Here is a 69,740-nt window from a genome sequence, read left to right as displayed (position 1 = left end):
GAGGATAGGATAAGCCTGTGTGTTAGCTGCTTCCCCCGAGATCTGCTATCATCTACAGAGGTGCAAGTGGCCTTCCAGCTCTACGTATAAGTCACCCTGCAAGGGACTGCCCAGCCCATTTGAAGATTAATGGGGTTGTAGAGGACAACTTTTCAGAACCTGTGAGAGCAAGCATGTTTCTCTCGAGAATAAAAGAATGTCGTTTCCTTTTCAGGGAGGGGCAGGGAACAAGAGGTGTAAAGAATATGACCTGATAGCACAGTGGTCATTGAGAAAGCAGTGAATAGTCAGCCCAGTTCTCAGTGGAGTTTAGTGATTCCCGTTGTTCATATGGGACTTATGCATCTAAATATCTTCAGAGATTCAGTCCATGATCAACAATTTAAGTTTCCATCTAGGCAGTAAAACTAGATATTGGTTCTTTGACTGAAATGAGGAAAAACAGATCTCTTGAAGGAAGGAAAAAAACACTGTGGGTCTCGCACAGCCTCAAACACTTGAATATTCTTGACAAAACAAAAAAAATTAGCAAAAAAAGAACAAATTATATTTTGGGAAAGCCAAAATATTGAGCCTTATTCAAAGCTTGATTTTAAAAGCAACATTCTCTAAAGAAAAGTAACTGCAAAGTAGAACAGTAAAATGTTTTTAAATGTCAAACCTCAAACAACTTGTGTTTTTTATTCAAGTGAAGAGGAAAATCTATTTATTATGGTTGAAGCTATCCTATGTTTTAAATCAAATTAACAACAAAACTTTCTTAACACTATAGTCCCAGCCTGCTGATTTTTATTTTGAGAGGTACAAGATGTATGAAAGTGAAATAGTAAGAACAAATGTTATGACACATCAAGGCATCAAATTAGCAATAAACCAAAGATTTAAGAAAACAAAACTCCTTCAAGAATGTGTCTGTTGTCCTTTGGTAAAGATGACTTTGAAGCTGTTGAAGATTTCAGGGCTTCTGTGTTCACTCAGCTGTTCATGTGCAAGATTAAACATTTTGACAGTGAAATGCAAATGTGAAGTATGTCACGTGAGGTTTGTCTCTTGGCTGTTTCTTGCAAAGCAGGGTCCTTTAGGTCAAGAGATTAATAAAGCCACCTTATCAGTTAATAAAGGGGGAAGAAAATGTTTAAGAGAAGGTGTGTTTAAAGAAATCTGTAGTGCTTGGATACCATAGCAAAAGCTGACCTGTAAATACTGTCTTAACATAGTGTGAATTAGTAACTTTCAATGGAAGCTTTTTTTTTTTTTTAATGGATTCCCCCTGAGTTTACATTTTTGTAAGCAAAGAAAGCTAAATGAAAACATGAAAGCCTTGCAGGCCTTGGGGCTTGTCAGCCACTATGTAAGGCAAAGTTCATCTCTCTGCTTTCCATCGCAAAGATTCTTGGCAAGCACGACAAAGCTTTACTCCTACCACTGCTGGAACCTTGCTGTGGCTGTTTTGAGAGTCTCCCTGTCTCAGTCTCTGAGAAGCTGACAAAGAACTTTTGATATTATACTTTTTTTTTTTCTTTTTGGTGGGGAAAAAACTAAAATTGACTTTGGAAACTGCTGTGTTTGTTCCTTGAGAAATTATCTTAAAGTATTGAAATTTGATTGAAAGTTCAAAACACCTCAAACAAATGCTTCTATTAAACAGAAATCTGTGTCAATGCAGAGCAGTGGTAAAGGTAATAATTTTACAATATCTCTATAATATATCTAAAATTTTAGATTCTTTTATTTTCTTTTAGCAAAGGTGTTCATGAAGTTCCTAGATGGTGACAGCCTTTTCTTTCTGCTTTGTTTGGTTTTTTATTTCCATGTAAGAAAGTCCCTTACCAACACACTTTGTGCTTCTGGATGGAGATATGACTTGCTTTTACTTGCTTCAGCTTTGTTCTTCTAAAAACATCATGCTACTCAAGCTATACATGCCAGTAGTTCTGTATACCTGGAAAACCAAACACCCTTTCAAAATAGACTGTGAATTGTCTTCATCTGGATGACATTGTTTAATGAAGACTGAGAAATGTGAATAGAACCTTCCATCATTTAAAAGATAAAAAAATATTGTTTTTACCACTCACCTTTCATTTCAATTTCTGAAGATGTGTATTATTAGATTGACAAGGATATAAACATAAAGGTTGTATGCTACAAATCTTGTGAGGCTATTGATTTGAGGCCTAAACCTTTACTTGTTCAAGTAAAATTTTGTTTTAAACTGTTGCAGCAAGTACTTTACACAAATATATTCCTGAATGAACTTTAGGAATGAAAAGAACTAAAAGCATTACTTATCTTACTGGTAAAGGGTTATCAAAATTATGATTACAGCTGATCACAGAACAACAGTCAACTTTTCCGACTGTAGACTTCGATTCTTTACTGACGTGAGTAGAGGTTCTATTTACAGAGTCAGGAAATGTGTATTGTCTACTGTAAGACAGGTTTATTACTCATAATATAGGTTTTGGATTGCATTAAATCACAAACTTGAATTCTGATAATCAAGTCACCAAACAAATGATGCAGAACACAGGAATGTATGTCCTTAAATGAGAAACATTTGTTGCTTTGAGGAAAAATAGTAATAATCCAGCTGGTAGGATTTTACATTTTCTTTGCAAGTTCAAGTTTCCCTTTCAAGTTAGGCTTCACATACAAGAAATGATAGAGAACTAGAACAATATAAGTTTTATGAACCTGATGGTATGCCAGCTGAAATAATTCTCCCTTTGCCTGTAACTGTGCTCAATATTGGTTCTGTGTCCCAAGTTAAACAGAAACTAGGACAATGACATGGCTTAAGTTGAGCGACTACAATTGAAAAATATGCATAGAAGTTTTTCCAAACCACCTTGGTTCTGTTGGCTGGCTGAGACGTAGGAGTGGACACAAGAAAAGAAAAAGTAAAAAACACTCTAAAAGAACCTCTCATGTTTTAAAATCATGTTGCTGTTTATCATGCATTGCAGAAAAGCAACAGAAAAAATCTTAAATTCTGGAAAACTCTGTTTAACAATTACCAACAGGGTGGAAATTTCAGCTGTCCTGCTCTCTAACAGAGTGAATTCAAAGGTTCTCTGTGAACTAGCAGTCAACCAACTTTAAAGTTACTCTTAGCAGTCAGACCTGTTCATCATCTTTAGCTTGATATTTTATCTTGACCTTGTTCCTCACCTGAGCTTCCACCTAAGTGGCTAACCACTTTAAAAGGGTTGATTAAGAAATGGCTCAGAGCTCCTGTCCATATCCTCACTTTTCTCCTCTTTGTCCTTCCTGGAGCACCGCATCCCTAACCACAGTGTGACACAGTTCTTATGCTATTGTCCAGTCATAGTGTATCTATTACTGTAAATTTTTAAGCTACTTTTGATGGAAACTCAGTACACTTCATTACAGTTTGCTGGGCTTCAAATACTAATTTATTGAAAAAAATAGTGGAAATGCTTCTTTAGATGCAAGGTACAGTAAAACTTTTCTATGTACATGAAAAGCTGTGGATATGTGGCCGATGAGGTATAAAATATCATCTGCAGTGTACTAAGTCTGTGCTTAATACAATGAACTTAACCTCAGCCATGAAAGATATGTCTTCCACACAACCATTAATATGGAAGAAACATATTTTCGGGAGAGCAGATTGATTCTGCTTGTTCAGAGACTGTGAAGAGCAAGGAAGCATTAGCCATTGCAGAACCTGCTCCAGTGCATATTCAGCATCAGGAGGGCTTATTATGACTTTCAGTACAAGGATCTGTCAACTCCAAACCAAAAAATTCATGTGGTACCCCTTACCTCAAGATCACGTGTTAGAATATTACTGCTCTTTCTGTACTTAGAAAGAAAAAAATCATGTTTCTCAGCACAGATATAGCAAATGGAATCATGCTGATATTTGTAACTGGGGAGTTTCATTTCCTTGAAGCTCTTCTCTTTCCTCTGCCTTTGGAAAAACAGAAATGCAATTAGGAAGTCAAATCGCTGTCTATTGGTTATATATGGAAAGTTGGCACATTTCTCACATGATCTTTCTTTTTGCCTTGAAATGAGCTAATATGCTCTTTCACCTTGCATACATGGTCTGGAATGAACCCCTAGTTTATGTGTATACTCTTTCAGAGAAGTTACTTTTTTCTTTTCTAATGCAGATGAGAATTTAAAAGAAAAAAAAAAAGACAAACTTGAAACGGAAAGTGAATATTTAATGAGTTATAAATATACGTATAATATTATTTTGAAGTTATTTTGGATGCTAGGATAAGGAAAGATTCTCAAATGACATTTTAATTAAATAATGTTTTTGCAGAACTGGTATCATAGGCTAGACGTTATTTGTTTCATCATACAGATGCTTGCCAGAAATGCAGGGATGAGAGGCAGCAACTGCAAAATGGATGCATTTTGCTAAGAGGTACTGAGAAGGAAGATTTGAAAGATATTGAAATACAGAGAGGTGCATGATGAAAATGTAATCAAAACAGGATAAAGTGCGGTAAAGCATATAGTCTGTCTGCCTATAAAGCTGTAAAAATATGTTTTCTTGCGTGTCATCTCGCAAAGTTAATCAGTCAGGTGTTGTTTCTGCCTTTTGATGAATTAAATTTATTTTTCCTTCAATTTATTTACTACAGGATCAGAAATGCATTTTATAGGTCCTGAAAATACTCAGGCTTCTATAAACAGAGAAGATGGATTTCTCAGCTAAGCGTTAGTGGTTATGTTTGGTGGAGAACTGTATGTTCAGGGGAAAACGGGATATGCTATATTAGCTTTTGCTGTTAGTAACAAAACCATAATATATGCACCATGCATAATATTGCATCCTCATATAAGCATATGTGTGCTATCAAAATCTAATGTGCAGAAAATATATTGAGATTTCAGGAGGGGAAGTTCCTTCAAAAAAGAAACCTTAGCTGTAAATAGTATCTTTTAATAGATCAAAACCTGAGTTTAGTGCAATTTGATTCTAGCACTATGCACACTCTGTGATTTGCCCCTGGGAGAAATCACATTCATTGTGCTTATGACATGTAAAAATATACAAGAAATAATACTTCTAAGGTTTCACATCCTTTCAGAACGTAATCAGAAGACCCAGGAGTAGATGTCTGAGCAATGACAGAAGTACTGTGGAGTCATATGTTTCCCATGGAAATCATTTGTGACTTCCCACTCTTTACAGCCACACATCTTCAAAGCACAAAACCAGTTTGTGTTTTGAGCAGAACAATTATTTGCTTTACATCAAAGTTTTTTCTTAATTCAAACTAGTTTTCAAAGGAGTAAAATTAATGCAGGTCTGTACAACACATGGGTGGTGATGTGTTTTCTGTTCCTAGTACACTTTCTGTTGATAGATCTTGGTATACTTTACAAACATTAATAATTCAGCTGCTTGCAATAGCAGTTTTCTCCACATCTTACCATGCCCAGCAGTGTGATTGTAGGGTGACTATGGACTGGTCTCCAAATATTTCAGTTTTGTGTATCTGTGTGGTCTAGTCCTATATAGTATAATTTTGCCTCTCAGGATTATACCCTTATTGCTGCTTGCATTGTTCCTATGGGTAAGGGCTTAAAAAACCCCTGGCCCCTTGTCTTGTGCTTAACTGTTGTCTGAGCAGATTGTTTAACATCATGCTTATAATGCAACTATACTATTTGGAAAAACTGAATTAAAAACTCATACTATAAAAATCTACAAGTTCTGCATATTGTACTGTAAAACTCTACCAATGAAGGCAATTGCTGAACATAGACAACATTCCATGATAACCTCAAATTTTTGATCCAAATATTAGGCAACTTTTTTCATCCTCAAAATAAGAATTCAGTGTTAACTAGGAAAAAATGTGGACAGTAATATTGCTACCTTTGTGCTGATTGAATCATAGAATAGCTCAAAGCCTTTTCTGTGATCATTTGGTGTAACTACACAGCATTTGCCACTGTGGTGATGTGACTGTCCTGTGCTGTGGGAGTTCTTAATTCTGTTGGTCAAAATTGCTGGTTCTGTAGATAATTTGCAGAAAGTCAGCTGTGAGCGTTTTACCTTTAAAATTCACACTTGGCACAAAATTTGTGTGAACTGAATGTTTGTTTTGCTTCCTGAAAAGGTGAGGACAGATTGAATTTTTTAATGCATTCACACTCAACTATCCATTCAAGCCATCATATCTGCCATTCTCTCAAGAAGCTATATGGTGCCATAGGGTGTAGATGAGTGTAGTTGTTTTTCAGTGTTGTGTTTACCTCTATTATTGTTCCTTATTAAAACATTCTTTAGATTTGAAGTTTTCTAAATGGCATTAGGTCCTGGTTAGGTTAAAAAACAAAACTAAGACAAAAGTTGTTTTATTTCATACTCTAGTTCCTTGTGGTCAGGCGCCAAGATAGATAGCAAAAGTATTTTGTTTTCCAGGCTGGTGTGACACTGGTAACAACAGCAGAGATATACGCTACTGCAGATAAATAACTGTATCTTTCTGACTGTGTAACTGAGATGAACACAGGCTCTTCTCAGAACAGAGAAACCTCAGCCCTTAGCCCCAAACCTCTGTCTCAGGCAGAATCCCAGCTGGGAGTAACTAAATATCTCTTCTTAGTGTCTAACTACTTCTTACACTGTGCTGCGAACATTTCTATTTTATATCTTCATTTTAAACCTCCATATTTTCTTTTTCTACTAGCAGCATTTCAGCAAAGTGCATTTCTTTCCATGTCAGCCCAAGAGAGGAGTCTTGGAAAGACTCAACTGGGAATGCTTTAAACAACTGGAGCCTAATGGGAGTTATCACTCTCTTATTCTCCTTCAGCAGTGGGTAGGGTGAATTTGCATGCTCTGCTTTTCTTTGTTGTTGTTTCCTTTTCTCCACAAAGTGTTTTCTGTCAGGATGGCTATGTGGTGCAGCTGAGGGCAGGAGAACTGTTTTCATGCCCAGCTGTATGAATTATATTTTGTATCATGAAGGAAGTCAGTCTCAGGAACTAGAGGAAGGAAATACTTTTCCTGTTTCATATTAATCTCAAAGACTCTAAAACTACTTTTATTAACCAAGTTTGGCAGTATGAAAAGACACATGTATATTGCTAATCTCTGAATGACTTTCCTCTTTGGAATTCAAACACGTTATAAAATCTTTGGTATGGGATATATCTATTATATATTATGCAAAGATTTTTTTTAGTAGGAGAAATGGTATCTTTTTCCTTCAGTCATATATTTTGCCATCAAGCACAAATGGAAAATAAAAGCGCTCAGTGAGAGGCACATTTTGTGCGTTCTCCATCTCAGGTATTTTATATTTTATTTTATTTATTTTATTTTATCTTCTCTAAAAATAATTTTTATCCAGAACAGAAGTTGCACTTTGAGACAGTCTTAAAGATGCTTCAGTAGAATGAGGCCACACAGCACAAAATATGCTTTGTGGAAATAAAGAATTGAATTGGATTTTTTTTCTTGTTTTGGTCCTTTCTGTGGCCCTGGAAGTCTCTGTGGGAATATATTCCAATGAAACTACAAAAACAGATCCCTTACTTTACTGGGTGGCTCATTCTTTGGCAGAATACTTAAATAAATGGTGTATGGAAACTTAAAGGAAAAGCTGAAAAACATGTTAAAACCAGACACAATGAGAGTGCTAGAATGAAGGCAATGCATTGCTCAACAGTTGTTTTGCCTCTTGTGGTCAGTTAAACTATCCTTTCTCTGCACAACTGTAAAGATTACTAAGTGTGAAAGATCCCCTCTTGTAAATGATCCAAGCCACAGCATATTTGCTGTGTCGGCTTTCTCATTGGTTTAGAAACTAGTACTAGGAGGGAACTAGTACTGACTTGTGACTGGTTCAATGACCAGACATTTCTGAAGTAACAGTTAAGGAATAAAGATGATAGTTAAATCTTATGATTTTGATCCAGGGAATATATTTTTGGCATTAAGACAAAGTTGGGCACAGTTTTCAGCTTTGATTTACTAAAAGAAAAAATATTTAAATGGAAAACTAAGAACTTAAAAAACATGTGTGATAAATTATTAAAGTAGGATCTAAAATGCTTTGTGCTGTCCTCAGTGATATTATTGTTCCTATGTGACATCAGCATTCTCAGCAGCATAATTGGACTGGATTAATGGCCCAAGGCCAATGACATAAGGTTCAATAAGGCCAAGTGTCAGGTCCTGCACTTGGGCCACAACAACCCCATACAAATGCTACAGGCTTTGGGTAGAGTGACTTGAGAGTTCTCTGCAGAAGGCATCTGGGGGGTGTTAATCAACAGCTGGCTGAACATGAGCCAACAGTGTGCCCAGGTGGCCAAGAAGGCCAATGGTATCCTGGCTTGTACCAGCAATAGTGTGAGCAGCAGGACCAGGGAAGTGACTGTTCCCTTGTACTGGTGAGGCTGCACCTCAAGTACTTTTTTTATATTTTCTGAGTCTGTGATCTTAAACTGAGATTGCTTTAGTTTCTCCAAAAGTGGAAGTGAAAAATGTAAAGTGAAAGATCACCAGTGTACTTGGAGGCATTGCGACTTTTTGTACATATGTACATCCAAGTGGATATGCAGTAAGAGACCTTTGTCATACAGTACAAGATCCTTCTTCTACTGTATCTCCAATCATTCACAAAATAATTTTTCCTCTATCTTTCTTAAAGGGCTATAGATTTCATAAGGAAAAACTTCATTGTGAGTGCGACACAGCACTTTAACAGGCTGCCCAGATGAGTTGTGGAGTCTCCTTCTCTGGAGACATTCATAACCTACCTGGACAAGTTCCTGTGTGACCTACTCTAGGTGGTTCTGCTCCGGCAAGGGGGTTGGACTAAATGATCTTTCAAGGTCCCTTCCAACCTTTAGATTCTGTGATAGGTTTAAAAATTTTTAACAGTATGTTACATGAAACAAGTTTCTTAGCAGGATCCTTGAATTTTCGATTTGTGCAGTAATGCTGATGGTTTCCCAAATGATTTCAAGAAACAAGCCTTTAGTAAATCCCTGGCACAAACCGAGATTGTTCAGAGAGGGTTTTTATTGTTTGTTGTTTTGGTTATTATTAATAATTTATAACTGCTCATGTTTCACAAATTGCTGAAATTGCCCAGTGACATCTTGTGCTAGTTTTCCTAAGGGTGCAGAAAGTTAGTACCAAATTACACATGATTTTAGTGCATTGGAGCCAAACTCATTATTCTTTTGGTGGGAACCTCATTTTTGGATTTATAGACTCATGATATCATTTTGGGGTATCAGCTCTCTCTTAGAATTTAATGCTTTGGGTTTCCTACTGCAATGGTAGATTTTAGCTCCTGGTTTAATATCTACTGCAGTAGATAACCACTTCTGCTGAGTGAGTGTGTTAGATAACGTGCCCGTTATCTGGAGGCAGTACAGCCCAGGGACATGAGGTAATCTATATCTTTCTTTGAACTGGCTCTAGATGTTACCACACCAAGATTCAGTCCATACGCATAGAGATTGAGAGGTATATTTATAATGGAAAATGTGAAAAAGCATCTATAGATATGCACTGTTATTTCAAAGCTGTAAATTCTTTTAAGCCATGCAACCTTACGAAACACAAAGACACAAAGTACAAATGTAATTTCGTGCCTGAATTGTTATGGTGCACTACAAGCATGACCTGAGAAAGACCATGTATATGTTTGTTCAGTTGAGACCTTTTCTTAACAGAAGGGTACTACCTGCCCAGCCTTTCCATCTGATTGACCTCAGGGGCTTCAGTGGGGTTGCTTTACAGTTTTTTTACAAGGCTTTGTTTGTTTGGTTTTTGTTGTTTTTTTTTTTCACTACATCTAGGAACTTAGGTCTTTGGAGAGATAATGGATCTCATTAAACTTAGTAGACTGGTAGCACATGCTTAATCTTTTGGAACCTCTTCAACTTACATAGCATTGGAAAACAGAAGCTCCTTAAAAACGTGTTTTGCCTACCTCCTTGACAGGAAATTTCAGCCTCCTCTCCTGCCTCCATTTCCCACTTTCTGTAGAGCTCTTGGCAAACATCTATGTAAGTCATTTCTAATACATCTGAATTGTCTCAATAAATTAAATTAGTCCAACTTTATGAGCTAAAACTCACGTGGAAGGACTGTTTTTTTTATTCTGAAACATTAATGATATTAAAGTTGTTCTGAACAGAGGAAGACTGAGAAATATTAAAATCTTTGCATTAATGAAACTGTATCAAGTATTGTAGGAACAACTTTAAATATCTGGCAAAGTGAATAGTTTTTCTGACTGTATTTAATTAATTATGTCCCTCCATCTACTGCTGTGTCTTCCCTGCATGTACAAATTTATGTGACTACAGTTAAGGCTTGATTTGGGGTGAATTAATTATTTAGTGCACTACTATCATTGCATGTTAAATTTGATTCACAGAATCACAGATTAGAATAGCTTTCTTTTTATAATTTTAAATAACAGTATATATTCTAGAATTTTAGAAAAATGAAACCAAATAAATCGTGAGTGTTCTGTTTATATCATCTGGTTCTGATTGCCTACTTTATTTTCTAAATAGCAGTTCAGGCAAATAAGTGTACAGTCCAGAAACATGGTATTGATTAATGAGACATAAGTTTTCTATTTCCCTGCCATATAGCTCAGTGGTTTCTGGGCATATTAGTACATTTCAGAGAGTTCCCTGATTTCTCTTCTTAGCACACTGTCAGGAGTTGGTATTGCTTAAACTAAAGACACAGCAAAATACTGAAGGGAAATAGATTGTTTGCTATGTAACAGTGCCCTATATTTATGGAGTGCTTATAGAATCCTTTTACATTGTTTATGATTTCTGTAGAAGAAAGTCAGAAATAAATGGCTAAAGTATTATAGAAATATAATTTAACTGTAAGTATGAAATTTAAGTTAAATAAATAGAAGACAGTTTCCTAATAACTTATTTGGGCTAAGATGTTCTGAAAAGTTATATGAACTGAAAAAAAAAAGAGTCCTGAAAGCTGCATTTCCTCTTTCAAAATGAGCAATTGTTTTCATGGTACAACAATGTAGGCTATAGAAAGAGTTTAATGGAACAAGTGTTTAGTGAAGTCTGTCTATGCAGTGATACCCGATGTCCCAGGACACTTGATAAAGGATCACAGAACTACAGAATCACAGAAATTCTTGTCTCGTTCTTTGGAATATACCACTGATCTACCAATTTCCTTTAAAGACAGATCACCCAAGACTGAAACATGTTCTGCTTTTCTAGTCATCTTTTTGTTTTCTCCAGTTGAGCACAGCCCTATGATAGAATTATATTAGCACTGGGTGGTATGTTTCCTTCTCAACCATTCTTGGGATTGCAGGTAGTGTCTGCATACCTTGTCTAAAGCTATCGCTTAGGACTTGTCATGTTTCTCTAAGATGGTATACTGTACATATGAACATCTACTCATATATCTATTGGATGAATTAGTAGATCTGAAGGAGGTGAAGTAATAGAGCAAGCCAGAGATATAGCTGTTGGGTTACTACTACACTATTTTTCCTTTCTTTTCTCTCTTTTCTTTTGAAAGAGTAGAAGTGTAACTGAACCATTCCCTCAGGAAACCTGAGGCTTAGGGTAGATTTACCATCAAGAAAACTTCTCAAAGTATTTAACTTACATTTAATCTTTTATTTCTATCCATTATACTTAGATTTGCAAAGGTGGTGCACCTTTCCCTTCTTGTTTCTAGATACAGTTGTAAACAAAACATAATTACATAATTAAATTAGCCAAATTATAATAGTCTACAAATATTTGAAGGATGCTATGCACTTCCTAAACTTCTTTTGAGGTTACTCATTCCTTCAAGTAAGTAGTTTGTTTAAATGCAAACACAGCTGTTTTGTATGTTTGTTTGGTTTTTACCCCTCTCCTGAGTCCCTGACTCACAAAGTGAGAAAACAGAACACATTAGGTTTGCAAACCTTATTTCTTCAAAGTCCATAATGTCAAATGACAAATATTCTTGCTTTCCAAATTGGAGGGCCTGTGGAGATGGGTGGATGGGAACTTGCCTTGGGTTCTGATTGGTTTATTTTCTGATGTTGTTGCCTCTGGTTTGCAGTTTACCCTCAAAGCCATAGAATGAACAGAACTGATCTTTCAGTAATGGCTTTTAAGATGGATCTTGTCTCCGTCAGTGTGACAGCAAAATACACAAACAAATATGTCCATAAGGTTCTCCTCTGTGCATATCTGGAATCTGTGTTTAGCCTTACAGGCTCTGAGTACGAAAACCAAATATATTTGCTTTTGACTCATCTCTGATTGTGTCAGTAACCCGCATAAACCTTCCTTTGCCCCAGGTGACATTTGGGCTGTATTTAAACAGCAGCCACTATAGCATGTGGCAGGTCTCACCTAGTCAGAAGATGCAATGGTACTTTTTGCTTCAAAAAACTTGGACCAACACAACATCTACCTGTGCCTTTCAACCTCTCTGATCAGAAATATGCACATTTCTCTACTTCTTTACAGAAAATAGCACAAGATGTACCTACTTCCTTTGAATGTCTCAGTAACACCTTCCTACAGTGCACTTCAACATTTACCGATTGTTCAAATTTTTCCAAAGATTTATAAGATTCTGCGTTTTCTTTCTTTAAATCTGTATTTCCTTCATTTTATGCTATTTTTTCTTTATGAACATGCAATGCCTAACCATTTTGATAGTTTGAGCAAGTAGTAAATACAGGATTAGCAAACTTGCACAATGGGTTGGTTCACATTTCTTTCTTTGCAGTGTGATCTCATTAATGAATAGTCAAACTGAATTTGGAAAATGAACACAGGCTAAAAAAAAAGCTGCTTTGTACCTCTCAAATTCTACTTAAGAAATAATTAATGTTGACTGGATCTAATAAAAAGGCAGACTTTTCAATTTGACATTTTAAATTGAATGTTTTCTATGAAATTCCTTATTCTTCTAATTTCCTGGGAAGTAACAACACCTAAAGATTCTGAGATTATTTCAGTGGAGCCCTGCTGATTTCACCTTTACTAAATTCTATAGATCTGAGCCTATAGCTCATGAAACTTAAAAGAAAATGACAACTGATTATTTCAGTAAAATGTTCAGAAAATTAACCTAATCCCTATTGTTAAATGGACAGACTTTTTTTTCCTATGGAGAAAAAAAATATAGCAAATGACTCATAAAAAAAAATTAATGAGTCTCTGAGATCTGTCAAGCTGTTGATATGTTAAAGTTTGTTTAGCCACATTTGCATTAATCTAGATGTTATTTCTTAGTGACTCTTGAATCTTTTAAAAAGAGATGTCCAAAACAACCGTATGGTTTAGATTCCTTAGTGAAAGTAGCCTACTTCTATAGCTCAATTCTATGTCCATGAATATTTAGCATGTTAGAAGTAGAACAATGGCTTGTTCCTCATTTAATGTAGATATCCAGTGCCAAGTAGCTATGAATGCTTCATGTGCATAGCTTCATTTTGTTTGATCAGCAAGTACTTGTGAGCTGGAAAAGTATGTGTGCTTTGAAAATAATTTCACTATTCCTGCCAGGGCTTTGCTTGTGAGTTCTGAGTACCACAGACATCATGGCCAGAGCTTGATAATGTGTGGAAATTAAAGTATAAACAAAAAACAACAGTTCTCAGATGCTATGTAGATCTTCTTTTGGAGAATCTTTACTTCTCTGTAAAGCTCTTTTTTTTTTTTTTTAATCATCTTTATTTGTTTTTATTTTATTCCTGTGATTATCAATTGGAAGATAATAGATCCAGTAGTTACTTCCTGTAGATTTACTGAGATCTCGTGAGTTTCTTCAGTAAGAGTGCTCTTTAGGATCTGCTGTCTTGTTACTTTCATCTCTTTTGATCTTGTTAATTATCTTCTTAAAAACTTGCTCCAAATTCACAGAACCTAGAGCCTTACACCAATAGAAATTCTCCTTTATTTACAAAAAAAAAGTAACTGTTGCCCCCAATCAACACTATATAGTATTTCATTCTATTGTATGATCTGCTGCGTTGCACTTGGGAATTTTTTGAGTTGCCGTGGGTTGAATATCTTTGTGCTAATCTGAATTTTTGTAATACGATAATTGAAAATTCAGTAATTTTTCAAGTCTGACATGGCTGCAGGAAACCTCTTTTGTGCCTTTCCTAATTATTCTTATTTAGAAACTATGATCTAGACTGAATTTGTTGATTTCTTTGTGTTGAATATATTTTGAATTCCATAAGTCAGTAGGGTCTCGGGTGTGACGTTCTGGTCCCTGTGCATTAGTACATGATGATCTGGATCCTTTCCCATCACCTGGTACCACAGATGCCCGTGTACAGTTGACAGGCAATGTGACTGTCTCTGTGACTTGGCATGACTGACTGCTAAAGAGTTACACAAAAGCAGAGAAATTATTTCTAGATTGGTTCCACTAGAAAAAAGAAACTTCCTGCATTTTCTCTGCATGCATCTCCCTCACCTTCTCTCACCTTCCAAATAACTTTTGAACCCTTTGGTCAGTTTTAATCCAGTTGGGTCAAGAGTTTACCCTACAGAAAGTTAACTGAGATGAGTAGATGGTAAGAGGAGAGAGTCGCCATGAATATCCCACTGAAGAGGAGTCTGTGGCTTCATTCCAGAGAATTTGTACGGAAGAGAGACATGAATGCTCCAGGTAGATGAAAAGTAGCCATTGGAAATCAAGCAAAACCCAAAGCCACAAGATTATAGGAAAACTAGCAATCCTAAGCTGTGTGAAGAACCTCTTAGTTTTTCTTTTTCCTGAAGCTTTAAGGCATGTTTCTCTTTTTCTTGGCAGTTCCCCTTTGCTGTTCCTTCTCTTGCTGACATCAATGTTGCAATCTGGATGGGTACATACGGGCATCTGCAGATTCATTCTTTCTTAATAAAAAGCAAAGCATATTCAAAATATACTTATCTGGATGTAGGATTTCCATATTATACATCACATATTTGTATTTAGTCTGACAAACCGCTTGAGAACTTCTGGATATTTTTTAAAATTGTAAATAGTTAGATCTATTTGAAATATCCATACTTGAACTTGTACCCCCCTTTAAGTTGAGGTCTCAGGCATGGATGTGTTTTATGTGTATATATATTACATATCTTTGCAGCATTGCTATGAATTCTATCGGACTGTTTTGCCTCAGTTATGTAAGAGCCTTGATTTCTTATTGAGCTGAGAAGGGCACCAAGAAACCTCCACTGTTTGTATAACCCATCCTATCTTTAATTCTTTTGTAAGTAGTTCTCCTTACAATGTATTATTCAAAGTTGGAAAATTTTTTCAACATTCTTTACTAGTTAAACTGGAAAGCTATTATTGCTTCTAGGTAATTTGGAGTGATGTGCATTCAGAATGGTTTTCTGGCTTCCATCTAAACCAGTTGATTTAGAAGTGTTTTTTTTATTTTGCAAATCATGTGAGTTTTTCTTTTCATTTAATCCTCTAGATCATCCAGTGGATTTCACATAGAAAAGGAAAGACAAACTGTCCCTTTACCCTGAGTCTACTCACAGAATAAGCAGGCCAGAAATAACATGCTGTACTGACTGATGGAACGAGCACTATTAAAATTTTCCTTTCCTAGCATATGTGATAGTTCTTAGAAATACAGTGTTTATTTGGGCTACACCAAGCAAAAAGATGCTCTTTTCAGTGTGGAATATTTCAGGGTTTAAATAGTCTCTTAGTACTAAGACTATATGCACTACTTTTTACTTTTGTTTGTATTTTTAGTACTTCTCATTCTTATTTTGAAGTAACATGGGAATACAGTAACTTGCAGCCTCTGTTGGTTCATGTGAAAAATAAGGAGACTAAAGTGACCCACTTTGGGACATGCACTTCCTTGTTTTCTCAGTCATGATTGCAAGAGAGTGTGTGCTCTTGATTGGTCACAGTGCACACAGCAGAAGGTGACAAACTCAACTCCAATTCTTCTGACAAGTCAAGTCTTTGATCTTTCAGTTGACTTTCATACTGTAAAGTCATCTTTAACATAATTTCAATGAATCACCTGAAGTTCTTGCTACATTAATCTTAATTTTGAAAATGGAAAAGTAAGAGGCTCGTGAAAGATCTCTCTGCTTTTTGCCATATTTCTTCTTTAAAATTGCTGGGACTGAAAGATGAGAGGAGCAGGGCCTGGGGAAGCTCAAGGCACAGAGCAATCTCAACCTGAACAAAACCTTTCTTTGCAGGAGCATCCAACTTGATGAAAATTGCATATTGCCTTTGAGGAACAAAATTTACAAGGGTGTCAAGTAACTTTTTATTTATTATTTGTAAAGTAGGTGGCTAAAAAGGAAAGAGAGGACATCTCAGATAATGTTGGAGACTTTGTTTGTTTGCTTGTTTTACTGGTTTGAGGAAGAAATTAAAACTCTTTTGGTCACTAAAGGAAATAAAATAGCCAAGATATCTGGAGCTTTGATAACAGTCTCAAATCTGAAGATATAATAAACTAAGTAGCACTGGTAACAAACATAAGTTGAGGTACTAAAACCAAAAACTGATCACCAGGTTTATGGCTGACATAATTTAAATTCTGTGCTATTTGAAAATAAAGGAGTTAGAAATATAAGAAAGACATTTTGAAAAATTGTTAAAAAAGAAAGATCTTACTTTTCTGAGTAGTACCTTTATTTCAAAACCTATTATTTTGTTCCTGCTTTCATGAAGGAATTGGACAAGTTTATGGATGTAGTGTCTGTTCTTGAAAGATAAGACTAATTCTTAGCAACACAGGTGTATCTGTGAAGGTCAATAGAGGACAAAGGTCATGGCTCCAATAACGATACTTTGTGTTAAAATATTTGTAGTTAACTGATTTAATTTTAGAAACCGAGAAAAGATTCCCCTTCAACAGTTTCCTGTCATGCTAGTATCAATTTAAAAGCATTTTCTTTGATCTGTGGGCCTATTGCTTTATTTGAAGTTTGTTTATTGAGCTCTATACTTTGGGAAAGGAGGAAGAGGGTGTAGGGAAACCAGGAGTTGCTGCACTGGAGCTCAAATTGCGTCACACAAACACCTCAGGAATGCTCTATGTGTGATTGCCGCTCTCCTAGCACAAGGGACAGACTCTGTGAGAAAAGAATGGAATTTGAGGTGTGTAATGTTAAAACCTAACCTCTTGAGTATACAAAAACCTCTTGAAGAAAAGTCCTTCCTTGTTCTCAGTGGAACCAGGCTGTAGTTCTGTAAACATCTTAAACCATTTATTTGTGTATTATCTGTTTTTGTTGCAAGCCAGTTTTATTTCCCCCAGTCCAGTTCCCCACAAAGGCAATGATGGCTTGTGTTGGCACAGGTAATGCAGAAGCAAGTAGCAGATGTTAACTGGAAGGTGGCAATGCTTCTTTCCATGGTGGCTGCTTATGTGTTCAAAACATCTGAGAAATCTGCAACCTCAGATCTGCATATTCCTGAGCGGTGTGGTAACCTTTCCTTACAGCTATATTATGTTACTTACCTAAAGGGCTTCATTTGGTATATTATGAACATTAAGAAGTTCTTTATAAGTAGTTTGTATTGTATTCACATTCAAGCCAAACATACTGCTCAGAATGCTGTTTATAGCTGTATTTTAAGGTTTAGTACTTTATCTTGTTGTTGGTTGTATGTCTTTGTGACCTGGTACTATAAAGTCAAAGGGATGCTTTGTCAAAGATTTCTGAAGAGTCAGAATTTCAGGGCGAGTTGCTTTACAGTAACACAAATTTCATGCACGATTTCTGCCATGCAATAATGATTTCTTCTTGTGACAATACTCTGTTGTGACAAGTTCTCCCCTTTATGTGCCAAGTTAGTAAAGTAGTTAAAATCCTGAGCTGTTCACAGTATTATTTAAATGTCTTTTGCAATCTTAGACGTGAGTGACCTGGCTGCCCTGGCTAAATTCCAGTTTACATAATTATAATCTACTACTTAACCCCTTAAAGAAATGCTGTGCAGAGACCAAATCTAATGCCCTCACTGATTCAAACTGGGGGACCTGCAGAGAACGGGGCCCTGCAGAGATTCTGCATCTGAAGCAGTGTTTGCTGTATACTGCTACCATGATAGCTGAGGTATAAACTGCTGCCTTTGCTTCTGCCATCATCAAAAAAGGCTGCAGCAGACACTAAGGGTAATCAACAAGAAATATAAGCCAGAACAGAGAAAAAAACCCAGTTTTTAGGACTATCCATAACCATTTATCAATACTAAATGACCCTGGCAAGAGTTGTCAGGACAATATTTGACCTGTAAGTAACTAGCCTGAAGACGATCTAGAGGATAATCCTGATGCACCTAAGGGCTTAGAGAAATACAAAAATGAAAGGTTAAATGTGATGTTTTCTTTAAAGGAAATGGAGTAGCATGCTTTCCCTTTTCTCTAAAGGTTACTATCAGAGAAGTTTACAACAAACATGGAAGGACAGAACAGCAATTTTGCAAGAAAGAAAGATTACTTTTATTAGAAAAAACTATGACTGTTAGATAAGCATTGAACAGATTGCATAGACCATAGCATGCTTTTTATTAGAGGTTTGCAAAATTAGACAAAATAACTATCAGGAATAAGTATACCTCAATCATCCTGCTCCAGGGCAGAAGGGCAGACTGTGAGGTCTGTTGAAGCCTCCCTGAGTTGTATTTCAAGCTGGTGTTGTTTTCCTGTGTCCTATTTGTTCTTGCTTGTCATTCTGCCACATGCTCTGAAACACTCATTACAGTCTGGGATTTGGCAGTTTGAGATACCTGAAAGAGGATCCCCAAGGCTAGACAGCCAAATGATTGTTAGGCAGAAATACATGCAAAATACGGAGATTCAGGTGATCCTAAAACATGCTGCACAATTTGCAGTTTTATTTTTTTCTCCTTATTCTTGAATAACTGAAAAAACATGGGCACCGCTGTTTAGTAACACCAGCTTCTAACATAGCTTTCCTGTCAAGTCAGCCCACAAGGGACCAGGGCATGTCTTGGAGCTGCTGTTTGCTAGTAACCGCTCTGAGGCCACTAAATACCCATGCACAGCTGTGACTTTCAGTCTGTGGAGCTTAGTGTGACTGGAACCAGTGGGTTATAATTAGTGGCTGCCTCTCCTCTGCATTTCAAGCGCCACCCGAGCAGTGTCACAGGGAAACAGCGTTTCAGTCAAATTACATTGCCATGATATACTTTGTAAGGTCTTGCCTAGCGATTTGTTTATCATAATGCTTTCCATAGCTGCTGAAGTTTCATATCCTTGCATTTATCTGACCACTTGTTTGAGTGGAAAATATGGGAAGTAAGCATTTCCCCTTCTTGGCTCCTGCCTCTCTTGCATGGCCTGTCCCTCAATCTAAGTCAGGATGTGACTGCTTCTGTGATGATGCACAAAGCACTCATAGTTACTGGACGCTGACCTCTTCATGTTGCTGAGATATTTTGTTACCTGTTGAATTAATCATTTAAATGGAAACACAAGATTAAGTCTGATCTCTTTTTCTCTTTTGTGTCAAATTTTTCAGATGAAGTGTAATAAAATCTTTATAAAGCAGCTTTTAGAAGGAAGAAGCAGAAGCCAAAAAATCAAGTTATGTTTTGACTTAGAGTAATGCAGTAAATATGTAGAACTTTCATGGCCACTGCGATACACAAGTTTGGGTTGTTTTGGTTTTTGTTTTGTTTTTTTTTTTAATGATATTGAGAAACAACAGAAAACAATTGTTTGAAAAAGAAAGCATTCCAAAGTAGGCACAGATAGATGAGTCGTAGTACTCTCTCTGAATTCTTCGCTGTAGTAATTACAGTATCTTTCAGATGTTTTCATAAAAGTTGTTCAGAAGTGCTGGCTAAATCTAATAAAACTCTAACCAGAAATGTATTTCCTGCTTTAGTAGAAAAAACATACACACAAAACTACAAAGTGAGGGCTCTTTGTTATCCCAGTACATTCAACCTAGTGTGCTGCAAAGCAAAACAAGTTCAGTGAAGACAATAGTTAGAATAACTCTAACCGCTTTATCATTTTTTGATGAAGATTCCTAACCACTGCTCTACTGTCCAAACACAGAACTAAATTGCGTCTTTAGTTGCCGAATTGCATTTAAGTTCTTGAATTCATACCTGATTATTTTCTAGTAAAGCACTTTCACAAGAACATGTGAAGTTTAAAAAACACTTCAACAATTACTGCGGTTTCCTTCTTACCTTTAAAGCTGCACTGAAGTGTTGCTGACACAGTAACACGCTACTAGGCTTTGATGCAGGCAGTGTTTTTCAGACATGTATATAGCTCTCTCTACTCTTTCAGTGTCTCTTTCCTAGTACACTGCATGTCTTTAGCTGGGGGTACTTTCTATTCTAAACCTCTGAGTTTCCAGAACCTGTCATTTGTCAGTTACAGTGTCAACACTTTCTCCCTGTTTGTTCTGTTGAAACTTTTTGAGAAAAATCCATTGGGTCCAAGGTTCTGAAAAGGCTCTAGATGAGAAGGATGGAAATAAAAATTGCATAATATTTGGGGAGCTGTAATTTTTCTTTTCAGCTACATATACGAGAAGGTCATTTAAACAGCTGTTACAAAAGGGAGAAAAATACAAAAGCTACTGTCTGTAGTTATGGCAACATAGCTGTGTTTTCCTTCTCCTCTCCCTGTAAGCTTGAGAGAAATAGAAAAATACATAAACTTTCAGGAAAACAGACTTTAAAAAACTTTTACAGGTTTTAAAAGATATTATTTTTCTGTCATATCAAGGCCTATAAATACCAAAAAATGCCTAAAACGTGAAAATAATATTAAATATTAATAGTAAATATTAAGATCCATATTAATATAAGTCCTATGTAAGTAATCTATGACTAAAGAAAATAGTTTTAAAGTTTAAAGAAGTAGCTTTAGAAATAAAATAGTTTTAAAAATTTAAATAAATAGATTAAGTAGAAGCACTCTGAAAAGCCAGGGTATGTACATAAAATGTATAAGAAGCTACAGAAACCCTTTGCTGTCAGGTAATAAAGTTAACTGCAACCCACTTACTCTGAAACTGTAACAATAAATGGTGTATCTTTCACACGGATGTCTGATTGCGGATAGCAAGAAGTGTGCGCAATACACTAACACCATAAATTTCACTCTGTTGCATGCAAGATTTTAAGTAAGGCTTTTTAAGCAAAGCAGTATCTCTTGAAGTGTGTTTATATTCCCCATGTTCATGTTTTGCCATCTATACAATTGTGAATTTACAGAACAAAAGAAGTGCATCAGTTTCTCCACATTTCTGGCTGAATTACAGAGCCCAGAGGGTAGTGATCAATGGCACAGAATCCAGTTGGAGGCCTGTGGCCAGTGGAGTTCCACAGGGATTGGTTCTGGGGCCAGTCTTGTTCAACATCTTCATCAATGACCTGGATGAGGGGACAGAGTGTACCCTCAGCAAATTCACTGATGACACCAAACTGGGAGGACTGGCTGATTCCCCAGAAGCCTGTGCTGCCATTCAGCGGGATCTTGACTGGCTTGAGATGAGACTTGGACAGAGAAGAACCTCATGAAGTTCAACAAGGCCAAGTGCAGAGTGCTGGACCTGGGGAGGAATAAACCCACGCACCAGTACAGGCTGGGGATTAACCTACAGGAGAGCAGCTCTGCAAGAGACAGACCTGGGAGTTCTGTTTGACAATAACCATGAGCCAGCAATGTGCCCTCATGGCCAAGAAGGCCAATGGCATCCTGGGACGCATCAAGAAGAGTGTGGCCAGCAGGTCGAGGGAGGTTCTTCTCCCCCTCTACTCTGCCCAGGTGAGGCCTCATCTGGAGTACTGTGGCCATTTCTGGGCTCTCCAGTTCAAGAGGGACAGAGAACTGGAGAGAGTCCAGCACAGGGCCACTAAGATGATCAGGGGACTGGAGCATCTTTCATATGAAAAAAGGCTACAGGAACTGGATCTGTTTAGTCAGGAGGAGACTGAGGCAGGGGGAACTTATTAATATTTTTAAATATCGAAATGGTGGATATCAGGAGGTTGGGGCATCACTTTTTTTCTATGGCATCTAGTAACAGGACAAGGGGTAATGGGATGAAGCTGGAACACAAAAACTTCCATTTAAACATAAGTAAAAAACTATTTTACTGTGAGGGTGAGGGAGCAGTGGCACAGACTGCACAGGCAGGTTGTTGAGTCTCCTCTGGAGGTCTTCAAGACCTGCCTGGACATGTTCCTGTGTGACCCGATCTAGGTGGATGTGCTTTGGCGGGGGGGTTGGACTAGATGATCTCTGGAAGTCCCTTCCAACCCCTACCTTTCTGTGATTCTATTATTTCTATGAATTTTAAACTCATTTTTGGCTTTGATTCAGACAGCACTCAGACCTACTGACAGACTTATTTTTAATTGCTCGTTTTTGACAGTGTTTCTTTAAAAAATCACTTACCATGTTCTAGGATACACAGTCTCTCAGTTTGCATTGAAATGAGCACCCTGCCCCTCCTTGAGTCTGGATTTTTGTTTGGTAGGTGTTACTTCATTTGCTGCATGTAGATAAGCATATAAGGCATACATTTTATTTAGTGACACTGTGACATGTTGCTAGGTGCCAATTATACAGCAAGATGACATAATCTTGCTCCTAGCAACATCCTCAGCTGTCCCAAGGTCAGGTGTGGTAGATCACAACTAGGACACAAGTCTTGCCAAGGTTCAGTCAGAGCTGTAGAGTGTAGGGAGAGTGAGAGAGGGCAGCACTGTTCTTGACCCAGCCAGGCAGATGAGTAGACCTTGAGGCAGAAGGCTGCTTTGACCCTTCCCAAACCCCTGTCCTTCCAGCTGAAGGAGCTCACCTATGTGAAAGGCAGCTTCTCAGTTGCACAGCAGGATGGGTGGCTCTACCCTCCCATCCTCCGTGAGAGGCTACATTACAGGAATAGGTGGTAGGAGCATGGTAAAAACCATCTTTGTCCTCTTAATGAAACAGTTCAGGGGAAAGTACCCACTTCCATGCCATCTCTCACCATAGCAGCCCTGTCAAAGTACCTCATTGCTAAATGTCCAGGTGAAGTCACTGCTGTGTCATCTTCTAGGTAATGGTATATCTTTCCTCCTGCCTGCTTTATATGGAGGTGACAGTTGATGTGCCAGTGTCAAGGGGCAGCACTGCTCCCTGAAGACATTTGTATTAATGTGAGAAGTAAACCTTCCAGCAAAATCATGCTGAGGTACTCTTTGTTGCCTAAAGACAAGTTTGGTGTTTTCTCTACACAGATGAAAGTGATAAGCTTTGCCTGCAGGAGACACACCACACTGCCTCCTGCAAAAATAAAGTGTTGTCACTAATTGCCTTCCAATATCTGTTAGAAGGCTCCTCCTCTTTGAGTTCAAGGCAGTAGCAAAGTAGGGAGAGCATGACTCTCACTCACAGGAGGTGAAGGACCGCTCCTGTTTCCAACACTTTTAATCTGAGAATTTTTAGCAAAAGTTTTCTCAGAGCTTTCAGGGACCTGTGCAACTTCAATCATTTTGCCCTTATATTGCAACACCACAGGAGACTGAAGTAGTAAATTTGAAGGCCTAAAAGTGAATACAAACTAACAATACACTCTTATATGTACAGTTAAGGGATATGCAGAAACTATATATAGAAAACATTGTTGATGTGCGAGAAGCCTATGAGGCTTCCTGGACACCATCCGGTATAAACTGAAACAAAAAAGGATTCAAAGAAACACAAGAATTTTTTCACTGTAAGGGTGACAGAGCACTGGAATGGGCTGCCCAGATGGGTTATTGAGTCTCCATCTCTGGTGACATTCAAAACCCACCTGGACAAGTTCCTGTGTGACCTACTCTAGGAGGTCCTGCTCTGGCAGGGGGTTGGACTAGATGATCTTTTGAGGTCCCTTCTAACCCTTAAGATTCTGTGATGTCTGCCTACACTCTGTAGTTTTTTTGATATTTTGAAAGATTTCATTATTCTCTGATATATCCAAGTACCATATCCCTAAGAATCTCTATACTTCATGAACACATGCAACATGTAGGTATCTATATTCTAGAATCAGGCTTATTAAACTATTCATCATGTCTCACCAGCTTGAGAGGAACTTCCAAGAAGGAGACTTGTTATTTACCTGTACAGAGCACTACTAAGAACAACCCTGATTCTCCCTATCGGATCTTGAATTAAACAGTCTTATTAATTGAAGCTGTTTGCCGCTGTTGCTTTGGCAGCAGTAGCCCCAGCCTTGCTGTGGGAGATTTTCTGCAGCTTAGCTATCACTTCACTAACTGATCACAAGTCAGATAATGAATCCAGTTTTGCTATTAGACTTGTAAATACACTTGCAAGGAAAAACCAATCAACCAAACAAAAAACCCCGAACAAAAAACCCCAATGGGTTAAACATTTTCTAAGGTCACAATCAGTAATAAGCTAGAAGCAGCTTTTCAGAAGTTTAATCCCTCCTCCCAGTTCTCCTTTCTTACGGAAATAGAAACTGCTGAAATTTATGGCCAAAGGACTTGAAGACTTTTTCTAAGAATATTTAATCCACAAATCTTCAGTTTACAGTATAAAAATATCACGGTATTTCTTTAGAAAGCTGATATCCAACTGTAGTCCATTTTTCTTATTTTTCGTAGCTCTTTCTCCTGGGATTTAGACAGTTTATATGTCATCTCTCCCAATAATTCCATAGGATTTGTATCTTCTTGTTCCATTTCAGTAACATCTCTTTCCTCATCTGAATCATCTTCTGTTTTTTCACTTTCCATTTCTACTTCATCATCAACTTCTTCATCACTGTAAGAGGAAGATGATTAGAAACAACTCAATTAATGAAATGAATGGGTACTTTTACATACTATAGCATCCCATACTATAGGAGAGGTAGGTTATTATACAAATCACTAAGTAAACAGTAGATTTTATTATTTTAATGTCAGACTACTTACAAACTACTATACCTCTGCTGCCATCTCAATTACAAGCTATTTTTCAAATAGCCGTCTTCTGTTTTAAGTAAACTTAAAATAACTTTCTTCGACTACAATACACATTGCTGCCACAACAGGCAGGTCAGCACTATGTAAGAAGTTACAATCTCACACCCCTACAGGATTAGAAACACTGCATACACTAGTAGATGAGGCAGTATTCAAGAAATCCATTCTTCTCTTTTAAATTTGAAAGATGTCACTTGGGTTTTCAAAACTGCTACAATACCTGGAGTGCTACTAGGAAAAAAAAAGTGGCTGCTCCCTTCTGACTTTGAGTTAAACTTGTCCTGAAGTAGAAAGCACACTTGTCCAGAATTATACAGAACAGTCACCATTTACAATATGGTAATTAATAGTATTAATTCAAATGTCTGTTATATAAATATTTTGGATCTCATTCAGAATGACCTGCATGGCAGAACAGCACTGGTCTCCTAAAAATCATCTGTTCTAATACAAACTATTTATCACTCACTAAATGTAAATGGAAAAACGCGTACAATACATACATGTTCTACTGCCAAGGACAAGAAAATGATTTAACATTCTTAAGAAAATTAATCTATACAGTGTTATATGCTTGTCATTCTTCAAGGCTCTAATCCTACAGACCTTATATGTAACTTTAAATGCACAGTCACACTAATTACCAGTGTCAAAGTACAAGCTCCACATGTGCAAATATTTACACAGGCCACTGAACTCCCAAATTCTTCAGCACTGAAACTGCACATAAGTTTCTATATTTTCCTTGTAATAGATTTTTGACAGTGTTTTGCTGACGTGGCAAAGAGACTGTACTTGTGTCTCCAGTAAGAAAGCTGACAATGCTGGCCAACGTGACAGAGCAGAGCTGATTATGCTGCTGCTATGGCAGAATATGAAGCACAAGGTAAAAAATACTGCAAGTGCTGTTTTTTCCTGGGTAAACCTCAGCAGTGTGAACCCTTCTCTCACTGGTTCTTTGCAAATTCAGAATGGCAGCTGATATCAATGACATGTTTGTATCTCTGGCTTGGCAGTATTTTATTACAAACTTTAATGAACAGATTGCACATAAAACCACATTTAACTGGTCTCAGTGTAAATGACAAAATATTAATTCTACTGCAAGACTACAGTCATAACTCCCGTGCCTGCATTCATTTTCTGGCAGCACACATTGATTTCAGAGGAGCAAGTTACAACATATTTTAAATACCTAAGTAACTACACCATTGAATTGGGATTAACGCATTGTAAGACAAGTTTACCTGACTATGTTCACAGTATGTACTCATAATCTGTAGCTTAATTAGGATTGAAATTTGAGTTCTACACAAATTGTTACAATTAAATCTAAGGACTAACTTCTTGGTGTATCTAGAAATCAAACTCAAGAATTACACAGGAAGCCATTACAGTATCAAATAAAGTCGTGAATCTGATATTTATCAAAAAATACCACTAAAAACATTAAAATCTTGGAATAAAGTTAAATTCATAACGAACTTTTGAGTAGCAAAGGCAACATTAATGTATGGACATCATTCCGAACAACAGCAACAAAAGATCCACTAGACTAAACAGCCAGTTTTCATCTCCCAAAACCTGAACTGTTAAAAAAAAAATCTTGCTGCAATAAAGCATTCTACTAACATGTCAATAAAAGAATGAACTGTGTTGGAAAACTACTTTTACACTTTAAACAAAGACTTGCATAATTTAAAATAACTTCAATAACTAAGGACAGTTCTTTAATTTTTCCTACCTTTTGTTGTCTTTGGAGATGAGTAGTGAATTAATAAATACCGGACAGAGGAAGGAAGCAGACGGCAACACATGTGCTGGAGTGTGCAAAAGCTGAAAATATAAACCAGAAATTTTATAAAAGCTTTAATTTGTCATGACTTTGTTTGTACACTTACTGTAATTACTCCTACCTACCTCTTTGACAGCAGGTGAATCTTGCTTATGTGTATTATGAACAACTAGTTTTCCAAGGTCTAGATCCTCTTGTGATTGCTGATGTCTGTGCTTTCCCAACAGGAGGCTAAATGGGGTCATGGGAAGACTTTCTTCTACTGCCAGCTTCAAGAAGGTGAAAGTTTTAAGTAGACTTTTAGTGTCACAGATTAAGTTCTATCTCATTTTGAGTTACTGAAATTCAGCATCAACCTAGGTAACAAAACTCTACATTCAAATTTAACTTAACTGAGCCATATTGCTCTTTGTACTCATTCTCTGTCAGGCACCCTGAGGACGTGCTACGTAGAGGTGGTAGGACTCTCCAGGACCCGGACTCAAAACCACTAGATTTCAGTTGGTTGATGTGCCAATACAGAAGTTGACATGTGTGCCAGAAAAATTAAGTATGGCTTTCCCATTCCACTTACGACTGAAAAATCATTTACATCCCAGCATCATCTGCTGAGAGATTTAATTATGTAGCTGGAAGCAAAACTTGTCAGCTTCTCCACCAGCATTTCCCTAGATCAATATAGCTTGATCCAAGTACTGATATGTTCCCCCACCCTCCCAAGAGACTGACTACCTATAATCATATTCTCACTGGATTTTACAATTTTGCCTTAGGAAGATGTTAACTTCTATTTTGATTTATTCTATCTAACCAACCAAATCAATCAAGTGCTGCTGTTTTATTCTGTCCAATGGATACAAAATACTTCAACATGTATTTGAAAGATTGAATTTCCCAGACTATGTCTCCACAGAAGCACATATTCCAAAATGGAATTCCTTCTCACTGATAAATCACAATTGACTGACAACTGTTCATCCTCATCAGAAAGCACAGTTTGGGCCGCACTCACGGTACCAAGCATTAGAGAAACCAAGACAAAGAAAACAATTATTCAAGCACCAATCTGAAACTGAACACCAAATGATTTTGAACTGCTCTGTACATCTCTGTTAGAACTTCTGTAAGAGGTACCTGTTTGCTTGATGCTGTAAGCCTTTCTTCTAGAGACTTTGTGCTAAGTGTCATTAGCTCCTAAAAAAATAGAATTATGCAGCAGAGTTATAGTATGTAAAACTGCTTTCCATATTTCCATACCTTGCCTACAGAAGCTTCTGACTTGCTTTTCTCAATCAAGTGGGAGAGGCAAACGCCATCTCGTCTGAAAGTATGCCCTATAGAGGCTGTATGTGTAGACTTTTTGGGAAAAAAAGTCAGACGACCCCCACACCCACAAATTACAGGGAAACCTGAGCATCATATGAAGCGTTTGGACAATCAGCGATAATGTAGTTTCCAGGTGGTTAAGTTAAACAGTATAGGCAGTGTTCCCAAATTATCAAGTTTTCTATATGGATGAGGCAGCAGAAACTATTAGCTGCAGAAAACCAGTAAATAATCAATTTTGAACTTACGCTGTTTTGGCAGAAAGCTTTTAATAAATAACAAAGCATTGCTTATGCTGCCTTGAAACCACAAAAAGCAACTCTTACACTCAACAGCAGCACTCTGAATTTCTATCACTCCACATTCAAGAAAAGATTATTCCCCAGGAACCACCTCCAATCATTATTTCTTACTTGCATATCCGTAAGAAAAAACAGTTGGGATCTTCTTAGCCAGCAGTGTTTTTCTGAGCCAACTGTTTCAGGTTCATCTCTTGGAACAAAGGCAGCAAGCTGGATCTTTTCCTTACAAAGGTTTCTCTGGATATAGATTGGCCATGGCTCATTTGGTTTAAACACAAACACTGTAAAACCAAGAATGTCTTCTCTTTAAATAATGAAATTCTTAACCTTCTTGGACAGCTGTCAAAGCCCTATCTATCAGAGTCAGGAGGGGCTGAACAGGTTTGCCTTTAAGACCTAGTTTGCAGAAATTATAATTGGATAACTCTACTGCATAGTAGAAGGGACTTTTCCTAGTAATCCAATCCAGCGAACACACTCGGAAATTAACATTTCTGTAGAACAGTAGCTCTAGGAAGAGTAACCATAATTTCTTGTAGAAGCTCTAAAATGCAGCTCAGCCAAAGTTTTCCTTTTACAGGAGAGGGACTAGAACATTCAAGACTTTCACCTGGAGAGCACAGTTAATTCTGGGCTATATTCTGCAGCAGAAACTAATTGTGGGAAGAAAAAATGGGGAGTCAAAATGCTTTACCTGACTGTTGCTGAGATATGGCTCAGTTTTCCATAGGTGCAAACACAGACTCAGGTCTGTCTTCTGGCTTTCATGGGGCTGAATTCTAAGAAAACTTCTAGAAATTATGCTTTCAGTTTTAAATTCCACTAACCATTACTTGTCAAAGAAGCCTTTGTACTTACAGCTGGACTCTTTCGAGAGCCATGAGACTGCAGCAATATGTTCTGAGAGAGGATCAGGTTGCAGAACTAAGACATTGAGGTAGGCACTCCATTCCACTGCAAAGCAAATGCAGCAACAGGCAAACATGAAAAGAAGGCATTTAGTTCTATCCCCCTACTTTGCCAAAACAAAGTCAAACAGGAATGACACACACGGCCTTAACCTGTAGAAGAGACATGCAACTTCACCGATACCCAGATGAATAAAAACATACAAACACTATCAACTTCTACACTGCTGTAGGAAACATTAGCAGTTATTACATTATTCATCGTCTAACTTAGAATTTACTATGCACGTGCACACAAAGGACATGCAGGCTGGACAAAACACTATCTTGACTGAAGTATGAAAACCGTTACAGTTACACAGGACATTTTGTAGTGGGTCAATCTTGAATTAAACTAGAATTATTTTAAGGTTTCAAAATATATTCAAGTGTTAAATGTTACCACTCTAGCACATATTTAAGCTGATCTTACATGCACATGTGAGCAGGTTCCAGCAACACAGAAAGCCATAATCAGTGGCACCAATAAGGTACTTGGAACATGTTAGTCTCCCAAAGCAGATATTCCTACAGAAGCAAAAAGTCAAAACAAGTTGGTGAACTTTGGGTTTCATAATTGTTTCCCTATCTAGTAATGATTCACAAGTCACAAAAATATTCAGTTAAGATTAGTTCTGATACTTAAATCAGGAGAAGTTCGCTTTTTGCCTTTACCTCTAGCAGCATGAAACTTCACATACAACTAGACAGGTTTGGAAGATTTAAAAAGCATCCATAAATTTATAAGGCTTACATGTTCCTACAACATTGCCATTTGTTTTCACTTATTTTCTCAATCCCATACTCGAGAATAAGAGAATAGCCTTTTGACTTAATAGAACGTTTTCAAAAGGTACCAGAAGATAGAATTTCTATATTCAAACACAGCCCTTTGATATAATGCAGTTAATAGTCATTTAATATAGTACTAGAGTGATTTGTTTCCTTTTAATATAGCATATAGTAAAGTCTGCAAAAAACCACAGCTGACCTGGAAAAAAGCTTGCATCTGTACCATGCTACCACAGTAATTTTTTTGCACACAGACAGTAAAGATGTGGCTTACATGCCTCCCATGATTTTCCTGCACACCTGCTTCAGAAGCACATTTCTCAACTTCTCAACTCAGAGGACCAGTATACACAAAACTGACTTGATCACACACAAAAAAAGCTGACAAACGTACACATAAAAGTAATGAAGCAAGAAATCCCTTTATCTTTCTATGATTCTTTAGATAAGAGTCTTTAAGACATTGTGACCAAGCAATGTTGTGCTTTTCATTTTAGGTGCTTCCTGGAAGCTGGCATTCCATATATGAAATACCTTTAACGTTACTAGTCATGACTTTAAGCAGCAGTTAGAAAAACCAAAGCACCAAAAGAGTGCTATAGTAAGTCTGTAGCACTTTCCTGTTTCACCAATTGTTTAGATACAGAGATCTGGAACAGAGTGTGAACCAGTGAGGTTACCTATGGCATTATTTTTCCAAGACTATCATAAGAATAATAATTCTTTACCTGGATCATAAACTGCTATATAATTGCACAGCCCAGGAAGCCCAATTAAGGCTATTCTTTGAGTCTTATCTCTACCATTGACCTATGCTATTCCTCATTATCCTTACACACAGAACATCTAGACCTTCAGGATGTTTTTTATCATGACAGCACACAAAGGAGCATGCCTTGAAAGTCTGCTGGCAAACATGGATCTTCCAATCCAAGGTTAGGAAGGATCAATACATACATTTTATAACACAGATAATAAGGTCAATATACCTTTATGTATATGGATAGAATTTCTATTTGTACACATGTAAACAGGAATAAAAACATTCTTATAATTATACTTTTATACTTTTTTACTTCTTATTTTTATAATTTTTCAGTACTTCAATTCAACCCTAGATTATTGGGGAAAAAAGAGAAGGGCTATTAACACATTACTGTGTGCCAAATAATACGTATTTCAGTATGGGAGGTACAGGAGACATAAGCAAATAAGATGAAACCACAAAGCTTGATCTTATTATTTTTAACAGGAAGTTACCAACCACCTAAAAGTCACGTTACAGTCTTTTCTATATATGAACTTAAGACTGTTAAATTCAATGTTTACATGAAAATACCAAGGTGTTAGACTACTATGAATTAAGTCTTTCTCTGAGAGTTCAAGTAAGACATAAAGAGCCAGATGAAAAATGTACCTTATTTTTCCAGGTGGATGGCAAAATGTACACTTAAGATCCCAAGTAACTGAATCCCATACAGTGACAGTTTCTTCAAAGCTAACAGCAAGCAAAGAGCCGTCTTCGGAGAAACAGCAATTAGTAGCTTGGTAGTTGTGGTAGCTGCCTACAAAGTCACAGCTCCAGCTCACACTTTGTTGTGCTGCATTGAATAAACAAGTTAGTTAATTCAAGTCTATACACGAGGAAAGAAAAACTTGAGTATCAGGGCTGCAAAATAGGCTCAAGAACAATACAGAATCACAGAATGGTAGGGGCTGGAAGAGACCTTTAGAAATCATCTAGTCCAACCCCCCTGCAGAAGCAGGTTCACCTAGATCAGGTCACATAGGAACATGTCCAGGCAGGTCTTGAAGACCTCCAAGAAAGAATCTCCAAAACCCCTCTGGGCAGCCTGTGCCACTGCTCCCTCACCCTCACAGTGAAATAGTTTTTTCTTACATTTAAATGGAAGTTTTTGTGTTCCAGCTTCATCCCATTACCCCTTGTCCTGTTGCTAGCTACTATAGAAAAAAGGGATGTCCCAACCTCCTGACACCCACCCTTTAGATATTTGTAAACATTAATAAGATCTCCCCTCAGTCTCCTCCAGACTAAACAGCCCCAGTTCCCACAGCCTTTCCTCATAAGGAAGATGCTCCAGTCCCCTGATCATCTTGGTGGCTCTGTGCTGGACTCTCTCCAGTTCTCTCTCTCTTGAGCTGAGGAGCCCAGAACTGGACACAGGACTTCAGATGAGGCCTCACCAGGGCAGAGTAGAGGGAAAGAAGAACCTCCCTCGACCTGCTGGCCACACTCAATGCATCCCAGGATGCCATTGGCCTTCTTGGCCATGAGGGCACATTGCTGGCTCATGGTTAGCTTATAATCAATCAGGACTCCCAGGTCTCTCTCTGCAGAGCTACTCTCCAGCAGGTCAATCCCCAGCCTGTACTGGTACATGGGGTTGTTCCTTCCCAGATGCAGGACTCTGCACTTGGCCTCGTTGAACCTCATGAGGTTCCTCTCTGCCCAACTCTCAAGCCGGCTGAGATCCCACTGAATGGCAGCACAGCCTTCTGGGGAATCAGCCAGTCCTCCCAGTTCAGTGTCATCAGGGAACTCGCTGAGGGTACACTCTGTCCCCTCATCCAGGTCATTGATGAAGATGTTGAACAAAACTGGCCCCAGAACCGATCCCTGTAGAACTCCACTGGCCACAGGCCTCCAACTCGACTCTGTGCCATTCTGAACCTTCTGGGCTCAGTCATTCAGCCAGCTCTCGATCCACCTCACTGTCCACTCATCCAATCCACACTGCTTGAGCTTTCTGATGAGGATGTTATGGGAGACAGTGTCAAAAGCCTTGCTGAAGTCAAGATAGATGACATCCACTGCTCTCCCCTCATCTAGCCAGCCGGTTATGCACTCATAGAAGGCTATCAGGTTGGTCAAACAGGATTTCCCCTTGGTGAATCCGTGTTGACTTCCCCTGATAACTGTCTTTTCCTTCATATGTTCAGTGACAACATTCAGGATGAGTTGTTCCATCACCTTTCCAGGGATGGAGGTGAGGCTGACTGGCCCGTAGTTTCCCGGGTCATCCTTTTTGCCCTTTTTGAAGCCTGGAGTGACATTGGCCTTTCTCCAGTCCTCAGGCACCTCATCTGTCCTCCATGATTGGTTTACAGTTCTGAAAAGCACAGAGAATCTGTCTCATCCTAGTACAAAAAAGCATCTAGTAAGTTTTCCATTTGTCCTCAGTTTTGCATTTGAACAGTGAATCCAAAGACTGAAGATTTGTGATAGAAGATTCATGTTTACTTTGCCAGCTACATTAACTGTGCTCTCAAAATAGGCAGATGTTAAATTAAAAAAAGAAGTGACTTAGATTCAACATTTTGTTTTCTGAAACTTGCTCTTCTTTTAAAACTATTGCAAGAACATCACATTGCTAAAAAATTGAACAGAGCTTGCATTAGAGTCCAGCAAAGCTCATGGTACATCTACAGAAAGTCTTAGGATCACAAAGTGACCTGTCAGCATGCATCCTCATGTTGGTTAACCTGACAGGGCATTTAGTTAGGATACCTTTCCCATTGTTGACAATTGCAGTAAAATAAACAGAAGCAAGGCCATGTACTTACCATGTAACACCCATTTTCCTGTACAAATACATTTATACAGCACACTTTTGAAACATATGAGTAGGATGAGGAAAGAAAGGAAAAGAAGTTCACCCAATGCTAAGATATCCTTTTTTATAATGGCTATAAGTTGATAATTAAAAGACCCGCCTATAAAAAGGCCAGAAACAATTCCCTACTTGAAAATGCATGGCACCATCTAGCGGCACAGCCAGAGATGTGCTGCAAATAAAATCATGCCCCTGTAGTCTACTTAACTAGTCCATTAAAAACTGCTGGACAGAAGCTGCAGCATGTTGAATCTTTCTACCTGAGCACTGCTACCCTGCTCCTGCTGTGCAAATACATCACAAAAGTCAGCACTAATTTGTACTTTTCACACAGGCTATGAAACAGAACTCTGTATAGCCACTTAAAACCAAACACACACACAAAACCCCCTTGATAAAGCTAGTCAGCAGACATAAAACCATCTCGTTGAATGAAACAGATCCCTTTAAATTTCATCTCCAGCCCACACTGTACTCAAGATCAAAGTATTTGCTCATTAAGATATAAACTGGGTGCAGAATCATTTACAAATGAAGAAGAAATAACAAAAAAAACCCCTCTTCTAGATACCATTGAAGGGGTTGCTATTAAGGAACTACATGCATAACTCCTAGTAAATTAATACAAGCTTTTGTTTTTCATCTCAGAAGCAGCCACTATTGAGAAGCAAACAGCTTGGAAGCAGAAAGTCAACTTGGCAAAGTTAAGTTTGCAAATTCAAAAGTACTTTTGAACACATTCTCACTTGTCCATGAAAACACAAATACATGACCAAAGAGTGAGCAGTTCAGCAAGATCACTACACTACTACATCTATTTGGGAACATGGAAACGTAGGACACCCAAGTGACAAGAAAGATCCAGACCACTTAAGTGTGACTGGGACCATAATAACATTTAAGTAAAAGGAAATAAAAAAGCGGGAAATCTTTTGTATTTCAGATCCAGAGGCATACAGGGTAATACATCCCTCAGATCACAGAATCTTAACGGTTGGAAGGGACCTTGAAAAGATGTAGTCCAACCCCCCTGCCAGAGTAGACCCACCTAGAGTAGGTCACACAGGAACTCATCCAGGTGGGTTTTGAATATCCCCCAGGGAAGGAGACTCCACAATCTATCTGGGCAGCCTGTTTCAGTGCTCTGTCACCCTCACAGTGAAGAAGTTTTTCCTTATGTTTCTTTGGAACCTCTTATGTTCCAGCTTGTACCAGTTGCCTCTTGTCCTATCACAGGGCATAACAGAGAATAACCTGGCCCCATTCTCCTGACACCCACTCTTTATGTATTTGTAAACATTAATAAGATCACCCCTCGGTCTCCTCTTCTCCAAGCTAAAGATCCCCAGCTCCCTCAACCTTTCATCATAAGGGAGATGCTTCACTCCATCATCGTTGTGGCCCTGTGCTGAACTCTCTGCAGCAGCTCCCTGTCCTTCTTGAAATGAGGGGCCCAGAACTGGACACAACATTCCAGATGCAGTCTTCCACAGCAGCCTTGGCAGTGTCTTTGCTTTTTCTGGAACCTCCTTATCAATCCGTAATACTGCAAAACTGCAACAGAAGTTCTCAAGAGAACATGAGACTCTATGGAATGGCAGAAAGGCAAATGCATGGCATGGAGAAGGCGTAGCTCCAAAAGGATGAAGTTAGGGTCAGAATTTCTATAGCATGTTACAGGGTGCCAAGTAAGTTTCGATCATACTTACCCTCTGGATCAGTGTCTTCTACCATCACCCAGACTTTAAACACACGGTCTCTGCCAGCTGTTACCAGAATCAGAGAGTCCTCTTCAGATTCATCCATGTCACGAAAGCACAAGTCTGTTATGTGGCCCTCATGGGGCATATTTATTCTAGTATTCAGCTTAAAGCTACAAGAAAAGAGAACAGAAGCTTGCCATTTTATTTGAAACTTGGGGAAGATTACAGTTTAAGATGATTCTGGAAGAGGTGGGGAGAAGAGAAATGAAAAGAAACTTCTATCTAATTAGTCAGCTAAATAGTATTGCATCTATAGATCAGATTTCCCTAATCACTTCCACACGGCAAGAGAGATTGCAGCCTAGTACTGAGAAAGAATTATCACTAAGCAAGCACCACTCTCAAATATTCAGCCTAAATTCTGGGCAGTCTTTCCAGCACTTAGAAAACCACTCACATAGCTACTACAAAGATCAGCTTTGTTCTGTTTCGTCTTTAAGAAAATAACAACCTATAGTAAAAATAGGTTTTCTTCATTTTTGGTAAATAAGATATAATCAGAGAGTGTATGAACCATAGGCATAGGCTAGCTAAAGAAAAAAGTCATCAATAAAGCCTTCCACACTCTAGAAGGACTAACCAATTAATAATGATGGATTAGACAGAGGCGGGAAAACTGAACAAGCTATAGAACCATTACATCAAATCCATGTTTTTTAATATTAAGGTGTAAGTCCCACAGTTAAAACTGCCCGATTGCTGTAAGTAAATTAGATGTGTTTCCAATGATGTCCAATCCATCTTTACTTCACCTCTGTGCATTGTTTCAGATGTGTGCAGCATGCATGGTGAACTCTCCCTAGTCTTCCCTCAAAGTGTTTATAATTCGATCTGAAAAAAAAATCTGCCTTGGCAAGACAAAGCCTATTACTTGGGTAACACGTTTGATTTTGACACCTAGAAGGCCAGCTCTCTTAATGTTACCTTTGTGTTTTGTCGTCATAGCACCACAGCTTCAACTGTAACTCAGGGTCAGTTACGTCTTCTCTCTCTTCCACTGTCGCTAACCATTTGCCTTGTGCATCGAATGCAACTTTTACCAAGTCAGCTTGACTTAAACCTGCCTGATGAATGTATTGTCGCTGCACAATGTCCAGCTGCAAAAATAAGGCCAGAATTAAACTTCAAAATCCAAGTGTAGATTGAGAGATATAATTTATAAAATCATGGAGAAATCACGTTCTGAAAGCACTGATTAGAACTGACTATGGCTGTGGCATAAAAAAACCCCAAACGTGGGGAAAGCATAATTAAGGCACATACATACCACACTACACTTAGCATTAGGAAAGAAGGGGAAAAAAAACCAAAAAAAGAAAGATTTTAGAGGAATTTTACCTAGAATTTTTGAAGTATTTATTCAACTGTCAACATTAGCTATGCTAAACAAATAAAAGAACTTTGTGATAAAGCTGGAAACACTTCAGCTTGGAATCTAGTCTTGCAGTGTAGCTGCTGGCTTTCTTCTTGTTTGTTATATTAAGTCTTCAAATAAACTATGATACATCAAACTTTCTTGATCTTGAATGAGTTAAAGTGTTAGTACAAAGCCATCCAACTTACACTGAACAGTTGCTGGTCACTTTGGAGACAATAGAACTGCAAGTGGCCAGGCTCTCCATTCAGGACCAAAGCTTTGGTTCTAGGATCAACCACTAGACCAGTCTTGACATCTGTACCTGGAAACAAACAAACAAAATCAGATAGCCAATGAACTAAGATGGGAAGTGCCACATTCTGTCTTTTAAGTAGAAGATTAATTTTATTGCACTTACTTTTGATTAGCCCTTGAATACTTTTGGAAAATCTTAGATTGCTGTTGATTATTGTAATTCCTGAAAGGAAAAGCAGACAAAGTCTTGAAAAAGCTTCTTCAATGTAATCTCATCTCATTGTGGGGAAGGGATCTTAACCAACTACAATCCTAATCCTACAAACGTATGTTTTCTCAATTTACGACACACCTACATCAAGGTGGAAAGTCAAGTTGTAGCAGCCACCAGGCAAATTCACAGAACTGATTAAAGACCAAAAAGATTACTTCGAGCATCTGTTGTTCCACATCAGTATTGAACTTTTATACAATATCTAGTTAACTGATCTGAAATTAACAAGATACAGCTCATACAGATTTGTGTTACACATTGCATTAAGAGATACTTAAAATACGTTTTGTCTTACTGTTGTCTGTATGCAAGGTGCAACAGAGCGCGCCATCAGGTGACATGGAGATATACTCAATAGCAGATCCCAAACGAGGGAGGAAATCCTTCTGACAGTCTGATTCATTGTGCCACAGAACTAGAACAGATTCAACTCCGCCACTCAACAAGCTGGTTCCTTTTCCGGTAAGAAAAACGCAGTTATAGGTTTTGCTTAAAGAAACCACACTGGCATACATGTTTACAGTGACAAACAAACACAAGTTTCTCAAAAACCTTTTGTAAACTATTACAAAGCAATTATTCCTCATATCTGGCAACACACAGGTATGTTTCTCATTATCCCAATCTTAGATTAAGCAACAAGAATTTATGTCTACAGCAAATTTTAGGCAATGCTTTGGGAGCAGAAGATCCCATTACTTTCTGAATCAGATGAATATTTATGTAAGAATGTAGCAAAGTTCTATCAGAATACTTTGCAGTAAGAAATACCCTGAGGACAATAGTTCAGATCACACAATTCAGATACGTTAATTATATTTTTTCCACCAGATCTGAGCTCAAACACATTTGGATGCAAGTAAGACTGGCAAGAACTCAACTGTATTACTGATGAAAAGGGATGGGCAAGAGGTAAAAAGAGCAGTTAAGATTTTACATTCTACCACAGCAGGCAGATATTTAAAAATACAAATGCAAATTAAAAAAGAAACCCAAGCAAAAAACCACTTTCATTTTTATTTCAGATCCTTCCTCAAAATATGCACAATTCTATAAACTAATTTGTTAGAAAGTGGATAAACTCAAACTTCTGTTGATTTTTCCCCTTCTTCTTGTAACTTTTGACTTTGAGAGGTTTTTTTTGTTGGTGGTTGTGGGGTTTTTTTTTTCCCTTGGTTGGTTTTCTACTCACCCTCTATAGAAAAAGTTAGATCCATGACAGCATCATGATGCCAGTGCAGCGTGGAAAATGTGTACTCTTTCTTGTGGCAGAAATTTCTCCTATGTGTGGAGGAATAGAACAGCTCTTAATAACAGAACAAACAAAAGGAAATGTTAAACTGAATCAAGTATACCATCCTCTTCTCTAATTTCTAGAATTTCTTGCAGGCTCAAGTGATGCAAAGGGAGGGCAGGAACCATGCTAGGATGTTTTTGGTACCTTCCCAGTGCACACCAAGCATTTTGGACATACTGAGTAACTCAGCGTTGAAGAGGAACTTGGCAAACATACAGTTCTTAACCACACAATTCCCCGAGGACTCTACTTGCCCATAAACAGTTCTCAGCTGCTCCTGCATCACCTTTTTCAAATATGGGATAGACTGGTGAAGTGTAGCTTAACAGGAATATTTTCCCATTTGACATTAAAATGAAGCTGTAGCCTGAAGTCAGTGTCAGTACTGCAGCTTTGCAGGGCTTGCCATTCTTTGCTCATCACAACTTCTGGAAGTTGCAATACAAAGGACATACACTTTGCTTGGGTTTCACTTAACCCTTTTAGTCACATCAGTTTATTGGGTACACTGTTGAAGCAAAACGTGCATACCAGAGACGAATCTTTCCATCAGCATGGCCAGTTGCAATACAGTCCTCTTTAGGATGGCAAGCTATGCAAGTGAAGTGATTGTTTCCACTTTTTGTCTTCACTGCACTTACAGAAAACCTTAACAAAAGAAAGTAACTTAAATTTTTAAATTTTTAAACAAAGATTCCAAAGGATTAGCTAATGCATGCAAAAGTAATTCCAACTAGCAAAATTAAACACCTCCAAGTTGTTATAGTGACACGCACTGTCCAAAAAATAGTGACAGACTTATTTTTCTCTTTATTTCATTAGTTCTTTGCCTTTAATCAAGCTAAAAGATGTTTCTCTCTCTCCCTCTCTCTTCTTCCACCCCCTTTCCTCCCCCTCCCTCTGTTTGGGCCCTGACCAGACTACATGACTTGTTTCAGCCTAAGCATTTACCTCAAAAAAGAAAACCCCAAACAAACCATGCCTGAGCTGAAAAGATTTGCAACCAATGCCAGTGCAGCACTTCACTGTCTCCCTCTACAGGAAGCTTCTTGTATAGTGACTACATCCCCTCCAGTGTAAAAGCAAACTGTTACTGACAGCTATAAAAGAATGCGTGTACACATCAACAGTTAAACATTTATGATGCAGTGGACTGAATCAAGAGGTGATGTTTTCATTCTTACCTGTTCAACTGTTTCCGTTTAAAAAAATAGACTTGGAGATTAACCTCTTTCACTGATGCCACATATTCACCCTGTTATATAGCAAAACAGTGACTTAGGATGAACAGATTGTGATTTTACATGTAAAAGAAAAAAAAGTCATGTTTCAAGAGAAACTGCTTAAAAATTGGAGAGAACATATACGCTGATGTAAAATAAATATCTTCCTATTGTTGTTTTTCTTATAGTAAAAGAAATTTAACTTCAGTTTTGTTTCAGTGCTGCTGTGCTTGTATAAAAACATAAACAGCACACAATTCATCTGAAAGAAAAAAGAACCCTAACCAATACCCAGCAGAAGAAAAACCCCAAAAGATGAATATACTTCTCTTCCAAATGCGATACGCTTTGGTGACACATCCACATCATCCAAAACCACCGACAGTTCCTTGGCTTCCAAATCTTGGCCTGCTGCTTTTGTCAGCTTAATTGAGACCAACTGGAAAGTATCTGACCAAAGAAAAATCTGTTCACAAAAAAGATCCCATACAACAGAGATTTTACACCCCTTCTACCTTAAAGCTAACATGTCAATACCTTCCAATATTTTTTATAAGTTTGAAAAAGTTTGTAATACCTTTCAAAGAACAATTGTTGCATATATTTTGATTCAAACAATAGTACCGAAGACTGAGAACTACGTAGTTGATACTAATGCAGAAAACAAGCAAAGTTGCAGAATGTTTGCTCTTGTTCTGAAGTGACACTTGTAGCAACACAGTTAAGAGTAAAGTCAAACTACATTTGTATTTATTTCAGACAAAATTCCAGGAAAAAATACCTAGGCTGTTTAACATGCTGTTCAACAAAACAAGTCTATTTATGTTAACATTGCTTAAAGTGGAAGGAGTCTCAAGTAGTGCAGCATACCCTACAACACAGTAAGCACTGCTTAGGTTTTTATTGCCATCCACAATGTCAGACACATGCAGTATGTGCTTCAAATGTGAAGAGAGGCAAACACTAAAAAACAGATGTCACAGAATAAAAGACAGGGAAGGTAAAAAATTCAGGAATGCAGACATCTGTCATAGGATTTAAGAAGTATTTTCTAAATTACTATATTAAAGCAGTGACTTAGACCACAAGGATGATATTCATCGTACTGTACCTCTTTCTCCACTCTTTGGAATTACAGCGAACACTGAATCCTCAAAACTAGCAGGTGTGTACAGTGCCAGAAGTTTGGATCCTACAGTGAAAGTCTGAAGAAAAACAAGAGAAGGAGGTCAATGATTACTATACTGTGCCATGGTTCTCAATAGTGAATAATGCCAAGTTTTTACAGTAAGGAAAATACAGATGCTTCACAGAAACCTTGATGTATTAATTAAAATTTTCAATTCTAAGACAAATAAAATTACCTTTATTCTAGCAAGGACTAATACAAATGTTGAAGTAGTACCAATAATATATGAGATGTCAGATTTACTGAAAAACCTGAAAGTCCCTTACCCCCAATACAAAGCAAAAGGCCCATCTATAAAACAGCAAAAGGACAATTAGCAGCCTATTTTCAAGCCATCATATCAATTCTTATTGACATATCACAAACTGCAGCACACTCCCTAACAGCTACAGGGGACTCTACATTGCATCAAGATGAGAAGTTAGTAGGTCAATACGTGGCTCATCTTTTTCCCCAAGATTCTGTATCATTATGAATTTCTGCAGAGACACATACAAATTGTCCTGTTCTGCTACTGCCATAAATGAATGGTTTTTCAGGCTGTGTTAATGGCAGAACAACACATCTCAGATTGATTAGTGACCATTTTGTAGTGCAGAAATCCTTAATTTATTATCAATGGGTCAAGAATAATTTTGACATGTGCACAATGGCAATAACTCAACATACTTTAATGGGAATACCATCCATGAAGTCCCACAGCTTAATGCTGCCATCAAGAGAAGAAGAATAGAGCTGAAGGGAAAAAAAAAAAAGTTAAGTAATGTATGAAAGCCAGCTTTTACACAAAATCACAGCTCAAAGACTAAAGGACTGATTGTTGTGACTGTGATTCCAAGGGGCTAAATCACCAAAAGCATAAAACACAGACCAGCCTTGTGCTGCTTTCAAAGAAAGTGCAACGGAAATGCACCATCATTACCCTAGTTTGAAATACACATTTTCCTGAAGTGTGAAACAACAGGTGTTTGTGTTTAATCACTTGACATTTAACAGAGAATGATGCACATCCCTTATGTGAACCTCTACTAACATTTGTATCAGATTTTCCACAAATAATATGCAAAGGCAGTCCATCTTGGCAAATAACCCTTGTTTATACATACACACCAAAAACCCCAAGCACACTCAGAGCCAAAGCAGGGTCAGGGATGACCAGGGGAGACAGGCTGCGGGCAGACTGTGTCACTGAGCAAATTCATTCTATTTAGTAAAAATTACTCCCATATCAGCAGACAGGGGGGGAAAGCACCAACCACAATAAATGTTGCAGATTTTTTTCACGTGCTCATTTCCCCCTTTAATCATTTTAAAAAAAGGGACATTTTCCAGAGATTTCCATTTCGCTGTGATTTCATTCAACAAGAGCAATTCACACGACATTTCATGTTTTTGTTTGTAGAAAACATGTAAAGTTTACCCTCCCTGGCAGACTTTGCAGAAACATTAGCTCAACTGTACTATGCTGCTTCCGGCTTATTCTCCAAGTCCAGCCAATCCCCAAACACGCAGGACAGCCCCTCAGAGGCACATAAGCATCCCCAGCACACCCCCACCCCGAGCCAGACCTTCCCCGCTGACCTGCATGTGGTTGTGGGGGTTGAGCTGGATGCTGGTCACTAGGTCGGCATGGCCCCCCATCAGCCGCAGTGTCTCCTCTGTGGCCAAGCTGTACATCTTGACGAAGTCACCGGAGACGCACAGCAGGTACCTGAAGGAGAGAGGGAAGCTGTTATCCCGCGTCCGCGGCAGATGGGACTCCAAAGCTCCGCGGGGAACGGCAGGCCGCGGAGACACCAGCCGGCAGCCGCCTCCGCCGCAGAGCTCAGGAGCCCGCTCAAGGACGACAGGCGCGGCCACGGCCACACTTGCTTGGAATCGGCGGAGAAGACGGCCCTGGCCCCGTGCAGGCTGCTGCCGCCGCATCGCACCACGCGGAGCGCCGCCGCCGCCACCATCTTCCGCCGGCCGATCTCACGACCTCTCACCCCGGCCCGGCCCCGCCCAGCGCGGCCGCTCTCGCCGCGCGCTCCGCTGCTGCTCTATGGTGCGCGGGCATGGCGGTGCGGGCGGCCTGCTGCCGGCGCTGGTTGGCTTCGCGGCCGTGACGCGCACAGGGTGGGCTGCGCGTGCGCCTTTGCGGCGGCCGCGGCGGGAGATGGTGTCGGGAGCGGCGACTGTGGGGGCAGGCGGGCCCTCACTGAGCCCTGCCTCCCCTTGCCCCTCCCCGCTCTCCTCAGTTCCCGTGCTGGGGGTGGAGAACCGGGAGGCCTGGGAACAGGACGGCCGGGCCGGGGGGGTGGCGTATAGTACCGCTCCGCTCTGGCGGTGGCGCGGAACGCTTTCGCTCGAAGTCGTCCAAGCTCACGTCCCTCATGGTACTCGCAGCGGGGCTGTTGAGCTGGTGCTGCGGGGGGCTCACAGGTTGCCGGGCGGCTGCGCGGGAAAGCCCGCCGGCTGGGTCGGGAATCGCGCGGGAAAGCGTGCGAAAAGCTAAACAGATTTTTGTATTCATAGTTGAAATGGTTACCGTAAATTTACTTGCAGTCCTATCTGTGCTTAAAAAGTGTCTGGTTTGTTTTATTTAAGCAAAACTAATCTAACCTGTTGTTCGTTTTCATTTGGTTAAAGTGGTGGCTTTGTATGTTTTTCCTATGTATGTATTTAAACTTACATTTTCAGTACATAAAGTTCATATGTTTGGTTTCTGGAAGAAATTTACCTTTGTCTCTCTGGAAGAAATATTTTGACTCAGTGAGAGGTCTAGTGGATTCAGACTGATGGTTATTCAGGAGGAATTAATTTTTGACTTTTAGAAGTCTGTAAGTACTACAAGGTATAATTTTTACAACTTTTGTGTGTGTGTGTGTTGCAATGAACCGAGCATGTCTAAATGTTTGCATTTAGAATTCACTGTCTGTGTCAGTAATTCTAGGTAAACTATTTGGATGGAATGCATCTGTAGTTCAGAATCACCTATTTTTAATGTAGCAGATTAAAATAGAATTATTTTTTAATATGTTATCAACTTAAAAGGAACTCCAAAGCAAAAGGGCTTTCTAAAGTTCTTTCTAAACAAGTGTTAGGAATTAGGTTTATTGTACTGTGTCTAAATTGTAGATTTCTTAAGTGTTCAAACTTTTCTGAAACTCCATGTAAACAATGCAGTCTAAGAGACATCATGAAAAAGCCACAGCTCAGGCTTCAGGAGTGCAGAGTGACAGTCAAGGTGTGACACACTACTGGACCACTGTGATTTCTGAAGTAAAAAATACAATTTAGGACAAAAAGTGTTTTGAAATGCTAATTCCAATTTTTACGTTCGACTTTCCTTTCAGCTAAGGTCCTTTCGTTGGACTTCATCTTGACCTTAAACTTTAACAGAATATCCAGCTATGTATCTTTGTCTGTTCTGAAGGCTGCGCAAAGAGAGCTGTGGCAAGCTCCCTTTCTGTTCCCTGCATGCTCCTTTCACGTACAGATCACAGCTGGCTGAAATTTCAGGGAGAGGGCAATGTATCTAGTACATTTGAAAATGTAATCTATTTGTGAGCTCTGGTGTTGGTCTTGAATGTCATTTTTGTCATCATAAATCAAAATAATAGAAAAAAATTATCATAGTGACAGATTGTCCATTTTGTGGTATGTGAAAACCAGCATCTCATTTATTTACTGAAAGAACGTCTAACATGATAAAGATTACAACTCAGTATGCAGCAGGGACACACGTAAGTTATGGGAAGCACGGGCAGTGGAACATGTCAGTCATTTTCAGGTTGGGAAGGCAGCTCTCCCTAGTGAGAAAGTTTGGTTTATAATGAGATGATGTCAGCATTGTAATAATGAATCAGCTGCTGTGAACACTAGAGGGTGCGAGAAGAATGACTGCAAGATTAAAGATGTGGTATTTAAATCTAGTAAAACACAAATGTGGAAGTTGCAAGAGCTGTGGTGTCTTTTGTTCCAACAGCACACTTATCTTTTGCTATTGCATCTGCTACTGTCAGAGGGATGGTAGTGATCTACAGTCTCTGTTGTATAATGTACCCTTTCTCAAACAACAGATGACATCTGTGTGAGACTCTGAAAACATTGACGTCATCAGAAGGAAAATGCAACAGAAGAACTACTCTAAATGTTTATCTTAATAGGTGTTATGCGTAGGGATACTGGCCAGAAGATGATCCTGCAAGGACCAAGGTGGTGCATGGTGGCAGTGCCTTGAGCATTCCCAGGGCCCATGCCACAGTGATACGCGTGTGCGACTCAGCCTTGGGGTGGTTGCAGGTGAGCGCCAGCAGTTCGCGGCAGCAGGGCAGCCTGCCAGCAGCTCCTGCTCAACACTGGTGGGCATCCTGTCTGCCTGCCCTTGCCATTCTGGAGGCGACAAGAAGTTCTCAAGGGAACATCCCTTTTGTTTTACAGTGGAAATGACCAACAGACTGGTTTTCTTGTAAGAAAATCCTATGGTAGCATCTTCATAAATGGAAAGGAAGAACCGCTTCTGCAGAGAGTTTGCCCAGCACGCTGTACTGGGACTGCAGGTCTGTTAGGTGCTACACCCTCAGGGGTTCCCGCAGTCTAAAGGCTTTAAAGATTATCAATATTATTCTCTCCATATAGTGTTAGCCCATAAAAATAACGTTTTAAATGATAACTTAGTCTGAGAACCATTCTTACTGAGATCATAATGGACCAGTACCTCCTGGTGGAAAACATCGTAATAGATGTATTTTAGCTAGTAATTTTTATTTGAAACATATATAAATCACTGAAGCTAGTAATTTCTTTCAAGGAAATTTTGTTTTTACACATCTCTAAATTGAGGGACTAAGCACATGCCAAGAATGAGTGAAGAGCTTTATAACTGACTTTATATAGTAAAGGCTTTATAATTGGATATTTGAATTTTGATAGCAATATCAAAGTTGTCCTTTTAAATAATTTCATCTCTTTGTATGCTTTGATCTCTGGTAAATTGTTAAAAAGATTAATTGGTATACTTTCAGTTTAATTTTAAATAGTTACTTTTGAGTGTACTTTTCTCTTTTGGAGTTTATGAGAATATTTAATACCATAGAGTTCTTTTGTTCATTCATTGGATAATGCCTTTTGCTTTGGAAATGGTATTATGTGGAGATGCAGCACCAACTGAACCTGTACAAGTACAGCTGTGCTTTTGTATACATATTGTGAATACTCTTCTAGCCTACAGATGGGACCTGCGTATGGTCATAGAATCATAGAATGGTAGGGTTGGAAAGGACCTTTAGAGATCATCTAGTCCAACCCCCCTGCAGAAGCAGGTTCACCTAGATCAGGTCGCATAGGAGCATGTCCAGGTGGGTCTTGAAGACCTCCAAGGAAGGAGACTCCACAACCCCTCTGGGCAGCCCGTTCCACTGCTCCGTCACCCTCACAGTGAAATAGTTTTTTCTTATATTTAAGTGGAACTTTTTGTGTTCCAACTTCATCCCATTACCCCTTGTCCTGTTGCTAGCTACTATAGAAAAAAGGGATGCCCCAACCTCCTGACACCCACCCTTTAGATATTTATAAATATTAATAAGATCTCCCCTCATTCTCCTCAGACTAAACAGCCCCAGTTCCTGCAGTGTTTCCTCATAAGGAAGATGTTCCATTTCCCCGATCATCTTGGTGGCCCTGTGCTGGACTCTCCAGAAGTTCTCTGTCCCTCTTGAGCTAAGGAGCCCAGAACTGGATACAGTACTCCAGATGAGGCCTCACTAGGGCAGAGTAGAAGAGGAGAAGAACCTCCCTTAACCTGCTGGCCGCACTCTTCTTGATCATGCCAGGATGCCATTGGCCTTCTCTGACCACGAGGGCACATTGCTGGCTTGCAATGATCTGCGTGTGGGATGTATGTATTGTCCCATATGGCAAATTTTAGAAACTGTACATCATCTGCGTTTTATGCATCCATGCGTGCCTTATACCAATGCAATAATAGAGCTGGGCAAGCAAGTGCTTGGTAGGTGAAGCACCAGGAGAATCTTCTAGATTGACCCAATAGAGAGAGCGGAGCCACAGTGTTCACCCACCTGCATGTTACAGCTTGTTTTTGCTCAATGGAAAATAGATACTATGTATTCTACACTTCTGTGATGACAATGCTAGACAAATGAGATTGTCACTGGCTGCCTGTTACTACCAGCCAGATGGAGAGGTGCATTGCTGGTTTTATGTTCTGGTATCTCTCCACTATCTAGGTAACAAAAAGAAGCTGTGAAACAGATGAGAGTAAATCTGTCATAATCAACTGTGACTAATTGGCTTTAAGTTACTTAATAACACATTGTCTGCTGTCAATTTCCACAAAAATGGAAACAGAGCAACTCATAACTTCCTAAACACACGTTGGGTATTCTAGAGATACCTTGGTAAGCAAAAGAGTGCCTGCATCTTTAACTTCTTTGTGAACTGAAACTCTGTAAGAAGACAGATGTACTTTAAGAATGTGATATTTTATATGCAGATTTCACTTCAAGGTTTTGTTGTCTTTAACTAGTGGCTGTTACTAAGCAAGGATATAGTTTGAGAGAAGTGGAGATCAAATGGGCCTTGTGAGTTTATTTACCTCAAGCAGCTGCTTGAGGTAAATCTCTGGTTTCCTGTTCCATAATGTTGAGGTTTTTTTTTTTTTTACTTAACAGTAGCAAAGAGAGCCAAGCTTTGTTGAGCTAGGGATGATGAGTGCTGCAATATTTACAAAAAGATTCTGGATTAAAAGGAAGGACTCTTAGTCTTCTAGAAACTGTGTGCTTGTGGTCTAACAAATGTTCACAGTGATACAAACCAACTGTAACTCTGCATTACTGTGTGTAAACTGTGTTCTGCTCTTAGCATTTCTAACCACAAAGCAACAGATTGTAAGCTTTACTGTTCTCTTTTCTTCTGACTTGTGTTACTTCACTACTACTGATAATTGCTGGTTTTTTAATCTCATCCTGTTCCTGTTGAAATCAGTGAGAACAGGGCCCAGCAGTGGATTATGTGTCCAGTGTCTTGGAGGCCACAAGCCAAAGAGGCGGTTTGTGCCTTTGTGAAGTCTCATTGTAAGAACATGGAACTCATGAAGAAGAATGGTATTTTTTTTTAATTTTTTTTTTTTTATTAGTTCATTAGAATTTACTGTCTGCACTACTTTTTGAGAAGCAATTTGGAAAGAAAACATAGACTCTTTTTCTTTTCCCAGTATTTTCATTACTTACTTAAAAAAACATTCCTAAAGAGAGGTGCTGTTCTTTAATGCAAGACAACTCTGAGAGGGGACTCCAAGGTTCATAGATAAGATCAGTGGGAGCTGCTTCAGAATTGGTGGACATCCTGTCCCAAGTAATGTAATATAATAAGTTGAGTCATGTCTCACATCTCCTCTTCTGATACGGCAACTGGTAGAATTTACCTGTTTTTTAGGTCTCCTAGGTAGTGATTTGTTATGAGAAATGTGTCCTCTGCTTTCTTCCTCCATTTTTTACTGTGTTTCTTTTGTGCCTTGGCATTAGTCTAACACACATGGGCTGATGCATGCTGAAGGGCATGCACCCTTTCCTATTTACAGGCCTCTGAGATAAGCAATGCCAACACAACTCCTGTATATTCAAGTTGAGCTAAAACTGATTTCCCAGATTATTTCCAAGTGCCGAGTCCAGATGCCTATTGGTAAGGCTGGGGTTTTTCTCTTCTAGCAGCTGTGGAGTGGATTTTTTGGACAGTTATATTGAGTTTCATAGCAACAAAAACTTTTGTTGCCAAGTGGTTGTTACCATGATCTCTATTGAAAGAAGGATGTTTGAAAGGAGAGTGAATCCAAATTTACTGTTTGTTTCAGAGTTGTGTCATGTCTTTTAATGCACGATGTTTTTATTATTCTGAGTAAATGCTGCTACTTTAAGTAGCATGACGGAAACAATACAAACACCTCAAGCCATGATGTATTCTGAACTGAGGTTTTTAGTGATTAAGATTGACAGTCTGTCACGTTGGAATAGCTTTGTATTTTTACGTCTGTTGAACTACCAACCAGAAATTATCAGGAGAATATCTCCTAGCTTACATGCCAGTTACAGGTGATGTGAATGTGCAAGGTGTGGTTTAGGCATGACACCCTCCAAGTTCTCTTGTCTAATCCAGGCACAGTTACTCAGCTGCATGCCTGCTTTTTTTACAGTCTTAATTCATAAGCACTGATTCTAACTAAAGGATCTTATGAAATGGTATGTACTTATTAACCCATTACATACTTTACATATCTTTTCCCAAAGTTTACTGGAACTTGGTAGCTGGTAGAGCAAAGATTGCCTTTGGGTTTAGTTTCCTGTTGCCCTTAGCAATTGTTGCTATCATTCATGTTGCTAATGTTTTATAGCTTTTATTGGCACATTATTTTTCTGGAAACTGTGTGTTCCTGATTCACATGGTGTACTTGCAGGGCACTGCCAAAGTAAAAAGTTCATAGTAATGAACTCCAGCTGCTTTCATGACTTTGAAGGATGGTATTGTTCCAATGAACTAAGAAGGGTAGTGCCACATTTTTGCAGGCAGATGTAGCCACATCTTTGCTGTATTCAAATGATGGCAAGTCTTACTGAAGGATCCCAGTATGTCTTCTTGCATGAACTTCTGGACCTATTTCATGTCAGCCTTGAAATATATTCCTGCAGAAGGAAACCATACTTCTGGTCCATGTGGACCAGAAAACTGTAAAAGAAATCTACTTTTAGGAGTTACAGAACTGGTGGAGTTTGCCAGGTATTTGATACAAAAACATACAGTAGAATGAAAGCATTTAGTTGGAGTTCCTTGGTATTTGTGAACACTGTCAGCCTCCTGTTCCAAATTATACTTAATCTAGTTTTTCTCTCTTTCTGTTGGACTAAAATACTTTGTTTTTATGAATAAACACCTCAGATTGTACTGTTTTAGGACATCTTGGTCAGTTCATGTCAATTAAAACTCATTGGACATTGTGGTAAAATTAATGTTAATCTTATTTAGCTGGTTCCTGCATACTTGCTATTCCTGTGAGAGAGAATCTTCCTGAGACACCTGTTCCTCTAAATCACTTCCCTCCAAAATGTTTAATTGGAAGTATTTCCTTATTTGTACTGCTTCCATTTCCTATTTTTTCTTTCATTTCAATGCATTCTCCTATCTTGCCTGTGTATTTAATTCATGGCTTGCTCTGAATAAATCATAGAATCAATATACCCTTAAGCCATTATGGTTTCCATGGCATGCTGCAATTTGTTGTTAGTACTTCAAGTTTTATTTCACCCTCTTTGAAGGTAATTCACGTAAATTCTTTTGATGTCTTCTGTATAATTACTTTTCAAGATCCATAATTGACTTTTTATTGTCTTTGATGTTATTCTCCTTGTAAAGTGCAGTAAAATTGTGTTAAATGTATTTGCTATTTTTTTTTCTGAGACCTATTGTCTTTAGTGTGCCACTGCTACACCTCTCCTGCTTAAAATACTAAACTTTTTGAAATTATTTTCTTAAAAATTTCAATTTTTTCAGTAGTTTCTTCATCAATATCAGAGTTAAGGAAACTGATACTCCCAAGCTATTTCCTTTGCCTCTGAAAAAAAATGTCAGTAACACATTCCACAAACTAGTGGGCGGTGTGTTCTTGCTGTCTTTCTGCCTTAATAGGTGTCTAGGTAGTTGGTGTTCTTTAATTTCAATAAGATTCTTCTATATACCTACTTTTATCAGTTTTGTTGATATCTCATGCAGGTATTTCATATTTCAAAGATTATTAAATAAGATTATATTTTATATTTGTGGATAAATAGTTTGCTTCCACTCTTCCCTAAGATTTGCAGTTGTTATAATTTAGGAGAACTCATGGTTACTGGCTGTGAAAGGACAGACAGGGCTTCTGCCAGAACCATACAAATCTCTTTGATCAGCCAGCAGACTCACTGATCGTCAATTTGAGGCCCTCCCTTCCCTCAGAGACTAGGTATACTATTACTGCAGTGCTTCCAGGCACTTCTGTGTAGAGGAGAAAAAGGAACTGGAAAACTTTAGTCTCTTAAAGGATGGTATAGGAGGAAGTAAAGTATTTGTCTGGCAAGGCAGAGAATTTAAGTGCTCAGTTTCTCTCTAAAATGTATTATTAACCATGCAATGGCTTCTGTACATCTGTGCTCTTAAGTAACAATTATATCTGAGGAGCATGACTGGAGGTGATTTTGCAGTGTTAAATAGTCTTGTCCTAGAGGATGTGTAATTTTTGAAATATCTGAAGTAATCGTGGTTGTCAAAGTAAAATAGCAAAGGTATCTGCAGCTGACATTTTTTGGCTAAATTTTCTTCTTCTATTGAGCAATTATGAATGTTGACAAAAATCCTGAGAGTAGCTGGCAGATAGAGCAAAGGCTTCCTGTACAAACCCAGAAAGCCAGGCTTCAGTCAACCTTATGGCAAAGGCTGAAGTTGTCTTACATGTCCATTTTGTTTGAGTGGGTATGCTTCAGGCCTGTGGAAGAAACCAACTGTTAACTTTCCAGGTTCCAAATTTTCAATTTAGATTTTAAAAAAGGCAAACAGTGTAAGAGAATACTATATAAAGTGGTTTGAGTAAAATTTCATATGGTTTACTTTTACTTGGATGCTGCTATTTATGACTAAGAGCTCACAGGTAAAAGAACCGTAGTACTATTGTATTTCTAAACTATTTCTGTAGGCAGTACTACAAGTTCTTCCTATTTTCATAGACTCATAGAATGGTAGGGGTTAGAAAGGATCTTTAGAGATCATCTAGTCCAACACCCCTGCAGAAGCAGGTTCACCTAGGTCAGGTCGCATAGGAACATGTCCAGGTGGGTCTTGAAGACCTCCAAGGAAGGAGACTCCACAACCCCTCTGGGCAGCCTGTGCCAGGGCTCCATCACCCTCACAGTGAAATAGTTTTTTCTTATATTTAGTGGAAATTTTTGTGTTCCAACTTCATCCCATTACCCCTTGTCCTGTTACTAGCTACTATAGAAAAAAGGGATGTCCCAACCTCCTGACACCCACCATTTAGATATTTGTAAATATTAATAAGATCCCCCCTCAGTCTCCTCCAGACTAAACAGCCCCAGTTCCCACAGCCTTTCCTCATAAGGAAGATGTTCCATTCCCCTGATCATCTTGGTGGCCCTGCACTGGACTCCAGCAGTTCTCTGTCCCTCTTGAGCTGGGGAGCCCACTACTGGATACAGTACTCCAGATGAGGCCTCACCAGGGCAGAGTAGAGGGGCAGAAGAACCTCCCTTGACCTGCTGGCCACACTCTTCTTGATGCATCCCAGGATGCCATTGGCCTTCTTGGCCATGAGGGCACGTTACTTGCTCATGTCCAGTTTATTGTCAACTAGGACTCTCGGGACTCTTTCTGCAGAGCTGCTCTCCAGCAGTTTGACCCCCAGCCTGTACTGGTGCATGGGGTTGTTCCTTCCCAGGTGCAGGACTCTGCACTTGTCCTTGTTGAACCTCATAAAGTTCCTCTCTACGCAACTCTCAAGCCTGTCGAGATCTCTCTGAATGGCAGCACAGTCATCTGGGGAATCAGCCAGTCCTCCCAGTTTGGTATCATCAGCAAACTTGCTGAGGGTACCCTCAGTCCCCTCATCCAGGTCATTGATGAAGATGTTGATCAAGACTGGCCCCAGAACTGATCCTGTGGAACTCCACTGGCCACAGGCCTCCAGCTGGATTCTGTGCTGGAGAACACCCTCTGGGCTCTGTCATTCAGCCAGCTCACTGTCCACTGTTGAAGCTGATTTATTGTTAATTGATGAAAGGTAATTTCTAAGTGTCACTTATATAATATTGCAACCAGAAGCATTTTTTTTCTATCATGCTATAGCAGACCTTTCTAGTTCTTTGTAGGCAGATATTTGGCACAAACTGGTTTGTTGAATAATTTTCCTTCTTGTTCTCTTTTTCAGGTACCTATGTTGCTGTCATAAGAAAGATTCCTCACTCTCTTGTACCCTGCATTGTAGTGATAAGTCCATTATGGCTGTGTGCAGGAGGAGAAGTGTTTGATTTATATAGATGTTGGGAAGAAACTGAAGCATAAGCCCTAGTAAATGGAATAAATGTGAATGTTCTGTAACAAACCCATCTGTTTGATATGGATGGAAATCAACACAAATATTTTCTCTGAAAGGTATTCTCTACACTTCAAGTTAGGCAGTTTCTTGCCTTGTAAAGCCAAATGAAATAAATTAATTTTATACGTACTTTTTCACGCTTTGGGTTTCACAAGCTTCCAGTACAGAGCCTGCTTTGACCTGAGATGTCTAGATGTCAAAACCAAAGTAATCTGAAACTAAAATGGAATCATCTTGGAAAAAAAAACCCCACACTAAAGCTTTATTTTCCTTTCTTATTTGTGGATGCATATGTAATACTATTTTTGCTTCAGAACTTAAAGCTGAAAAATAGCTTTTGGTATCTATTAGGCATTTCCTTCAAATATATTTAATATTTTATGCTAGATTGCTAAGAAGCATGGTAATGTTAGGTACAAAAGGATGAGAAATAACCTGCTCTTCTGATGGACAAGAAGAAAACATTTTGTTGAGTAAATGCATTTTCCAGCAGCAAAATAAACAATGTATAAAAAATATGGGGATATCAACATTCTTGTCTTTTTGACAGTGTTGAAAAGGCAATAGGTCAACAGAGCATAGGATGTAAGAGAGCAAATCTCAATGTGATGCTACAGCTTTCTGACTCATTAAGCACACCAGGGATTCTTAGAAGATTCTGAACAGAACCAAACATTTGGAGGGGAAAAGAGGCTTTTGGACAAGAGAGAAACGCTCAAAGCTGAATATTGTAAGTTGTAATTACAATCTGAAAGGGCAGGCCCAAGGTTGAAACTTTTGAGACTTAATAATGAGGAGTGTCTTTCCCTTTGTGAAAGGATCTGAGTGGAAGACTGCGATGAAGATACAAAAAAGATATTTATGAAATGTCATCAGCACACTCACAAACAGTTTGTACTTGGAGTGAAGGATCATCAGAAGTAAGAAGGACTAGAAGGGCGTGAAACTGAATTACTTTGAGCTGATTCTTTTCTAGGGATTGTAACGAGCCAGAGTTTGAGACACAGTTAAAGAAACTGCCAACTGTCTGTGCCATGCAGGTGAAATCAGAGTTCCTTGTTTCCACCGTTATCTCCCACTTAATTAGCCATAAAGTCACATGTAGTCTGAGAAAGTAAACTTTTAAATTCCATGATCACTTTTTAAGAAGAACCTGGAAGAGAAGGGTTCTTCCTGTTTCTTCCTTCTTCTGTCCCTTCTTTGCTGACTGGTGGTGGTCCAAGGAATTGGAAGAGAGAGAGAAGCAACCATACAGACTCCAAGGTCAGTGAGGAAAGAGAGGAGGAGATGTTCTGGAGCAGAGACTCCCCTGCATTTTACAGAAAGGGCTGGTGAAGCTGAGATTCATTTGCATTTCATTAAAGACCCTGTGCCAGGGGCAGTGACTGTGACCAGAGGAAGCCGTGTCCCGTGTGAGGGACCCCATATTCACATGAGCTGTAACTATGGGGAGGAACCCCCACCGAAGAAGCTCATTAAAATTATGCCTAGAAGAGGCCATGTCCCATGGGAGGGACCCTGTATCTGCAGAAGTTGCAACTGTTGGGAAGAACCCGCACCAGTTAAGTTTGTTACGGACTGTGTCCTGTGGGAGGGACCCTGTATTGGAGCAGGGGAAGAATGTCAGGAGTCATCCTCCTCTGAGAAGAGAGAAGCGGCAGAGCCCATCTGTGAGAGACTGACTACATTCCCTATTCCCTGCGCCCCTGAGCCGTTGAGTGGGGAGGAGGTAGAGATATTGGGAGCAGTGAGCTGGACCCGGGAAGAAAGGAAGGATGGAGGAGGGAGATTGTAAAGTGCTGGTTGTAATCTTCCTCTATTATCCTACTCCTTTTTTGCTTCTGTTGTGTTTCTTATAGGTAGTACAATAAACTTTCCCATTTTTCTCTCTATGTCGAGTACTGGAGTCTGTTTTGCCCAGAACTGTAATTGGCAGCGAACCCTGCCCTTCTCTCAATCCACAACAACCTTGGTTATGTTTTTCCTCCCATTTTGCTGGGGCCTCTGCCATCCTAACGAGGGTGGAGCTGAAGGGGGGACACTGAGCGAGAGGTTGTTGTGGTGCTTCTTTGCTAGCTGGGCCAAACCATGACACGAAGGTGTTCCTCGCAGCCAAGACAGGCTTCTCTTATCAGGATCTTTGTATCCCTCCCAAAGAATTTTCACAATCTTACTGCAGGAAAAGATGTGGACATTTTAACTTTTCAGCTTACATTGAAAAATCACAGAGTGGCATACAACCACCCAGCAATCCCATCAAAATTGCTTATGATGTAGGTACTGTAGGGAGAGTTTGATGACAATCCTTTTTGGGAAAGGACGTTGCCACTGTCGGTGTCATAAAGACTGGGAGGATACCAGCCTTTTTTTTCCTGAGGATAATATAGAAAGCATTATATGTGTTTTTAGATGCTCTTTTTTTTGATCTTTCCATTAGGAATGGAAGTGCTGAAAATGTTTTGGCTGGGAATTATGCAGTGAAAAGGACTAGTTGTATTTTATACATAAAATGGCTTTGTAATTCAGTTTACGTAAAAAGTAGACTACTGAGCACGTGAAGATCAAACTAGAACTTGATAACTGTATCTTCAATTCTGAGGTAAAAGTGGCATGCGATGAGTATTTTTCATTGTTACTGAGTTTATTTCATGTGAAACTCATTCTTGTATTAAGTTAGAGTTTTATCTAGAATTGATTAAGCCTATTTTTACTTGAGACTAATGTTGCTATCTCATGGCACACGTATCCTAACAGAAACATTTTATTTGTCATTTTATATGTGGTACTGAGTTCCTTCTGTTTTTTGAGAACAGCTTTGATAAATGCTGAAGCACAGTATGCTGACTTGATGAATGTAGCTGTACTTAGGTAGCATCTTAGAGCTGAGGAAATCATAGCGACAGTGTCAAACAGAAGCATTCTCTTGCAGCAGATCAATCTGGAAAGAGGAGACTGAGACAGGTTTAATAATGCCTGTAGTGCATATCAGCAAAGTTTGCAGGTAGCAGAGACTGGCATCGTGTTTAATGAGAAAAAGGACAGGCTGCAGATGCAGAATATTTTGAATCTCTGCGTGAAAAGGGTGAAGTCTAATACATATTGCTGTCATGTAGATAAAAGCAATTGTTGTTGGTACAGGCATCTGAGAACAGTCTGGGGAAAACAGTGATTTCCTGTAGGAACTGGAATGATTGGTCATCAGATGACTGTGATGAACAGCTCTGCATGGCTGTAGCTAAAAGCTACTTGGGGAGGACATGGTAATCGTTGAATTATCTTAAATAATGTTTTCCTTTCAAGTGGTTCAGTATAAATGCATACATTTAGTTTAAAATGTGTTCAAATAAAACTAAGAGCAAGCATGATGTTGGTAAGGCTTATTCCCTCATGTAACTGGGTTAATAAGAACAAAAAAGACCTGTTTGCCCAAACCTTGGAAAATATGTTTTCTTGTTTGCAAAGGCAAAAAAAAGAGAAAAATCAAAAGACAAAGTTTTGTGTGGTTTAAATTTGTTAAAGCCTAAATGAGGGAGCTGGGGGGAGAGAAGGAATGTATGTGCTGGACGCTCTTTGTCTTCTGAAATGCCTGAAAATGAATGAAGGCAGAAAGCAGGTAGAAGAATGACTTCTGCACAGCTTTGGTGGTGTTTGGTGGTTTTTTTGGTGGCGTGGTGGTTTTTTTTTTGTCTTGGTTGGCCTGGTTCCTGTTCAAACTGTTAAAGGTATGGAGTTGCTAAAGCAGGGAATCACAGTGAGATGGATGCTAGTTTAAGTCCTCTGCAACTGTCAAGAGTGTGCAACTTTGTTTCTACTCACCTACAGCCTTCTCTGAGAGTCTCCTGCAATCCTTACAGGAGCTATGGAATACCATCAACTTCTGTGCCTCCTCTATGCTCCTCCTTGGCAGCTGCCCAGTGTTCTGGCAGCAGGCTGAGGGAGCAGCAGGCAGAGAACAATGGGATCATTTTTTCCACTGAGCTAACTCTTTAACATCTTATATTACACACTGATGTTTAATAAATTAGGTCTCAGAATGTGAATGTGAGGAAGTTGTAATTTATGTAGAGCAATAGGATATATCTTTAAATATACACTGTGCAGTTACCAATAGCTGCTTAATGCAGCTATTTTAGCACCATGGCAGGTGCTAAAGTACATCTTGCTATATTTGAGCTTTAGGAAGAGTACTTTTTTGACGTGTATTAGGGAACCTGCATCACATTGTATGGTTTCCTATTGTTTATTAGTTCATCATTATCTGTTCACATGATTGCAAAATCCATTCCTCTGCTTACTTTGGGCCAGCTTCCATTTTTGGATTCAGGCCCTGATTGAATGAGTTTACATGAAGTCACCTCCTAAGTCATCCTCCCCATGCTCTGGAAGATGCTTTGGCATAGAAAAGAGAAATCACTGGAGCCTGATGAGTCATAGTGAGATTTATGTTGATCAGCTAATTGGAAACAAAATAGTGGCATAGTTGTTTTGAACAAACTACTTAGTCCTCTATATCCCTTTTGTGAAAATAAGTGTCCATCTGTGCTTTTTAGTTCCAGGACATCTTACCATAAGTAAGGAGGAAATTGGGAATAACTTACCTGTGACTAAAGCCTTAACTTTTAAGCCTGTCCTCTGGCAAACACTGCAGAATGTGACTTCATATTTTTCAAAGGAAATAAAATACTAATTACTAACTGCTCAAGGAAGAAATCTTCAAAACAATATTCCATAAAACCTGAATGAATTTCTTTTAGTCCTCTCCACACAATAGTGTTCTCAGTTTTAGCCAATTGAAGAGACTCTACAGACCTTGTGTAGTCGAAAGTCGAGATGATGGATTTAATTTTCAGAAAAGTAAAAATGCCCTAAAGTCTAAAGCACCAGCCATAAACCGAAGGAGATGCATGAATTGAGCATGTTTTCATTTAGTCTTTCGGAGTACAGTTGAGGCTCAGAAATATTACATCTCCAAGACAAAATATTTTGCTTGAACTATATCAGTTCTTGTTCTATTCTGAGACATAACGGCCAAAATATTGGAACTTTAAAGTGTATGGTGCTTAGGTAGGGGAAGGGCAAGGCTTGTCTCACCTCCCAAGTAAACTAGCTTCTTCTAGGTGTGCATTACTCCATGTAGGAAAAAGCGTAAGTCCTTTTGAAGTGAAAGAGATACCGTAGCTGTTAATAAGAATGGCATTCAGTAGTTAGCTTTTACATAGCAGTGAACCTACTGTGGTCCTTTGGTTAATTTGTGAATGGTAATGAGCTTTTTGTGGATTAAAAAAAAAAAGAAACATTTGACTGCTGTTTAATTTGCAGGTAAAATTTTGACATGAACGTAGATTGGGAGCCTAGAGCTACACTGGTTAATGTATATGCTTTAACAACATGTATTTTGTAAAGCTATTTCTTACTTATACAAGTAATTTCAGATCACACTTTCTCTGAGTGGTGAAACTTGTAGTTTGCCAGTATTCTACATATCTATGACTTGGGCACATAAACTATCCTTTAGTAATTTACCTTTAGTTATTTTGAGCTTCTTAAAGCCTAATTCTGTTTCCAGTGTTTACTCAGAGGGATATCTAGTAGAACTTGACTCTGCCAGAGACTAAAAGAAGTATCCAGCTCTCATTATTTTTAAGGTGTAGCCTAAACTCATTTCAAAGCCTTTTCTTTAGAGGAAAGCAAAGTCATAATTCATCTGCTGAATAGGAATAACTTTTTTCTAATTATAGTGGAAAAAGCATTCCATCAAGTTGTTAGATCAGCCAAGAAAATCTGTGACATGTTATTAATCAAAATAATATATGGCCTTTTTGTAGGAAAAGGAGATATCCTAATATTTTAGCTATATTACAAAATGCATATTTGTAACAGTGACTGTAATAGTAAGGGTAAATTTGATTGTTGTCTGTTTTTACAATTTAAGATTATAATTAGCTACGTCAATGTTCATTTTTGGCACTTTTTTGTTCAACTTTGGTGTAAGGATTTGGTACAAATGAATATTGTTCATGGCCTCACATTACTCTTTTGACTTCAACGTACTGTACAGCAGTTAGAAATGTAAATTGTGATGTATGGCTGCAGCGGATATTAGAGGTGGTGCCATAAAAGGTAGGAATGAGAGTAAGTGAAATCTAAACTGGATTTACACCTGCAGAATAACTTCAGCAAGGCTTTTGACACTGTTTCCCAAAATATTCTCATCAGAAAGCTCAAGCAATGTGGCTTGGATGAGTGGACGGTGAGGTGGATTGAGAGCTGGCTGAATGACAGAGCCCAGAGGGTGGTGATCAATGGCACAGAATCCAGTTGGAGACCTGTGGCCAGTGGAGTTCCTCAGAGATCGGTTCTGGGGCCAGTCTTGTTCAACATCTTCATCAATGACCTGGATGAGGGGACTGAGGGTACCTTCAGCAAGTTCCCTGATGACACCAAACTGGGAGGACTGGCTGATTCCCCAGAAGGCTGTGCTGCCATTCAGCGGGATCTCAACCAGCTTGAGAGTTGGACAGAGAGGAACCTCATGAGGTTCAACAAGGACAAGTGCAGAGTCCTGCATCTGGGAAGGAACAACCCATGCACCAGTACAGGCTGGGGATTGACCTACTGGAGCTCTGCTCTGCAGAGAGAGACCTGAGATTCCTGGTTGACAATAAACTGAACATGAACCAGCAATGTGCCCTCATGGCCAAGAAGGCCAATGGCATCCAGGGATGCACCAAGAAGAGCGTTGCCAGCAGGTCGAGGGAGGTTCTTCTGCCCCTCTACTCTGCTGAGGTGTGTCCTCATCTGGAGTTCTATGTCCAGTTCTGGGCTCCCCAGCTGAAGAGGGACAGGGAACTTCTAGAGAGAGTTCAGTGCAGGCCACTGAATGATCAGGGGACTGGAGCATCTTCCTTATGAGGAAACACTGCGGGAACTGGGGCTGTTTAGTCTGGAGAAAAGGAGACTGAGCGGGGAATCTCATTAATAGTTACAGATATCTAAATGGTGGGTATCAGGAGGTTGGGACATCCCTTTTTTCTGTTGTATCTAGCAAAAGGATAAGGGGTAATGGGATAAAGCTGGAACACAAAAACTTCCATTTAAACAAGAGAAAAAGCTATTTCACTGTGAGAGCCCTGGCATAGGCTACCCAGAGGGGTTGTTGAGTCTCCTTTCTTGGAGGTCATCAAGACCCGCCTGGACATGTTCCTATGCAACCTGATCTAGGTGAACCTGCTTCTGCAGGGGGATTGGACTAGGTGATCTCTAAAGGTCCCTTCCAACCCCTACCATTCTATGAAATTGAAACCAAAAGTAACTGATTGGGATTTTCCAGCAAAATGATTTTAACACATATATTTTGCATTCTTGCTTCTGTCTGGCTTTAGTCAGTAGTGAGATTTTTTTCCCTTAAGCCTCTATACTGGTTTCTGAAAATATGGCATTATAAAAAGGAGACTTGAGTATTAGATACCTAAAATAATAGCTTTGTTTTGTGCTCTTGAAAAACATTCAAAATAAATGAAAATAAATGTCTTAGTCTTTAAAAATGATTGTTTTAGCTAATACTTACATTCATCTGGGTTTAAAGCTCCCAAAATAAAATGCTGCATAGAAAATGTACTTGTGCATGCCACTATTTTCAGTCATGCTCTGTATAGGTTGGGTAACTGGAAGTCACCTACAGAAACCAGTTCTGTCTCAGATGACTAGACAGTGGGAAAATATCAATATAGGTTTATCCTATACATGCAACTATTCCTTGACACCTGTGATTGTCCATTGTTGGTGACAGGATAGTTGGTCCATCATTGTGTTTTAATAAGTGAGGTGAAAAAAAAATGTTTCTTTATTCTTGTATGTTTTTAGTGAACTAAACACATATTCTCCTTTTTGAACATTTTCAATGTTCGTAAGGGTATTAATATTTTTATATAGAAAACTCTCATTCTAAGTATCTTTCCATCTTTTGAAGCTACAATGAGGTAGTTGAGAGATGCTGAAGGTGCTGATGGAATATATCTCCTTGACTCCACAGTAGATTATTTTCAATTTTCTGTTTTATTTGGTTGTCATTTTTTGCAAACCTAGCTAGTACTGCTCCAAAATACTGAAAACCAGTCTTCTATCTCATCAATTAAGCATAACATCTAAAAATCTGTGTTTGTGCCTTTGGCTAATGAAACCAGAATGCTCAGCTTTGGGTTCTGAAGTCTGCTTTTTAATAGAAAAGAAACAGATGGTAAATTAAGAAGGATAACAAAGACGCATGGGTTGTGTTATCCAGGTAGTCTTGTGTCTCTAGCCATCTTGTTCTATGTGACATATAATGGGCAATTTTGCAATCTGTAAAGCATTTATTGTACTGTAACTCTCTCTGTTCTACTTGGTCTGCACGTATCTCCTGAATAAAAGTAACAGCCTGGCAGTAACTGTACTACATTCTTTCCTGGCTGGAAGCACTGGAAGATCTACTACTGCTCTGGAGAAAAAGCGCTAACAGCATTTGTCAGAGGCAGAAAGGCAGAATAAACATGACCGAGGGCCAAATCTTCCCTTACTTTTGTATTTGGGACTCTTCTAGAAGTGTCTGTCAGCATTCATTTTCACTTGCACAAAATATTGGATGCTCCCTGGTTAAGAGCTTTAAGGATGGATTTGTCATGTGATGCAGATGATAATTTCAGCTCAAACTGGGTCTTAACTTTTAAGAGTTACTCAGATTTCCTGCTTTAGAGGTGTTCTTTCACCTAATTTTCTAAAATCACTGGAGCTATTCAGTTTGTAAATGAGACAAATAGCAGTGTCTTCCGGCAGTACTCGTACAGAGACAACTGGCAAGTCAGGTAACATTATCAATCAGTGTCATGCTCTGTTAGTCACTGGCACATGTCAGACAGGTAGTAAACCTCTTTGTCAGGATATTGAAGTTTCCTTGTTTGGTTTATTGATTCTTTACAGAAACTTTTTTTTTTTTTCTTTTCAGAATATGCAGATTAATTGTAGAAGGGTAATCAAGAAACTCTTTTAACTCCAAAACACTATAGCATCTAAACTTTAGAGGATAAATACCAAAACAAACAAACCAAAAAACCCACCTCCAAAGGCAGAAGAAAAATTATACTATCAGTAATATTTTCATATCTATTAAGTTAAGAATTGCTGTGTGAAGGTTTCTTTTAAAACAAAAAAGTCATTACAGTTTTTGGATGATGAAATAAACTACAGTGTAAATATAGTCATCACAGTTTTAGGATAAACTTGCTTTGAAATGATTGCTTTAAAAGTATAATTAGATCACTTTGATTTGTGTATGTTCTGCCTGTTCCAGGTTACAGGCTTTGTGCATTAGTGTGTTTTTTCTCTGAGAAACCACCAAAGAAAGGAGGACTGGTGTGGGGTAACACACACACGGCAGCCCTGCACGGGCTGCTCCGACGCGCACTTATTCCAAAGGCAGCAGCTCCTCTCTGCCTCTCGTGTGGGGCTGCTCTGCGACGTGCAGGCTCTCCAACACGGCCTGGGCCATGGTCGTCTCCCCACACAGTCCCTCCCCCGTCCGGGCTTACTCACACGGAGCTGCTGGTAACTCTCGGTCCTGCCATGGATCTCCATAGGCTGCAGGGGCACAGCTGCATTCTCGCCACGGCTTGCAGAGGGGTCTCTGGTCTATTGCTTCTCCTTCCTCCCTCCTTCTCTGGCTGAAAGGTCCGCGTGGTCGCCTCCACCTTGTATCACTCTTACACCTCCTGCCTCGCATTTCAAATTCCCGTCCCCTAGATAGTGATGGCAGAGGCGCCAGATTGGCCCAGCCGGGCCGGAGGTGGGTGTGAACCCAGGAGCCGGGGGAGAGTCCGTAAACCCTTTACCGGGTCTTCACTGCAACCCGCTCCCCTGTTACTAAGCCAAAAGCTGCTCCTTGCTAAACCAGAACAGTACATCTCAGAAATCATTGTACTAGTCCATCGCTCCCCAAAGATAGATAGAACCAGAGGTACTGAATCTGTGCTTGCTAGTACTTTCACTTCTGCTGTCTAGAACGTCTGCTGACTACTGCTGTTGTGTACATCGTTAAAGTAGTTTAAAAGGGATCATTTCTGTAGATGACTGTAGTGAAAGACAAATTTTCAATACCATCTTGACTATTACTTTTGCCTAACATGTTTGAGATCGATAGGAAGAGAAAGTATATGGCAAACTTGTACTCCTAGGTAAATCATTGCTTGTGTATTTTGAACCTCTTTTGAAAAACTTTTTGTCAAAAAGTTGATTTAGGGATAGGCTGGTTTGTTTATACAAGTCAAACATAAATACTTAAAATTTATGTTAACAAAAGGAAAGATGAGTTGTTCTGTAGTTTTCCCAGGATCTCTGCTCCATTTGATTACTCACCAGATTTCCTTGATCAATAGCTGTAATAAACTATCTACTTTACAGCTGCATTAGAAGTCTGTTCTGGACTGTTAGCTCTCCATGTTAGAGTTTCCCAGATACTGTGTGTTGGCTTAGTTAATGAAGCCTTGAAATACTTTTGTATAAAAATGTAAATTTTTGGCTTTTGTTTTCTTCACATGATTTTCTTCATTACTAGCCACTACGTAACCAGAAACAGGTAAGAAATGTTGAACTGCTGATGCATTTTCTCTTTCTGACTCAGGCAGCTTTTCATCGTCAGACTTGAGAATTTGTACTTCTTCATCAGCATCTGTTAACGCACCTGTGGATCGGTAGTGATCGTCAACCTGTTATTTGCTTTCTCTTGAGCTGGTGTACTCTACACTCTATTTTCTAAGGAAAACTAGATAAATTGTTAACTCTACTGGCTTTTCTGTTATTATAGTTATATTAATTAACCAGCATCACCTGAGTTCTAAGCAGAGTTGTGTAGACATGTATGTATATTTAGAAAATAGCTTTAAAAATGTTTTTGCTCAAATTCTTAGTAATTCCTTCTTGCTAACAGTTTTAGTACCATACATGCAATCTTATTTTTCAGAAATTCTGCTGCTCTTCTGATTCATAAACCGAAACTAAAGCTCTTCTGTATTTATCTGTTACCTGGTCTTGCCATGATGAAGTTCAGAATCTCATGTCTGTGGCATGGTTTTTGAAGTTAAGAGGAAAGGAAGCGTATTCATTAAGCATTTGTGAAAGCATACCTCTGAGTTATTTCGTCTATCTCTTCTCAAATATATGTGCTGTGAAATGAATGTTTTAGAAATGAAAATGGATTCTTGGCAACTTATCTTCTGACCAGAATCACTTTTTAAAAAGTATTTCATTTTTCTTCCTCCTTTGTGCAGCATTCCCTAAGGATTCAATTTTGAAGTACCACTGAACTTTCTTCTGTATTTTATTCCTAGTTTGATGAATTAATTGAGCTTTCTTCAAGCAGCAACAGCCTTGTCACTTTTTAATCTTGTGTTACAGTGAATTAAAATAGAACTGCATGAGAGAATGTCAGTAGAATAGTGCTTTTGCTAAGTATTAAGGTTGCATCAATTTATCATATTTTTATGGGTACAGTTGCAGAGAAAGCCTGAAGGGAATCTGGTATTCTTGTAATACTGCACAGTGCTGTTTTTCTGGAGTTTAATTACTGTTAAACTGTGCACACTTGTTAAGAATCTTCAGTATTCCTCAGTAAAACAGATGCTGTACAACAAAACCCATTTGTAAGGTGATGTAGCTTGCTTCTGAAATCACATGTTTCTGATTTGGTGAACAATTTAAGTTCTAGATGTGTATGTTTTATATTTTTAATGGATCTACTGAAGTGGCAGCCATGACATCAGTCCAAAACAGAATTATATAGTCCCTTGAAAATGTATGCTTTGAGCTGGGCAGCAGTGAGAGAGTGTGTTAGAGTCAGAAGTTGTGCTATGGAACAGATAAAAAGCCAAGTGTAGCACCTGCCAGTTAAATAGTTTCTAAAATAAACCAGTGGATTTTTTTCAATTGAAAGGTCAGCTTTTCCATAACTCCTCTAATCTAGTTACAGTTTCTGCTTTAGAAACACTACTGAAAGACAGAGGCAGCAATATATAATCCACATTTTATCTCGCTACTGCACTTTCTATATATACATGTATTATACAATTTTTATATCTTTATTTAAAGTCGCTATTATTGCAGCATGGGGAACTATATGTTGTCATTCTGCCTGTCTTTGAGAAAAGTGCTGGTGAATTTATTTCTTAATCCTCTTTGAAGAGAGTTGGGAAATCTGTGGCAGCTCAGACAATGCTATCAACTAATGAAAATGTCAGTGACATCATCCTAGAGCTGAAGATAACTTCCAAGTATTGAGGACCTGGCCTCCTCTACCTGTCTGGAAGCGCTGACGCAGGACAGCTCTTTCTCAGCACAGAGTTACCTATGGAGCTCTCAAAACTCTTTTTCTCCATCTTAAAATTTTTATTATTTTATGTGAAAATTGCCAATTTTTTTCTCAGCTTCATACACTGTTTGTCCTACTGTGATCTATTCTCAGAAAGTTGCCTTTAATCAAGGTGGGTAAAGCATTTAACAAAATCCATTGCATTTCAGTTTGAAATTGAAATCTACTTATATTTGAATGAGCTGCGACTTGCTCACATTTTTTTCTGCGCTTACAAAGCTTATTCCAAGCAGGATAAAAACACAAACCAACATTTGTCATCTCTGCCAGCCTTTAGAAAATTCTGCACTATTTATTACAGCTCTTGCCATCCGCAGTGTATTCAGTGGCAAAAGATATATTACAGCTGAAAACCTACTTCTGTTTTTTTAATATGACTTCTGGTTAAAAAAGAATCTCAATACAAATATGAATCCAAGCTTTGACGTGGGTTTGTGGAAGATCAGGCATGTGAAAACAAGATTAATTTAGAAATAGAACTATTTTTCCTTCAGAACCAGCTTCCAAAGGTCTCTTTCAAGTCAGATTTGAGAGTTACGTATTATAAGCCATAGCTTGCTTTCTTGCAAAATATAGGAATATGGAGTTCATGACATCTTGCTTTTTGCACACATTGTGGTTTTGCTTTTTGTTAAAACACAGAGTAGTTTTAAGAAGTTTTAATGGCAGGGGGAGCTGTGTCAATTGACAGTGAAATCCCTCAATTTCATTGCTAGGAAGTATGTATACCTCTGAAGTTTATATCAGTGTTCCTAATTAGTATTTTCTGACTACCATTTCCCCTTTAATGTTTAAACCTTTCCTATTTTAGACTGTCATATTCTGCTTGTTTCTTTATTTTCTCTTACAAGAAGCCATAGAAATACTTTAATTTTTCCTCTATAAACCTTCACTTAGTCAATTTATTCTTTTTTTTTTTCTCTGAATTCTTTTCAGTTTATTTTTTATTATGCCAGAGCTGAACTGGCTCTGTGAAGCTTTCTTGGAAAAAACACTGGGACTAACGGAAAACTGGTACAACAATTTTGCTTTATTGTTTCCTCTTGAAAGTTCGGAAGAAAAATAAATTCGGATGGTATCATCATATTGGGACTTCCATTAAGTGTTCTTTTTTTATATGTGCCACATAGCCAGCCGACTACACTCAGCAGGTAGCTATTTGCTTGTTGCAAAATTGCAGGAGCAATCTGCAGGTGATCCCATACACCACTGAACAGAAGATGCTTTCATTTCTCAGCTTTTCTTTAAATGTGTTTTATTATAGAACTAGTGATACCTTTTTGAGTAAATATCTTAAATTTGGACTTCAACTATGTCATGTAGTTTCTGATTTTCATTAAAAAGTTATTTAGTTTATTTTTGTTTCCAAATATAATTCATTAAGTCTGCTCATATAATTCTAATTTTTAGGGCCTGATGGACTCTATACACAAAGTTTACAAGGAACAAACAGTCATATGCAGTAGGTTTAACCTTCATCAGTTTCATATACTTAGAAGCAAAATTTAGTTGGATAAATACCAGCAGTTTTCCAATCCTAAAGCAAGACTAGCTTTCTTAACCTCTTTAATGGGCTGCCACAAAGTATTTTGTCTTTCTGCTGCCCTGCCCAGCCTCTTGGCTTTGTTGACAGTTTATTTTCAAACTAGAGTTGATTTAGCTTTCTAGAAGTAACAGTAACATAGTGGTGAGGTGCAGTTTCTTACTGTTTCAAAGTTGCATCACAAATCATTTGGACAGATTTGAAGCACAGCAAGACAAAATTTGGAAAAGCTTTGTTGTAAGGGAGTGGAAAGTTGGGTTGTTTCCCCTCCCACTCCTCCTTAACAGGGCCTATAAAACTACAGGAGGAGAATAAAACTCCATAGACACTAGTGGATATTCCAACTGATTTTAGTGCCATAAAAAGAAATATAGAAACTATCTAAAGCTCTCGTCAGTCAAATGAAAATACCTGAAATTGAACCCTAAACTTCATATGCAACCTGATATAGGTTGAGCTGCCTCTGCAGGGGGATTGGACTAGATCATCTATAAAGGTCCCTTCCAACCCTACCATTCTATGATTGGTATTACTTGGTACTGCATTGACCAGGCACATAGCATAGAAGCTGCCACTGCTGCGTAAGCTGTTTCTACTAGTAGAAGTAATTACCTGTTTCTAATACCCAGAAATACAGATATTTATTTTCCAGAACTGATTACTAATTGTTATCAAACCGATATATGTATTATTGATTTATCTACTCCCCGCTAACTCACTGGAAATTATGGAGAAGAGATGAAATTCTGTAGTATGAAAAAACAAAAAGCCAGCTAGGTTTCTAGAATTTTACAGCTATTTATGAAATCTGCCACCAAGGATCTATGCATGCTGATTTTCAGTAACACAAGGAAAAATATATGGACAAATGTCAACCCATGTAAACTCTTAGGCATACTCGTTTAAACTGAGCACTGGTAACTTATACTGTATGCAGCTATCCTCAGATGAGTGTCTAAGGGCAGAAGGTATTCTCTAGAGTTGTTTTCAAGCACTAGTGTTTGTATTCCCTCTCAGTTGTTACTCAGGATTTGCACACATGTGAAAAAAATAGAGCTTCTCTAATTTGATTTACTTAAAAAAAAAGGCTGAACTTATTCAAGGGCAATGACTGCTATAACTATGAAAACTACAGATTTTCTCAAAAAATTGGTTTACTGAATTCCCTTTGATTGAATGATTGACATTTTAATGAAAACTTCATAAACTGAGAACAGAAAAATGTTAACATATCATCTGGGGTGGATAAGGGTTAAAAATTAGAATATGCTTACAGACCAGATGGTTAGGTCAATGTCCATTAATAAATGTGATATATAAAGTACAAGTTGTTTCTTAAAATAAAACAAAAAAGCTAACTACAAAGCTGTGAACTATCTGATTTGCAAACCATATGCTGAATCTCTTTGAAGTTTTGTTTTTACAAGCAGGCCAATAATCTACAAGAGAATTTTTATAGAAACATAGAGCAGTATTATTTGCTAGTTAAAGTAATATTTTTTAATCTGGATTATGTTTTATTTTTTGAGTATGAATAAAGCTAAGCTGTTTTACTAGGGTCTAGTAGTGGTAAAATAGTTTTAACTTTTTTGCTTATATCAAAAGTTTATGATGGATCTGTTTACCCCACTGACAAATCACTTCTATCATTTTGATTAAAAGTCATTTACATATTTCATCTTGTTTAGTAGATGCTTCTCAGGCAGCCTAAAATGATGTGGAGGTGAAGCTTTGTGTCAACCTGCATTATTTACTTCCAAAGTGACAGTTTTCTGATACATCTGATACATCTGCTTTCAGAAATGTATATGTCAGATAAGGGAAACACAGATAAATATTTTTTTCCCCACTTCTAATACAAGGTGGTAGAGCTTATCTGTTTTTCACAAACTGGACTGCAATGTGGAAGCAAGTTAAACAACTCTTCTCTTAAAGTCCTGTGATGGCTGTTAATTTAATTTTCTCTTTTAAGCTACCAAAATGTATATGTGCTTGTGTTGCATGTTGGATTTGAAATTGCTTATAGAAGACACAATACCTTAAAAATTCCATCAAAACACACGTTAGTGGTAACTGCTGTTGTAATAGGCAGGGTTTTCTGTTGTTCTTGTTGCTTTCTAATATCTGATGGCCACAGCAATTTAATCTAATTCTCAAAAATCTTTCATTTTACATTTTAAAATCAAAACCATTTTTTAACAACAATATGCTTCTAAGGAGTACCTCTCTGAAATATAGCTACACCCCTAATTCATTTAATCCTACATCAAAGGAACCACATAGGTCTCCTAATGCCTAGTTGACCACTTTTTTAGCCTAAAGCCTCTTTCCAGCTCTTTGCAGGACTTGAATAAAGGACCTCAAATATGTATCTAATAAAAAAATCTGTTGTGGCCAAAGGAAATATTCTGAATATGCTGAAATGTTCTGACCTGCTCTTGTAGGCATCCATTAATTACAGTATTTTTGCAGGTGTTAAAGGGCATACTAGATTTTTATTTTGTTGTGGGGGTTTTTTTGGTTTTTT

The 69,740-nt window shown here is 38.5% G+C and overlaps 1 protein-coding gene across 2 annotated transcripts; it reads right to left on the bottom strand.

The window, feature by feature from the left end:
• Positions 1–24,497: 24,497 nt before the first annotated feature.
• Positions 24,498–43,218, bottom strand: WDR75 (WD repeat domain 75). 2 transcript variants are annotated; one of them, XM_062002693.1, is made up of 21 exons: positions 43,016–43,218; positions 42,725–42,854; positions 41,813–41,878; positions 41,066–41,159; positions 40,280–40,404; positions 39,916–39,986; positions 39,263–39,379; positions 38,627–38,715; positions 37,730–37,888; positions 37,324–37,383; positions 37,112–37,227; positions 36,473–36,645; positions 35,495–35,658; positions 31,568–31,751; positions 29,792–29,886; positions 29,270–29,365; positions 28,523–28,692; positions 27,918–27,977; positions 26,909–27,052; positions 26,733–26,824; positions 24,498–24,785 (listed from the first exon to the last, which is right to left on the bottom strand). In XM_062002693.1, exons 1-21 carry the CDS (start codon positions 43,099–43,101, stop codon positions 24,578–24,580), a joined length of 2,499 nt encoding a protein of 832 aa, XP_061858677.1. In that variant the 5' UTR covers positions 43,102–43,218; the 3' UTR covers positions 24,498–24,577. The 2 variants fall into 2 exon arrangements, with proteins under 2 accessions (XP_061858677.1, XP_061858678.1); XM_062002694.1 differs by lacking the exon at positions 27,918–27,977.
• Positions 43,219–69,740: the final 26,522 nt, after the last annotated feature.

This window comes from Colius striatus, chromosome 9, assembly GCF_028858725.1.
Source record: "Colius striatus isolate bColStr4 chromosome 9, bColStr4.1.hap1, whole genome shotgun sequence".
NCBI classification, from domain to species: Eukaryota; Metazoa; Chordata; class Aves; order Coliiformes; family Coliidae; genus Colius; species Colius striatus.
The sequence above is the reverse complement of the archived record's forward strand: the minus strand, read 5'-3'. Positions and strand labels throughout refer to the sequence as shown.

Excerpts from the sequence above, each read along its gene's own strand:
- WDR75 (XM_062002693.1), bottom strand. The coding sequence starts at position 43,101 with ATGGTGGCGGCGGCGGCGCTCCGCGTGGTGCGATGCGGCGGCAGCAGC. Across the intron at positions 41,879-42,724 it reads ACCCCCACAACCACATGCAG|CTCTATTCTTCTTCTCTTGA; the intron begins GTCAGCGGGGAA and ends TTTTCCCTTCAG. Across the intron at positions 29,887-31,567 it reads CATCCACCTGGAAAAATAAG|GAATATCTGCTTTGGGAGAC; the intron begins GTACATTTTTCA and ends TTGCTTCTGTAG.